The sequence below is a fragment of the Gymnodraco acuticeps genome, unplaced genomic scaffold, assembly GCF_902827175.1.
Source record: "Gymnodraco acuticeps unplaced genomic scaffold, fGymAcu1.1, whole genome shotgun sequence".
NCBI lineage: Eukaryota > Metazoa > Chordata > Actinopteri > Perciformes > Bathydraconidae > Gymnodraco > Gymnodraco acuticeps.
Genome location: NW_022992206.1, coordinates 232,837 through 304,925, shown reverse-complemented (window position 1 = coordinate 304,925; position 72,089 = coordinate 232,837). Strand labels below are relative to the sequence as shown.

Sequence of the window (72,089 nt, the reverse complement as noted above, 5' to 3'; positions counted from 1 at the left end):
GAAATAAAGTAATGTATTAAGACTCAGTGCGAGTTATTACTTTCTTCAAAAATACACAGACATTGCAGCACATCGTTTCACGTCTTTGCACAGCCTTTCTCAGCAGTAGATCGTGCAATGTGTTGGTGAACCTTTGTTTCCTCCTGACAGAAGCGCTCACTTAAAGGTATACTCAATTCAATAGCTTTATTAGCATGACCTCAGTTACATATAGTATTGCCAAGCTCTGTATATTTGCAACATCTATACAAAATATAAATATACAATACTCCCCCTCAGGGGCGCCCCTGGCCAACTTGGGGCCCCAAGCGACATTGTGAGATGAGGCCCCCCTCCCCCAACCGACAGGAGTGAAAACAAAGTAGGCTACTTTGCAAATATAATTCCTGTTTATTATTATTATCAACAGTTACTTTTGTATACAGTGAGGTAAATGGTAAATGTGCATGTATGTCGTTCAGTATGCGTTTACAGGTGAATACGTCTGCATTTCCTGCCAAATACTAATCTCAAAAGATTAAAATATAATTAATGCAAATAAACTACTTCTACTAATAATAATCATAATCAATTCAATAATATAAATACTATATTATTTTATTATAATATAGTTGTAATATAGTCAAGACAAAACATGCTTATGACATGCTCAAAAACTGATATTTCTTAAATCTGTATTCAAATGTAGTTCCCTCTGTCAGCAATGTATCAACAACTACACACACATTCCTATCAGTATTTCTCTGTGTTGTGGTTGACATGATGATGACTGTTAGGAGTTAAGCGGAGAGGCTGAGCATCACCATGAAATGTGCAAATTGACATAAAAATGAATAAAAGGGGAACAAATGCTCCATGTTTTTTAGGCTGTAAACTTTAACTGTTATGTAAGCCAACTAGACAGACAGTGTATCACTCTTCCTCCTGTACATTAGCAGATAAAAGGCATAACATACTTGAATGAATGTTAAATAAAGAATGCTGGAAATAACTGCATCTCCATTAGCCTATATGCTATGCAGAGGCTGCCTTCTTCATGTCGTGAATTGCAGCAGATGTTTTAGTATGGCAATTTATACTTATAAAACATTCGCAAGTTGTACATTTGACAATAACCCACCTTCGAGTGATGCTCTAGTTTCTTCATGTTTTGTTTTTTGCGCCGGACTGAAACTGTCTTTTCACCGACATCTCTTCACCTGCACTAGTGGCCGTATCAAAGCCGTGATTGGTCAGATGTCGATTCATTGCAACAGTGTCGGGTTACAGACGTGCTCCCCTTGTCACCTCTCACTCTCGCGTGTCAGCGGGGGGGGGGGGGTGCGCGGAGAACTGCGCACAGCAGCTGAGGCCCTCTGGGCGGGGCCCCCTGCACAAGGCGGGGCCCCATGCAGCCTGCGTGATTGGCCTGTAGGGAGGGGCGGCCCTGCTCCCCCTTGTGGCCAAAGGGAGACACAACTCTTGTCTTCAGATGTATGCTTGAGTGCAGCAAAATGTAGCACAGTGACTATTTTGTCAACATCATAAAACAATACATATTTTAGTAAACGGGACATTACAATCTCCGCACATTAACTCTATATTTGCCTCTACCACTGCATCCCTCCATATCAAATAAACCATAAACAAATACATAAAGTTGTGTTCACTGCAGCTATCTATTTTACACACAAAACTATGAAAACTTGGTGATATACAGTGGCGTTTTCTCCTGGAGACCAAGGGAAGACAGGCTTCTCCTGTTTTTTCAGCCTTTGTTATCATTTTGATAATTACAAATATATATTCTTGTCTGTGGTTGTTTTTGCGTTCAGGGCATACAAGGGGTGTAACATTATTTTAATACCAAATTTGAAATAGAGTCTCGCTTGAACAGCAACTGCGTAGCTATAACATTACTGGGTTGTTAGGTGATAACTACCAAAGTAAAGTAACTTCAGACGCAGACGTCACGTAGCTTCTCAGACGAGAGGGGTGGCTACGAGAGTCTCACGGAGCGTCCACACAGCAGCGTGCGTTGACGCTTGGAGGTGGGCGTATCTGAAGCTTGGGGATTTTTTGCGAGCAACGCGACCAACAACCAATCACCTGAATCTCCCGCCCCCGACATACAAAGCAATAGCAAAGTTACAACGAAGTAAACTGGATATAAAATCCCCAAACAGGCGAAAACCTACCAGTTTCACCCACTGTCTCTGCCACCTCCCTCCATGCCTCGCTCCTCCGGTTTGTATCCTGGTAAATCAACAGAGACTGATCATACAGCACCGGGTGATTCACTACCGCTATAATGAATTTTCCCTCCATTTTTTTGAATATGAGGAAATGACCTGCGTAGTCTCTCCCAGCATACACGCGGTTTGATTGGCTAGCGATTGTACTGGCAGATTTGCATAAACGGGATTTCATTGGCTGACGCCTCCGTCGAGGCGTCAAAAGTTGAACATTGCTCAACTTTTGACGCCAGCAACGCTCCACGTCGCTTCCCAAAATGCAGTTCGGCTAAAAGTGACGTCACCCCATTCAAAGTGAATGGGCAGAAGCGTTGGAAGCTTCAACGCACGCCGCTGTGTGGACGGGCCGTCACGTTACTTCTCTCGCGGCATAAGGCGCATTCACACCGCAGTATTTGTCCCACTTTAGTTCCGATATAGTTCCGAAATGTTGCGTTCACACCAAAGAGAGCCGGAACTAAAATTAGTTCATGAGAACCTTTTCACCCCCTTTTCCGTCCCTGCTAGAGAGCAGGGACTTTCGTGGGAGAAAAAGGTTTCTATGTCTGATTGGCTGGGCGGATTGCAAACCACGCCCCGTAAAACTCCCAAAAAGTTTTGTGAAGCCGCCATTTTATTATCCTCGCATTAGCATTATTAGCATTAGCCCAGCGCAGAAACGCAGAGAGACTTACGGTACGTCCACACTGCAGCTTTAAACAAATCTTCAACGCTTCTCTGCCCATTGACTTTGAATGGGGATGACGTCACTTTGCCTCACTTGTTGCCGAACTGCATTGTGGGGGAGCGAAGCGAAGATTTCCAGGATTTCCAGGATTTTCAGGATTTAAAAGTTGTTCTACTTTTGAAGCTGAGCTGGAAGCGTCAGCCAATCAAATCCCGTTTATGCAAATCTGACAGTAGAAGCGCTAGCCAATTAAACCGCGTGTAAGCAGGGAGAGCCAGACCGCAGTTCATTTCCTCATATTCCAAACGAGAAATTACGGTAGCAAATCACCCGGTTCTTTACGACCGGAACTATTAACGGGATACAAACCGGAGGAACCAGGCATGGAGGGAGGTGGTAGAGACAGTGGGTGAAACTGGTAGGTTTTCGCCTGTTTGGGGAGTTATATATATATATATATATTGCTCGCATAAAATCCCCGGAGTTTTTTGCTTTGTATGTTGGGGGCGGGAGATTCATGTGATTGGTTGTTGGTCTCGTTGTTCGCAAAAAATCCCCAAGCTTTCTGACACGCCCAGCTCCAATATTTTCAAGATTTTTGAAAAGCTGCAGTGTGGACGTACCGTAACTTATTGCAACACAAAAGAAAACATTGGAGCGTTGGAGACAGGGTCGGCTCTAGAACAAATCGAATGGGGGGGAAATCATTTACAAAGGGGGGGCACACACTGCCGTCAACAACCAACACACAAACACCAACGCAACTTCAAAAAACATACTGTAAAGTCTATAGTCTTTCACACACATTGCAGGGTGTAGTGCTATTGTATAGCGCACCTATGACTTGTGCAGACATGCACGGTTGTGGCACGACCACCAAAACAGAAACATATGGACATAGGCCACCATATAAAAAGGGTGCAAATGTATTTAGTATCCTATCCATGTGAACATGTTTTAGGTGGGGGTCGACCTAAACTCCACTAGGAGGGTCTGGGGGCAAGATTATTTAAAAAATATTGAAGTTAAATGCATCAATCTGGTGCACTTTGAGAGCAACATTAGGAGATCTATGGATAGTCTACATCTCTCAGCATCCATATGAAACAGAACTGTACATAGATTTACTTTTTCTTTATGGATATTTTACTAATCACTCCCTTTTTAAACTGTATTCTTGTGTTACTGTCCTATAGTATTTCATACCCGTTTTTTATTTATTCTCTTATTCTTTAATAACTATAATGATCATACAAAGGTATTCCTTGCAAATACTGGTTTACATAAATGGTGACCAAACCGTTTGAGACCCACTGAGATAACTTACACTAAAGTTAACTATCTGAGAGAGTCCTTACCTCACTGAGCTGAGGTTATACGATCCTCTCAGTCTGACAGGAGAGGACTCTCCTCCACCTTGGTGTAGAAACAGCTCTTTATATCCGTTAGCATAGCTAGCTAACCAGATGCTAACAACAACATTCCACGTTACCGCTTGTGCACTCACAAAATGCACTCGTGCCACACACACACAGAGCCGAGCTTGAATGAAACACAGAGACCCAGAAGTAGGCTACTTGTACTGTAGGCCTACTGTACTGTATATCATATTATTTTCGATGGCTTTACTGTATAATCAGTGTAACAGATGAACAGATCGCCACCGAGCTTTCATCTAAACACACAGCCACGTAATGATAACAAAACAAAGGTCGGGGTCGGGGGCAGGGTTGGGTTGTAACGGTAACGGCGTTACGTAATCAGAATACAAAATCAAGTAGGCCTAACTGTATTCAGCTCGCGTTACATTTGAAAAACGAGTAATCTGATTACAGTTATTTTCGTAAACCTGAAGTGAATACATTTTGGATTACTTATTGGAATTATTGTTGGAAAGATTTCCTCACAACATTTAATATTCATTAGCCTACTAAAGGTACAGCCGAATCATCAAAGCCCACAAAACCTATTACCGCTGCAGATGGACCAAAAAAGCGTTTGAAAAAAAATCGCGGGTCCGCTCAGTGAAACAATAACAACGAAACATGGAGGAACAAAAGTCTGCGTTTAAATCGTGTGTGTGTGTGTGTGTGTGTGTGTGTGTGTGTGTGTGTGTGTGTGTGTGTGTGTGTGTGTGTGTGTGTGTGTGTGTGTGTGTGTGGTTAAAACACATCAGCCTGCGGTCGCTCTTTCTTTAGCCTTACTAATGATTATTTCTGAAGGTAAACACAGTGAAGGCGATGCGTGAAAGGCGGTGCGTGAAAGGCACTGCACGCTCGTCTTCTCAGAGGATGAGTTAACCCTCCCGCTGCCTCCTGGTGCTGCAGAGATGTCATGAAGTGAAGGAGGTTTTCCTTCTATAAAACAGCTGTGAGCAGCAGATATTGTGAGTGTCACGGACATGAATACATAGATCAAGGCAGACTGGTGCACACACTCTCCTGTTTTGCCAATCCGGTGCTTAAACAAATATAGTTCTACACCCCTGGCCGAAATGTCCTTAAAATGAAGTCCGAGTTTGACATTTTAATTCATGTCCTGCCAACACTGGCAGGACAGAAGGCAACACGCCCGTTCTAAGCCGTGTCGCTCACTCCTCACATCCAAAGCTGCATCCCCAAAAAGTGTATTATGTTGTTGCATCGTTTCAGATGTTATGTTTCAGTTGTGCTCTTGATACGCCATTAAAACAGTAAAAACACATTCAGTGTCCTTTTGCTTTTTGTGTCTCCTGTACACCAAAACATACCCATCTGTGATGGAAAAAGAAAGTAATCCAAAAGTAATCTGATTACTTTTTTAAGACACGTAACTGTAACTGTATTCGGATTACTTTCAGAGCCATGTAATCAGTAATCAGTAACTAATTACGTTTACAAAGTAACCCTCCCAACCCTGGTCGGGGGTCATTGGTCAAGCAACACACCAATCAGAGAGCAGCAGTGAGCACAGCTCAGGCTGTGTTTTATATTTGTATTCTTTATTTCTGACGTATTTCACACAAAAAACCTTTAGTGGAAACGTTTTCACTTATATGATTTTTTTTTTTTAAACGGCAAAGTGGCAAGGCTTGCCCACCTTGCGTTGGGGGGGCACAGTGACTCATTTGGGGGGGCATGGCCCGCGAATGACCCCCCATGACGCCGACCCTGGGTGGAGATGAGGAGGTGTCGGCGTTCTGGCGATTTACTCGGAAGGCTTCAGTAGAAGCCTTCAGTCCCCAACTCCGGGGACTTCCGGCCGGGGACTTTGGGTGGCAGTATACGCCGTGAAGTGGTTTGCGGCCTGCCAGTAAATCCAAAGCAGAAGAAGAAGAAGTGACGTCAGCGGCTTAATTTGCCTAATCCTCCCCCAGGGACTTATTCCGGTGTGAACGCGATCTGTACTTAGTTCATGAGAACTAAAGAGTTCTCATGAACTAAGTTCTCATGAACCTTTGTGGGAAAAGTACTGCGGTGTGAATGCGCCTATAGTTCACGGCATGGTAGGCGACGATCGACACGTTAGTGAGCTCAGTGAGTTCGTTCATTGGCACAAATCACACCTCGTACGATCACACCTCATACTTCCTCACACACACTCGGCGGGACGTTGCGAGGCTCGCTGCTGCGAGGAGTGGAACACTGTGAGCTGGCTCACTGGTGTTGGGTCGGCGAGACAGCGCGGAACACATACTATACAGAGATGCTGTATGAGAAACCAATGTGAGTTTGGAAAATTGCACAATATAAATGTATTTTGGGATACCTCAACAATGGATTTATGATCAGTAGAAATGACCATGACATGGGACCTTTAAGCATGGGCGTCGCAGCCTTGTGAAATTATGAATAATGAATGCTGGTGTATACAAGTCTGGCCTAAATCTTCTCTCAGAAAGATTGCAGCAATCCAGGGTGTTTAGATATCCAAACTTTAATGGTTCACAGGAGTTATGGTGTTACAGGATGTTCGTTTCTTATGTTGTGGTTATCTAAGAAATATAAATAAACAGAGTAGATCAAATTAGTGAATGACAATATTAATCCTAATAGTTACCTTACGATGTCCTGCTAGGAACAGTACATATACATAAATGCTGGAACAGTCAGCTTCATGGTAAGCAATACCAGAAATGCCCGCAAGAGGGCTCACTTGACCACAACAAGTGCAAGTGTTTTAACACGTGATAATCGCGGTTTACAGGGGGATAACGTTGTACATGTGGTAATGGCGGCTGACAGAGGCATACAGTTATACACAGCTCACCGCAATAGCACAAGACTGGAAATATATTTCGATCGTACATACCAAAAATAATTATATCGACAGTCACAGCGGACAGAAAGTTAAACTACTGAACATTTAACAGGCAGCCAGTCACACTTACGGCAAACAAGTACTGTAAACAGTATATATACACACTACGCCGATTATTGTCTGTAAACTGTTATTTAAATGCAAACATTGACACAAACAGGTGCCTATGCCACAGTAACAATACTTACAGTTTCATAAACGCACAACGTGGAACACACAACGACCCGTTCACTTGCTGAAAGTCTGTTTATAACCGGTCGCGCGCAGCACGTGACTAATGACGTTACAGTGTGAGGGGTGCGTCCGGTAACTATCTCTGGACTGCCTGGGGGGCGTCCCAAAGCAGGGAAGTTTGCACAGCCGCCCCCAAATTCACTAGATTAATTTGTAATAGCACAAATGTCCCTGCTAGAATGTGGGGTAGGCATGTCAGTCCTCTGGCATTTCAGGAAGTGCCATGAGTTTCGCCACAGGTCGAATATATGTAGTGCCTTTAATATTCACCTCTGCAGAGCGTATCCTACCATCATCGCTCGGGTTCACTTTGGTTACCCGTCCAACTGGCCAGAGAGCCCTTGGCAGTTGCGGTCGACAATCATTACGACCTGGTCTGTGGTTAGGTCTGGCGTAGGAGTGTGCCACTTCCGACGGAGCTGAAGGTTAGGGAGATAGTTACGTGTAAACTGGGCCCAGAAGTGGTCGGCCAAGACCTGGCTGTGTTTCCAGCGGCGACGCCCAAGCAGATCGCGGTCGCCATACACTGCTTGTGGCAATGATGCATCTCGCCGCCCCATGAGCAAGAGATTGGGTGTAATGGGGTCTGGATCAGCAATGTCAGACGTCGCATAGCCGAGGGGCTTGGAATTGAGTATTCCCTCCACTTCCACTAGTACAGTCATCAGGACCTCTTCAGGCAACGTTTGGTTTTTCAGGACCACTTGCAGTGAAGCTTTGACAGATTTTATCTCCCGTTCCCATGTGCCGCCGAAGTGTGGAGCGAGTGGTGGATTAAATCTGAAGGTGATACTCTGTTCAGCTAGCTGTTCCTTCAGACTTGGCTCGAGTGCCGCAAAGGCTTCTTGCAGCTCGCGGTCACCTCCCCGGAAGTTGGTTCCTCGGTCGCAGAGGATCTCGTAGGGTTTCCCTCTTCTCTCCCAAATGTACACACCGTGTAGTAAGGCACTTGAATATAATGCCCCACCTTTTCTCGTGTCGGCGGCCTATCTTTATGGTGTATGGGCCAAAGCAGTCGACACCAGTGGACCAGTATGGTGGTTTGTTTATGCGTAGCCGTGCAGCGGGTAAGTCTGCCATTTTAGGAATGACAGGTTTGTTCCGCTACTTGCGACACTCAACGCAGGCATATTGATGTTTCTTGACTGCTTGCCGTCCGCGAAGTATCCAGTAGGTTCTCCTTAGCTCTGCGAATACACGATCGGGACCTGCGTGCAGCAAACGTTTGTCGTAGTCCTGTATAATCAGCTTGGTGACAGGGTGGTCTGGAGCCAGGATTATAGGATGTATGGTGTCCTCTTTCAGATATTTCTCTGCCTTCCGGAGACGGCCTCCCACTCTGATTAGTCCTACAGCCTGGTCGTATACAGGAGAGAGTGGCAGCAAGCGACTACTAGGGCTGAGTTGTTTCCCTGATTGTAGTGCGGTCGTTTCTGCAGGGAAGGATTCTTGCTGTGCTGTTTTAAGCAGGACAACCTGTGTCTCTAGTCGGCTGGATGCAGTCATGCGTGGAGCAGCCGCCCCTGTGCATGGATTGGTAGGTGACTTCAAGTAGTATCTGCCAAGTCATATTCAGTGAGGTCAGCACAAAGATACTAGAATGTGAAAATTGCAATAAACACACATGTGCAAAATGTCTGAAACTAACAAATGCACAGTATGCAGTCACACGGCGTGATGACTTGATGTGGCTGTGTAGTAAGCAATGCCAGGATAAAACCCGCAAGGCACTGAAGGATTCAAAATCAAAGGAACTGTTGGAAAACAATAAACAACAAGAAACAATTTCATCACCTGAATTAGTAAAAAGATTGGACGCACTAGAGGAGATGATAATTAAGCAAGCAGAGAAACAACAAAACTACACCAGAGAGCTTATCGCACAGCTCATCTCCCAAGACATACCGGTGAGCCCACCTAAGGAGGGAGACAGTGACTCTGTAACTGAGGATGATACTTCACCTACGTGGTCAGATGTTGTCAGGAAGAAAACAATACACGATAAGGTACTAGTCAAATCGGCAATCAGGGAGTTTACGAGAGAACAACAGTCAGAAGAGAGCAGAGAGAAAAACATTGTTATACACAGATTACAAGAAAGTGAGGACAAAAATATAGATGCCAGGAAACGGCATGATGAAGATACGATAAACGATCTGATAAAAAACGAGTTGGGAATCGAAGGGGTTTTGGCATCAAAGGTGATACACCTCGGGACTCGAGAACCGTAAAAAAACAGACCAATGCTGATTACCACAAATTCCACTTTCGAGAAACGAAAAATAATGTCAAGTCTCCACAAATTGAAGAATGCATCAGCAAAGTTCAAGTTAATAAGTGTGGCAAACGACCTCTCCAAAGAAGAAGAGGAACAGAGGAACGACCTTGTCAAGAAAGAAAAAATCAAAATGGAAGAGGACGGAACGAACATGTGGCGGTTCAAAATAAAAGGACCAGTGTGGGACATGAAAGTTGTTTGGCAAAAAATCAAACCAAATTAAAACATGACAGAACCCACAAATACATAAATAATAACAACTCAGAGAGTAGTAGAGGACTTTCTAAGGGAACTTCAATGTCTTTACACTAATGCAGATTATGTTATGAATAAGATAAATGAACTGGTAGCAAACATTGATAAATATGACCCAGATATTATAGCTATTAGTGAAGCACTTCCAAAAAACCCACAAGTACCAATCCAGTTATGTGAATTGAACATCAGTGGATATGACATTTTCAGCAATCTAGATGAGGGTAGAAGAGGTGTCTGTATCTACACGAAATCCTACCTCAGAGCAGTACCTAAGAACTTGAAGGGCTGTACATCTACAGAATCTGTGTGGTGTGAAATACAACTCCGCAATACGGACCGTCTTCTGGTTGGATGTGTCTACCGGTCACCAAACTGTCAAGATATTGGCAACTCTGAAACTAGAAGTTTAGTTGAAGAAGCTTCCTCACTAAACTGCAGCCACGTTTTAATTATGGGAGACTTTAACTATCCTGAAATTGGTTGGCAACTCATAAGGGCACCAGAGAGTGAAAACCACCCTGCATCCATGTTCCTTGAATGCTTGAGAGACTGCTACGTATTTCAACATGTAACAAAACCAACTCATGCAAGAGGAAACCAACCCCCACACGTGCTTGACCTAATTAACACAAATGAGGAGGGAATGGTTGAGGATCTAAGCCATGAAGCACCACTAGGAAAAAGTCACCATGACTGCCTGTCTTTCAAATTTCTATGCTATCATGAGATATGCGATAATCCAAACCGCAAGTTCATCCTTGATAAAGGAAATTATGAAGGCCTGAAACAGGAAATGATTGGGACAGACTGGGCACAGACCTTTGAAAACAAGTCAGCTTCAGCACAGTGGGAGGCCATGGAAGAAAAAATCCTAACAAGTTGCAAGAGGCACATCCCTATGTCATCGGGAAAAAGTAAGAAAAATCGCTCTACTCCGGAATGGATAAATGATAGAATCAAACATCAAATCAAATCAAAAAGTTCAGCTTACACCTTACAAAGGTTATCTGGTACAGAGAGTGACCGTTGTTCCTATGCAAAATTGTGCAACCAAGTTAAATGGGAGTGTCGGAAAGCTAAAAGAGAGCATGAAAGAAAAATTGCAAAGGAAGCCAAAGAGAATCCGAAAGCTTTTTATAACTATGCCAGAAGCAAGCTAAAAGTCAATGCCACAGTCGGAGATCTGAAAAAGGCTAATGGCAGCCTGGCTCAAAATGACAAGGACAAAGCCAATACACTAAATTCCTTCTTTGCTAGTGTGTTCACAAAGGAGGATACCTCATCAATACCAGACTTCCAGGACAGACCATTTAATACTACACTAAATAAATTGGACTTCACATCTAAGGACATCCATAAAAACCTATCGAACTTAGATGCCTCAAAAGCATCAGGACCGGATGGCATCTATCCCAGGATTCTCAAAGAACTGTGTGACGAACTAGATAAACCCTTACTTACTATATTTAAAAAATCGCTTGATGATGGTGTGGTACCATAGCCTTGGAAGGATGGTCATGTAACTCCTATATTCAAAAAAGGTGACCGAAGCAATCCTGGAAACTATAGGCCTGTCAGCCTTACAGCAGTAGTATACAAACTCCTTGAATCCTTGGTGCGTGATGCCGTCATAGAACATCTTGACTCAAACAACCTATTATCAGACCGCCAACACAGCTTCGTCCAGGGCAGATCCTGTTCAACCCAACTCCTGGCCTGCCTTGACATATGGTCTCGTACCCTTGACGAAAGAGGAAGTCTCGATGCCATTTATTTGGATTTCCAGAAAGCATTTGATACTGTACCTCACAAAAGATTACTGAATAAGCTCTATGGGTATGGTATCCGTGGAGACATACTCACCTGTATCTCAGACTTTCTCAAAAACAGGCGACAGAGAGTCTTTGTTAACGGGAAACCATCTGGATGGTGCCCAGTTCTCAGTGGAATTCCACAAGGTAGTGTCCTGGGTCCTGCACTGTTTGTCCTCTATATCAACGACCTACCCGATAATGTGAGCTCCAGGGTCCAGATGTTTGCAGATGATACTAAAGTCTTCAAGGAAATTAAGTGTAAAGAGGATGCAGAAAAACTCCAGTCAGATCTCAGAGAAATACAAAGATGGTCAGAGTGTTGGCAGCTCAAATTCAATGCAGCAAAGTGCAAAGTAATGCACTTAGGTTTTCTGAATAAAAAATATGAGTATAATATGAGTGATAATTCAAACACTATAAACCTATCCGAGACTCAGAATGAAAAGGACCTTGGTGTGAATGTTGACAATACCCTGACATTTAGTGACCATATCCGTCGGGCAAGTAACAAAGCGAATGGTATCCTAGCAATGATCCGCAGATCATACACTTATTTGGACTCTGACGTAGTACGTAGTTTATACATCTCTCTTGTACGGCCACTCCTCGAGTATGGGAATGTCGCTTGGTCCCCCATGTACAAAAAGAATGCTGAGCTCATCGAGAAAATACAGAGAAGGGCAACGAAGCTGGTTCCAGAACTAAAGGACCTACCATATCAAGAACGACTGCAAAGTCTTAAAATCCCGAGTATATATTATAGAAGGGCGAGGGGAGATATGATCGAAGTTTTCAAATATCTCCACAACATCTACAAAACATCATTCCCACTACAACGGGATTATAACACTAGGACTCGTGGACACTGCCTCAAGTTGAAGAAACAGTACTCAAGACTGGCTATCCGCCGCAACTTTTTCAGCCTGCGTGTGGTTGACTTGTGGAATGATCTGCCAGAAAGCGTTGTCACATCCAAGACGGTTAACTGTCTCAAATCCCGCCTCGACCACTACTGGTCAAACATCACCTTCACTTTGGACTATGTGACTGTTGCCAGCATCCATAGTAAATAAAGAATCAGTGATCTACTCATTTATTTATGAGCGACTAAAAGGCCTTAGGCCTATTACAGCCGTATCCTATTGATTGATTGATTGATTGATTGATTGATTGATTGATTGATATGAGGGTGGGACAAGTCCCCCCCACTTTTTCAAATGATTAGTTTAGACCCCCCCACTTTTACCATGTGGAAAGTCCGTGAATCGGTCTATCTACTCGCCGCACTCTGTAGAGCGCTGTGTCAGTGCTTCATATAAAATCCATTCCACTTGCTTATTGAGAGAATACCCAAATCAATGAAACTCCGTACCATGTTTTCACTGCTACTTTGTGCCAAGGCAGATTCTCACATAGCGTGCGCATGTTCAAGGAGTGTTGCCATAGTTCAGTGGTTCTCAAACTTTTTCTGTCAGGCCCCCCCTTTGGAGAAAAAAAAAAAGTCGGGCCCCCCCAACACAAATAGTCAGGCTCAGTGACGGCGCCAGAGGTTTATTTTGGGGTGCTGTGGGGTAGCTTGACGTTTCAGGGTGCTCAAACATTTAGGGTTTCCCATGAATGTACCGGGCGCTACAGTGGAACTACAGTGGAACTACAGTGGAACTTTCTACTTTAAAGCTTTTCATTAAACTTTTGTTTATTTTGTTTGTTTTTATTATGCCTCCTGTAGCACCTTGGGATTGCTGTGAGCAATGAAAGGTGCTTTATAAATTGAATGTATTATTATTATTATTATTATTATTACTGCAACACTCCCCACGCACATACACAATGTCCCCACGACAGTTACAATGAAGGCTCGATAATCAGCTCACGGCATATAGGTGTAAGCAGGGTGAACGTGCTATTTGTATAGGTGGTATTTGGACCTCACATAGGAGGGTCCGGGGGCAAGCTCCCCCGGAAAGATTTATTTTTAAATATTGAAGTTAAAAGCATCAACCTGGTGCACTTTGAGAGCAAAATGAAGAGATCTATGGATACATCTCTCAACACCCATTTGAAACAGAATTGTAAACAGATTGACTTTTTCTTTATGGATATTTTACAAATCATCCTTTTAAACTTTATTCTTGTTTTACTGTCATATAGTATTTCATACCTGTTTTTCATTTATTCTCTTATTTTTTTATAACTATAATGATCATATAAACGTGTGCCTCGGAAATAATTGTTTACATTAATGCTGACCAAAACGTTTGAGACCCACTGAGATAACACTGAGAGAGTCCTTTAGCTCACTGAGTCTCTCAGGACTCTCCTCCACTTTGTTGTTGAAAAAACTCCTTATATCCGTTAGCGTAGCTCGCTAGCACCAGAAGCTAACAACAACGATCTCCGGTACCGGTGCGCTCTCTCTCTCTCGCTCACGCACACACACAAAATGGCTCGTTCCACACACACACAGAGCGGAGCTTTAATGAAACACGGAGACCCAGACGTAATAGTACTGTACTGTATCATATTACTTTCGAATCAATAATTTTTCAAAATATGATTTTTTTTTTTGTAATCTTTTTTTTTTTTTTTTTTTAATAACCATTTTTCCTCCTGGTCTCTCGCGCCCCCCCTGTCATGCCTCTGCGCCCCCCTGGGGGGGCGCGCCCCCCACTTTGAGAACCACTGCCATAGTTGGACAGCTCAGATCTGTTGTATGAAGCGATGCCGGTAGCGGAGGTAAGGCACTCACACACACCAAGTGTTCAGGAAATGGTTAATACAGCGAAAATCAAAGCTGACGATCTCTTGGTTTGAAATGTTTTCTCCCCCAGACAACATGGACATAATAACATTGTTTTCAAAGAAGAGGAAAGTAAGTCTTCAGCTGGTAGCAGTTAATCAGTTAACAGTGATGGCGGCAAAAGCATCTCACTTCTGGAGAGGAGTTTCGTCTTCATGTCATGATAGAGAGATACAAATACTGAATAGTTTAGATGAGAAAAGGCATCGAAATGCAAGGTTACTAGTATTTATCATGTAAACAGGGAACATGAATAACCCGATCTCTCTGTGCTCATGTAAACACCATGATGTCCATGTAGAGACGCAGTCAGTGTGTTTTACTGGAGCCTCAGTTCGATAAGAGATTATTTTCTGAGTTCCTTAACTTAGGTATACTCTCTCTCAAAATGGTAATGTGCATTATGTTTTAATTATACTTCTTATCATTCAGAAGCTTTTTGTGTGTGTTTATGTTTTACTGAGTGCTTATAGGCCATTTCCATCCCAGTATTCAGTTAACTGTTTATTTTCTGTGCACATTACATAGACAGCTAATATTCTACCTACTGCTTGGGACTTTGAGTCTTCAAAACGTCCAATGTCACAGACTGGGACTTACTTAAGAGTCAGTTGTATTTACATTCAGTATGACTTGTTATGATTCAATGTGAAAGAGTATACTGCTCAATCAATAATGATCACTTCACCACCTCTCTTGACATCTAGGCGCTTGAGAGTGAGTCAGAGGCAGAACACAGGGACAGTGGAGAGAGGTCCGTTGCTGAGGTGAGTGATGAAAGGGAAATGACAGTTTAGAGTAAATTGTGATGTGGACTCTCATCCCAGAATGTTAAGGAAATCAGTGGGGATATTGAACAGGAAACATTTCAGTCAAGAGGCATCATATGACCAATATAGACAGAAGAGCAACATTTATTTGAACATTTAAGTCAATGATACCATTCCTAGGTGAACTTAACATCTGTATGGAGTCAGATCAGTGTCAATATTAATAAATGCTCACAGAAGGATACACAAATGTATTTTGCGATGTATATATAAATGACTCTCCACAACAATATCTCTCAATGCATTCACAAATATTTATTGTTGTATATAAATGTACAACAAATTGACATTTAAACTGCTTTTTATTAATTCAAAGACGGCTCTGAATTAATAATCAAATATGTTTCCTTTCTTTACTGGATGAAATTACAAAATGTACCCATCAATTTTCCTCATGCTAGTATAGCCACATAAAAGTATCAAACCACCATCTACTATGTATTTTTTTCGTGGGGGGGGACCCCCACACCCCCCCTTAAAAATGTCCCCCCCACATTCAGGATGCTTCCTACGCCCATGCCTTTAAGTCTGAAACAGCTCCCCTTTTCAGAGCAGAGAAGCTTATTCATGTTTTTCAATTTATGATGAAGGAAAGAACTGAAATATGGAGTTGATTTCAGTAATATGACTGAAGCGGACATGAGATTTATTTAACAGCATTTCCAGTTTGTGAAAGTGCAAAAGGGTTCAGACACTGGACCAAATGCAAAACAGCACAAAGTGGGTTCATCAAGCTACAATCTTTTGATTTTTACTTTAAAAAGGCATTGAAAAGATATGAGGATACATTTTTGGTAAGAAAATGTCAAATGATTTTACTTTGGACTTTGGAAATGCTTGAGTAGATGATGTGCGCCCTCTTGTGGCGATGTAATATTATAGCATATTACTATGTGGTACCGTTCATCTAACTGTGCTTGCTATAAACCACAACAAAAGGAGGGACCCTTCTATGTGCTCCATTCAAATGATTGTATTTCTGTTCTTGTCTGCTTAAGCCTTTGTTCAAAAGAGATGTTTGTAAATATTGCTTTACATCTTTTTTTGTAAATAAAGCCACCAAAAATGTTTATTAAAGCAAAAGATGCATATTAGACCGAGCCCTTGGTTCATTGTTCCTACATAGGTGATAACTGTGTAATTTCTTTTTTTGGGGGGGGGGGAAGATTGGCACGCATTGCAAGATTATGAGAAAATAAAGCATTTCATGATTTTAGAGAAAATGTAAGGCAAGAAAATGAGAAATGCGTTTGTTTTCTTGAACCTGAATCTGGTCCTCTAACCCTTCTCCACCCACGGATCAGTTTTTATTCACATCTCCAGGTTCCACCACTTGAAGTCAAACGGTTCCCTGCGGACGTTGGAGCCGCAGTGCACTTCTCCCAGCTGTTTGTGGTAGGAGGCGAAGTCGTCGATGAAGGTGCAGCTGAGACCCAGGCCCTCCATCAGGGAGCACATCTCCACCTCCAGGGCACAGCGTCCGTTCACCTTGGGGCCAAAGGGCTTCGGAATGCCCAGGTTTTTCCCCAAGACGATCATGTTCACCTGGAAAGAGACAAGATAGATCATAAGACTCACGGTATCGTCTCTTAGATTTATTTCAAACAATCACATACTGTAAAAGCAATATGTCTGCACACACCATGTCGGGGTAGTAAGCCACTGCTCTGAGCTCGGTCTCAGCCTTGTTGTTGTCGTTCTCCTCCATCAATAACTTGAAGAGGATTGGCAGGTCGATGATGTCCTCGTCGTCCAGGCCCAGCTCTCGCTTCAGCACATCTCTGTTCCAGTCAATGCAGCTCTGAGAGAGCAGGCAGTAAAAAATACATCATCCATTACACAAACTATACAACACCCAATTTGTATCTGTAACCTCTTATTAGCGAAGGGTCTCACAAAAAACAGTGCTTTAAGCAAAAGAAAAAATTAATTTTCCTGTACTCAAGATCGAGGGGTTACATATTGTAACCCTAGTTATATAAGCACAGGCGGAGCCCTCTACTGGACTCTATGGGTACTACCCTCAATCATGCCAATGCGAGCATTCACCTACTGAGATATCTATAAACGTAGCCCGCATAAGCTCACCGTATATAAAGCGGCCACGCCTCCTGAGTCCTGACTGTCATCCTACACCCTCTTCAGCGAGTGGCATAGGACAGACATGGCCCCAAGTAGAGGGCTCTGCCTGTGCTTATATAACTAGGGTTACAATACGTAACCCCTCGTTATATCTTACACAGGCTCCGCCCTCTACTGGACTCTATGGGTACAGTGGGCGGAGCCCTGATGCATAAACGCCCTGTTGTCCAACAACATCGACCCATCACACTGCCCCTGACCGGCTTTTGGTTAACAGCCACTGCACCGCAACTACTTCTCCCTCGGTTATGACCGTGGAGAAGTCGGGGCCGCAGCTACTTGGCTGGTAGTGCAAATTCAGACAAGCTTACCTCGTGAAGAGTGTACATGGAAAATAGTGAGGAAGGCTCTCCCAGCCCTGCATGGGGCTTACCGTGCACCATGTTTCCCAGGTCCCTAAGGAGGATGGGCAGAACGTAAGTGCGCCATGTCCCCCACACTCAGACACGCTTACCTTGTGAAGAGTGTGCATGGAAAATAGTGAGGAAGGCTCTCCCAGCCCTGCATGGGGCTTACCGTGCACCATGTTTCCCGGGTCCCTAAGAACGTTAGTTTAGCTGCTAGAGGCTTGGACTGTTGGGGGGGGGCCTTACTTCGTCCTTCTGTCTGTTTGTACCTGTGTACTCTCACGTTCCGATTAACCCAGCTTCCCCTAAATCTCTTTTTTTGTGTCTATATATACGCCGGGATCCTGAGTCAAGGCTAATCCTGTTGCTGTGGTCGTGTGTTCTGGATCCTCTATCCTGAGTACTGGATCTGAGTCCTGGACTTCGAGTCGTGGCTGAACCAGTCTCTGCGGTCCTGCCTGACTCTCATCATACTACTTCCCTGATGGCTCCCACAGGATTGCTGACATGCTCGTGGACTCATCTTCTTATTATAGACACATGCATTTCCAAACATTTGGTCTTTCCAAACATTTGGTCTACCTACGCTGTAAAATGTACTATCTCTTCGATTTACACACGGCATCTATTAGACCCTCCAGAAAAACGCGGGCAAAAATCCTTGATTATACGATTAAACATGCAGGGTTTTATGTGATTTTATGCGGTGAAATTGCGAAATATGCGGAAAGTTGCGAAATATGCGGAAAAAATAAATTGTGGGCTGTCTTATTTATTTATTCTCTCTCACACACAACCTGCCACTAACGTTAAACCCCTTTACCATTCAATTAAACACATTCAATGTTTATTTATTGTAAAATAAATTGGGCTATTTTAATCACACACACACACACACACACACACACACACACACACACACACACACACACACACACACACACACACACACACACACACACACACACACACACACACACACACACACACTTCTCCGCCTCATTCTGTTTTCATTTACTCGTTCGTTATCTGACCAGCTTCAATCTTGTAGGCTACTCACTTTGTTTCTTGTAGCCTTCGAAAGGGTTTTGGAGGTTGATGCTTCGGTGAACGTGAGTTGTTTGGCTTTCTTGTCCGCAGCAGCAGAAAGCATTTTCGAATGTTTGAATGAATCAAAGTGGGTCGTCACCGTGGATGTTCTCTTATCAGGGTTGCCAACTCTCACGCATCTGGCGTGTGCCACACGCTTTCACTCTCAATCTCACGCTCTCACACTGCCCAAACTATTCTCACGCCAAAAACAAGAATACCGAAGACTAGAAACGGTTTTGAAAACTTTGGTCAGGTAGTGATCGTCTTCTCAATAGAACATCTTTGATAATGTCTTCTGGCCAATCAGAATCAAGATAACGGCGTGGTGTTGTTCCAGGAAGTCCCGACGGAGAATACTTTTGCTGTCGTACATCTCTATATACATCGATACAACATTACGTGTTGATAGAAATCAACACGTAATGAAATAAGACCCCACGGTTTGATGATTGATAGGTGCAGGGACGTGCACAGGTACGGGCTAATGTTGCCAGGGCAACGGCCCGTTTGGCCTTTTTGGCTGACCTGCCCCTCTGGAGAGAGCGAGAGTTTATTTTTATATATATAAATATATAGGCCTACACTGTGGCCCTAAAGCAACTGCTCCATTATCTGTATCAAATGCAGACATTGATGCCACCAAATGTCAAAATAAAAATAGAAAGTACTACAAATAAACTGGAATTCATTTACATCTTAAATTATGAATATATATACACAAAAAAAGGTTTACAAATATCCAACCTTCAAATTGCTCTTTTAAATCAACACTGCTCTGCACACTTGCTAAAGAACATTTGTCTGGAAATCTCAATTCATTTGTAGGGCTGCGTGAGTATGGCCAAAAGTATGGGAGTAAATCTCACTGTAAACTATTTAATCATCACCAAATTCTGTGTTATTATGACCGATCATAACTCAGCTTTATGCAGACATATTTAGCGCGGTGTACAGGGCCGCTTCTTGGCATAGGCGACATAGGCGGTCGCCTACGGCGCCAGATCTGGGGGGGGGGGGGCGCTGCGCTGGCAGCTCTGGGAGGGAAAAAAACATTTTGACTGTTTGCGCTCATCCTAATTTTCGGCCTTGATGTAACAGCATTCATAATTAAGTCAAGGTAACACCCTTTTCACCCCGGGTTACACTTTTCATTTGCCCTGTACGATGGGCGCTTTAAGTGATGAAAGTGGGGGGTGTTGGCTTATCAGGCGTCCGCAGCTCACAGCCAAAGTGGGTGTGGGATCGAGCGAGAGAGATAAATGCAATTTATGTAAACAAATATTTCCAAGGCACTCTTTTATAATTATTGGGGTAAATAGGTTTGAAATCATTTCAATGTATACTATATATAGGACAGAAAACCAAAAATATCGTTTAAAACTTGAGAGATACAAAAATATGCATAAATAAACGTTAACTAGGTAAAATAAGATATGAATGCACAACAAAAATAACATAAGTTGCATTTATTTGCTATTGGCTATGGTAGGTTATTGGTTATGTTCACATACTTATTTGATTATTAAAATGTAAACCAATCTTTTTCATATGGGTGTTTAGAGTTGTACCCCCTAGGTCAGGTCTCTAGTAATGTGTGCTCAAAGTGCACCAGATTGAAGCATTTTACTTTAAATGTTCAAACATTTCTTCCTGGGGGGGCATACCCCCGGTCCCCCCTAGAGGATGTGACGTCCACACCCCAATTCAAACATATACCGAATACATTTGAACTGAAGCCTTTTTGATGTTTATTACCAACATGTCAATACGTTTCTGTTTTTGTAGTATATTGGTCTTTTGTAGAGATTTTTCATGTATTCTTTATATATTCTATTGTGTATTCCTTGGGTACTTTTATCTTTTCTATTGTACGATTGAAGTAAATGTGGGAAGCGTTTAACAACAGCCATTTACTTCAAAGATTGTTCTCAATGTTATTCTTATTTTTGTTAATCCTGGAAGAATGCCAGAAAAAAAGACATTCTCTTCAAGAATAAAAAAAAACATGACATTAGTAATTGTGAAAACAAATTAAATAAGTTGTTAGGTTAAGTCAGGGCCGTTTTTTGGCATAGGCGACATAGGTGGTCGCCTAGGGCGCCAGATCTGGGGGGGGGGGGGGGGCGCTGCGCTGGCAGCTCTGGGAGGGAAAAAAACATTTTGACTGTTTGCGCTCATCCTAATTTTCGGCCTTGATGTAACAGCATTCATAATTAAGTCAAGGTAACACCCTTTTCACCCCGGGTTACACTTTTCATTTGCCCTGTACGATGGGCGCTGTAATTGATGAAAGTGGGGGGTGTTGGCGTATCAGGCGTCTGCAGCTCACAGCCAAAGTGGGTGTGGGATCGAGCGAGAGAGATAAATGCAATTTATGTAAACAAATATTTCCAAGGCACTCTTTTATAATTATTGGGATAAACAGGTTTGAAATCATTTCAATGTATACTATAGGACAGTAAACCAAAAATATCGTTTAAAACTTGAGAGATACAAAAATATGCATAAATAAATGTTAACTAGGTAAAATAAGATATGAATGAACAACAAAAATAAAATAAGTTGCATTTATTTGCTATTGGCTATGGTAGGTTATTGGTTATGTTCACATACTTATTTGATTGTTAAAATGTAAACCAATCTTTTTCATATGGGTGTTTAGAGTTGTACCCCTAGGTCAGGTCTCTAGTAATGTGTGCTCAAAGTGCACCAGATTGAAGCATTTTACTTTAAATGTTCAAACATTTCTTCCTGGGGGGGCATACCCCCGGTCCCCCCTAGAGGATGTGACGTCAACACCCCAATTCAAACATGTTCATACAATACCGAATACATTTGAAGCCTTTTTGATGTATATTACCAACATGTCAATACGTTTCTGTTTTTGTAGTATATTGGTCTTTTGTAGAGATTTTTCATTTATTCTTTATATATTCTATTGTCTATTCCTTGGGTACTTTTAGCTTTTCTATTGTACGATTGAAGTAAATGTGGGAAGCGTTTAACAACAGCCATTTACTTCAAAGATAGTTCGCAATGTTATTCTTGTTTTTGTTAATCCTGGAAGAATGCCAGAAAAAAAGACATTCTCTTCAAGAATAAAAAAAAAACATGACATTAGTCATTGTGAAAACAAATTAAATAAGTTGTTAGGTTAAGTCAGGGCCGGCTTTTGACATAGGCGACATAGGTGGTCGCCTAGGGCGCCAGATCTGGGGGGGGGGGGGCGCTGCGCTGGCAGCTCTGGGAGGGAAAAAAACATTTTGACTGTTTGCGCTCATCCTAATTTTCGGCCTTGATGTAACAGCATTCATAATTAAGTCAAGGTAACACCCTTTTCACCCCGGGTTACACTTTTCATTTGCCCTGTACGATGGGCGCTGTAATTGATGAAAGTGGGGTGTGTTGGCGTATCAGGCGTCCGCAGCTCACAGCCAAAGTGGGTGTGGGATCGAGCGAGAGAGATAAATGCAATTTATGTAAACAAATATTTCCAAGGCACTCTTTTATAATTATTGGGGTAAACAGGTTTGAAATCATTTCAATGTATACTATAGGACAGTAAACCAAAAATATCGTTTAAAACTTGAGAGATACAAAAATATGCATAAATAAATGTTAACTAGGTAAAATAAGATATGAATGAACAACAAAAATAAAATAAGTTGCATTTATTTGCTATTGGCTATGGTAGGTTATTGGTTATGTTCACATACTTATTTGATTATTAAAATGTAAACCAATCTTTTTCATATGGGTGTTTAGAGTTGTACCCCTAGGTCAGGTCTCTAGTAATGTGTGCTCAAAGTGCACCAGATTGAAGCATTTTACTTTAAATGTTCAAACATTTCTTCCTGGGGGGGCATACCCCCGGTCCCCCCTAGAGGATGTGACGTCAACACCCCAATTCAAACATGTTCATACAATACCGAATACATTTGAAGCCTTTTTGATGTATATTACCAACATGTCAATACGTTTCTGTTTTTGTAGTATATTGGTCTTTTGTAGAGATTTTTCATTTATTCTTTATATATTCTATTGTCTATTCCTTGGGTACTTTTAGCTTTTCTATTGTACGATTGAAGTAAATGTGGGAAGCGTTTAACAACAGCCATTTACTTCAAAGATAGTTCGCAATGTTATTCTTATTTTTGTTAATCCTGGAAGAATGCCAGAAAAAAAGACATTCTCTTCAAGAATAAAAAAAAACATGACATTAGTCATTGTGAAAACAAATTAAATAAGTTGTTAGGTTAAGTCAGGGCCGGCTTTTGACATAGGCGACATAGGTGGTCGCCTAGGGCGCCAGATCTGGGGGGGGGGGGGCGCTGCGCTGGCAGCTCTGGGAGGGAAAAAAACATTTTGACTGTTTGCGCTCATCCTAATTTTCGGCCTTGATGTAACAGCATTCATAATTAAGTCAAGGTAACACCCTTTTCACCCCGGGTTACACTTTTCATTTGCCCTGTACGATGGGCGCTGTAATTGATGAAAGTGGGGTGTGTTGGCGTATCAGGCGTCCGCAGCTCACAGCCAAAGTGGGTGTGGGATCGAGCGAGAGAGATAAATGCAATTTATGTAAACAAATATTTCCAAGGCACTCTTTTATAATTATTGGGGTAAACAGGTTTGAAATCATTTCAATGTATACTATAGGACAGTAAACCAAAAATATTGTTTAAAACTTGAGAGATACAAAAATATGCATAAATAAATGTTAACTAGGTAAAATAAGATATGAATGAACAACAAAAATAAAATAAGTTGCATTTATTTGCTATTGGTTATGTTCACATATTTATTTGATTATTCAAATGTAAACCAATATTTTTCATATGGGTGTTTTACGGCCCGTCCACACAGCAGCGTGCGTTGAAAGCTTCACCATTCACTTTGAATGGGGTGACGTCACTTTGCTGGCGTGGCTCGCTGCAAAAGTTGAGCAATGTTCAAGTTTTGAAGCCACGGCAGAAGCGTCAGCCAATCGAATCATATGCCAGTACAAGCTCTAGCCAATCAAACCGCTGCTTGTATGTCAGGGGCGGGAGATTCATGTGATTGGTTGTTGGTCGAGTTTCAGACACGCCCGCCGGCAAGCTTCAACACACGCCACTGTGTGGACGGGCCGTTAGAGTTGTACCCCCTAGATCAGGTCTCTAGTAATGTGTGCTCTAAGTGCACCAGATTGAAGCATTTTACTTTAAATGTTCAAACATTTCTTCCCGGGGGGGCATACCCCCAGACCCCCCTAGAGGATGTGATGTCCTCACCCCAATTAAAACATGTTCATATAATACTGAATACATTTGAAGCCTTTGATGTATATGACTTATGTCAATACGTTTCTGTTTTTGTAGTGCATTGGTCTTTTGTAGAGATTTTTCATTTATTTTTTATATATTCTATTGTGTATTCCTTGGATACTTTTATTTGTTCTACTGAACGATTTTCTGGCAGGGGGGGGCGCCAGCTAAAATCTCGCCTAGGGCAGCAAATTGGTTAGAACGGGCCCTGATGGTGTAGGAAACGGGCTCCGTGTTACAAGACGGGTCGGGGGTTTGGCGGTACCACTGCAGACTCTCTGCACACACACACACACCGCTGCAGACTCTCTGCACGAAGGAGCCACGGTGCTGCAGCTCCTGATTGGAGCAGAGACATACGTTCACTAAGCGGAAAAACGATACACAGAGATCTGCTATTTTAAATTTTAAAGTCAACACATATCGACCCTAAATAAAGTCTATGTTAAAAACGAGAGATGTTTTGACATTATGGCTTAAACAAATGACAAATGAGCGAGGGCGATGACGTCAGAGCATCGTCCTATGTGCCGGGGCTGAGCCCCGGACAGCCCTGGACAGCCCCGGCCCAATTTAACCCCTGGTTAGAGGCCCTATTTTATCAGTATGTCTGGACTGCACAGCAGTTACAATGGTCAAACTACATTAGAACAAAATTGTCCCCAATTTGTCTTTAATAGTTACTAACATTAGATATTTTAATGAGATACGGACCGCAAAACAAAAAATGTCCCTGATTTTCATTTTTGAAATTAAGTCACCGAATGCAAGTAGTCGCCTTAGCTTATTTTGTTATGAGATGTGAATTACTGTTCAATTTAGTTGATGTAATAATGATTTGGTTTCTTTTACATTCAAAAAAGGTCTTATGTTTTTTTTCGGGGGGAGGTCCTTTTTCCAGTTTAGAGCAATAGCCCCTCCAAATGTCTGTGCACGTCCCTGGATAGGTGTGTGGGCTGTCTTTCATTTTGACACAAAGAACAATGGGGCCTATCCACCCTTATCCACAATGTAAAGTAATTCACACAGCCTCTTCCCTCTTCTCTCTGTGAGGACCAGCAGGTTCAGCTTTCAGAACAAAGTAACAAAAAACTAAAATGGCATTCATTTTTTTAATATGTCGTGTAGTAATAGATTTATTTATTGTTCTTCTCAAGAGAGTACCAGAATGTGTATTTTATGTTAGTAGCCTATTTCAAAACTAAAACAAAAAAAATCCCCCCAGACCCCCCTGCAGGGATTGGGTTTTCAGCATGTCAACTCTTTCACCTGTGGAGAGATTGCAGAATTGGCTGCAGGTAGCCCTTTTTATTTACTACAAGACAAATGTGCCTTTTTATTTCATACAGTTCAATTTGGATTGAGACAGGGAAATAATCTAAACCTCACATGGCGTTTCACTGTCAAGGGGGGCGTGTATGTAATTACAATGCAAATACTGACATGAGCCCCACCACTGTATGGGTTAGCCCTACCAGTGGCGTTTCTAGGTGTACAAAACTGGGGGGGCAGAAAGAGGTCGGGGGAGAGAGAGAGAGGGGGGGGGGGGGGACAGAGAGAGGGAGGAGAGAGAGAGGGGGGACAGAGAGAGGGGGGAGTGTCAAATTACATACTGAAGACCACAGGAGCAACACTGTGAGCGCATACATTTACGTACACAGCGTGGGGATGTCATAGTAAAGCACCTTCATACATGGAGTAAAGGTCACCATCACAAAGTAATTCTTAACAATAACAACAACCGTAATGCTTTAGCATTAAAACACCATAGACTGTAAATATAAGGAAAACACAGACACTCATCATCGAGGTCACAATATCAATCGATCCAGCAGAGGCAAAACACAGAAGATCAACAAAATATATGACATAAATGAACTTACCAAAGCTGAAGGCTCACTTGAAAAGAAAAGCGGCACGGCGGTCCTTCCTCTGACAGAATGTGTCTATCACTTTGGGGATGAAGTCCTGTAGTTGCTGGATCAACTGGCTTTCAATTGAAAGCATGGCCAATGCGTTACGTCGCGGCTGTCCCATGGTGTTGCGAGTGAAAGTCTTTATCCTTTTGAGGGTGGAAAAGTTCCTCTCTGACTCGGATGTCGTCATCGGAGTTGTCACTATTATTTTGACCAAAATAACAGTCTCAGCAAACGTTTCCTCCAAGTTGTTCTCGTGAATGGATTTCAACAGAGACAGGGCAGTGTTTCCAGTGTGAAGCTCACTGTGGCGGTAGAGCGTGGTCAGCTCAGACTTCAACTTCTCCTTGTTTCCCAACGCAGGCCACAGTTTCACGGCGCAGTCAAGCTCAGGTGTAGGAAATGACAGGACATGCTGTGGGAAGAATGAGCTGTCAACAAGCTTTGCAGCGATCAAATGGTCACTCTGTGAGAACCTCTGTTCCACCTGTGAGATGACTGTGTCACAAGCCTCCTTCATCACCGGCGCTGTGCTGCTGACTCGTCGGCCTGGCTCGTCTGTTCCATCATGAGCAGTGGCGGCCAATGCATCAGTTTTCTGCCTCATTTTCTGAACATTTTCCTTGAAACGGCAGAGCGCGCTGTTGATCCCAGGTGCATCGATGCTTCGTTTTTGCAGAGTGTTGTATAGAACATCCACTTCTGGCATAAGCAACGAAAAAAACTCCAGGAGCTGCATAAATGCTCGGTCCCGCAGTTTCTTTGACAGGCCGTATGCCTTACTTATGGTGACCGCATACCATCCTGGTTGTGCGCGTATATGCTTCATAAACTGAAGTAGTGCATCTCGGGTCTCCCAAACCGCGTTCACAGTTCTGCTTTTAAAGTTCCATCTCACAGCCGGTGGCCGTGGGATGCGTCTCTGTGTTGCCTCTGCAAGAGCTGCAACACGTTTTGGAGCACCGGAGAAAAAAGTGGAAAAAGCAGTTAGATCTGCAAAAAACACCTTCAGGATGCTCATCCTTGCTGAACACAGTTGCTACAGGGTCAGGTTCAGTTGGTGGGCGTAGCAGTGAACAAACTGAGCGTTTGGGTACGTCTCCTTCATCACCGTCTGTACCCCGCGCACGTTACCGCTCATGACGGCCGCCCCGTCATAGGTCTGAGCGATTAGCTTTTCTTTCAGCTTCAGGGGTTCCAGAACAGCCTTGATGCTGTTAGAGAGACCTACACCAGTTTTGTCCTTTACTTCCACAAACTCCAAAAAACGCTCTGTAACTGTGAGGTCAGGCATAATGTATCGCAGCACAATCACCATTTGCGATTTACAGGAGACATCGGTTGTCTCGTCGGCCTGAACGGCAACAAATGATGTGTTGTCCACTTGCTTGGCTATTTCCTCCCTGTACACATCATACATGCAGTCCAAGAGTTCATTCTGTATGGTGCTTGATGTCCCTTTGAAAACAAGCTGAGCTTTGTAATGCCGTTGAAGCCTGGAATCGCCCTCACACATTGTCTCGAAAATTGACCTGAATATCCCTGGATTCAGAGAGTCCGCCAACTCGTTGTGGCCCCGCAGTGCTGTCTCACATTTCCCACACAGTTTAATACAGGTGATGATCCGACCAAGCACGTACCTGTTTTCTTCCACCTTCCTATTATGAGAATCAATGCCGCGTCTGTAGGCGCTGTCAATCTGAGCTGCAACATTCACCCTTCCAAGTAATCCCAATTTTACGGCATTTTCCAAATGACTGTTGCTGCTCTCATGCTTCATTGTCCTCTCCGAAAGATGCTTTAAGTCCTTGTAACCTGTCCTCGACCAAGTACCTTGATCTTCATCAAAAAGCAGGTAAGGAAAGCAAAATAGGGAATTCTTCTGGATGCTCGCCGTTAGCCATTTCTTTTTAGCAAACCACTCAGCGTTAAACCCACGTTTAACTTTGCCCGCAGTCTGGACCATTTGGAAATCCGGTGGATGGTGGGCACCGAGGCGCTTTACCTCCAGTTTCTCTCCGAGACTAAGTGTCTCAAATGTGTGCTCCAGTAAATGGTCAACTTCATTCATTTTCTTTCAGTTTTTTTACTTCTTTTAATCGCTGGTGATGTTAGCTATATGCTGCTCTCTCGTCTCCTCTTCAAACTACACGTGACGTTTCGCAGCACTGCACACGTGAGTACTTACAGCCAATCAATTCTGAATTATGTGAGATGACGTATGGTGGGGATGGGAGCACTATGCCCCTACGGTCATTATTTTTTTGCCACACACATTAAATAGAAAAATACTCTGAGCATGCGCAGTGTAGTTTTTACAATCACTGTTCACTTAGACTGTGAGAGGGAGGGGCAGGATCGGGTTTTGTCCCACATGGCTCTAAACAGCTCAAAACGGCACTCTAGACACTAATTAGAAGAATACAGACTAAAACAGAAATGTACAGACGAATCAGATTATTAAACATGACCTTAAAATATATTTTATATGTTTTTTTATTTATTTTTTAGTATTTTTTTGTAATCATTATTTGTAATACTTTCTTCTGACACTAGGTGGGGCTGTGCCCCACCTGCCCCTAATGACCCGCCGCCACTGAGCCCTACCATAGATTACCCAACAAAAATACTCTCTCACAACTGCCGACCCGTATTGCGCATGTGTAACAGCGTAAATAATGAATGTTTGTTTTATTAAATCCTGTTAAACTGGGACTACAGCCATAATTTTGTTATTTTATTTTATTTTTGAAAAGCCGCAACCGGAAGCTAGTGTTGCGCTGAATGTGGTGCATTTTGGGAATCCGTCAGTATTAGAGGATTCTTAGCTTGGGTGAGTTGTTGCTCTGTTCACTCAGTTGTAGATATAATAATAATTGTGATCTACGTGTACTATTTTGTGTATAATCTATGTGCATTTATTGGTTAGCTAAATGTCTTTAGATTCTGTAGTGTATCACTTTTTAAAAGAATTGTACATAAACTGAGAGTGAGCCGTTTTCCAGCTAACTAGTTAGCCGCTAACTAGTTAGCCACTAACGTTGTGGAGGAGTGCACGTGGCATTTACGTTACTGACGTGAAACTTTCCTTTGTAGAGCAACATCTCACTGAACTGTGGATCTGTGTGTTTATTCCATGGTTTGCAGGTATGTTTATTTTGAACTGGTAAATGTTTTATTGAATACTGTTCATCTAAGTAATTTGATGAATCTTTATTGTCACAATTACAAACTAAATAGTTTTATGTTTGTAATAAATGTTATTGAGTTTCTTTATATTTAGAATCCTTTTTCTCTAAACAAATGATACCACTATACGATCACTGTAAAAGTATTAGAGGATTCTTAGCTTGGAGCAACATCTCACTGAACTGTGGCTAAACTGTGGATCTGTGTGTTTATTCCATGGTTTGCAGAATACACTAATTGATATCTCAAACTGACTCCGGTGAAGTACAAAAAGCAACAGCAAAGCAGGACCCAAGTGTCACATTGGTGCCGTGACCCGTCGACTCTCCGGCTGGATGGTGATTTCTTCAGCCCGGCCCGGGGACTGTTTCTGCTGTTGCTGCTCCTCCGTGTTGTCAGGTGGACACAGTACTTTGGCTCTATATATATAGCACATGTGGCGTTTGTTTTAGTTTTTTTTTTTTCTGCTACTGATCTGTGCTTGACATTTGTATTTTGAATATCTTTGTCTTTTTTTTTTTTTGTGATGACTTTTAATCTGGGGTGAACTAGTTTTGGCAGGGGGAGGGGAATGTTGGGTTCTCCTATGTTTGAGATCCCTGTTTGTGGGCGTGGTATTGTAATGGGGGATAGTCAGGGTACGCCAGGGTTCACTTTGGCCAGTAGGGATGTAGCCCCTTCTCTTAGCCCCTCTGTAGGCATTTTACATCAGCCTCGTTATGCAAGCACTGCTATTCCTAGCCCTGATGCCCTTGCTACTGAGATTGCTAATCAGATGGGAGATGTACTTCAGCAGGTTAGTCAGAAAGTAGTACAGAACATTATGACTCAACTAAGCCCATCTCTTAGTGCCCCTCTGACAAATACTGCCACCTCACCAGTAAATGTTGACATGTCGACTTCAAACGTGCTTGGTGCCTCTCACATGCAGCTTGTATCCCACAGAAAGCTAAAAGATCCCCCATGCTTTAAAGGAGACAGCTCTGATTTCACTTCAGTCAGAGAGTGGGAGGAACTCATGAGGGATTTCATTAGGAAAAACAACCTGAGACCTGAGGAATAGGCTGAGGAGATCCTTACCCATCTAAGAGGCAAAGCAAAAGACGTGGTCAGGTTTGGTACCAGAAACAGTGACATAGACATCACACGTGAACCTGAAGCTATCTATGGTCTCCTGAGAAAGCACTTTGACTCTGCACCATGCTCACAGCTCCCTTTAGCAGACTTTTACACCACACTGCCTGGGAAAGGTGAGGATGCATTTGACTACTGGCTCAGGCTGCACCGTGCTGTGGAACTTGCCATTGAGCGTCTCAGGGAGCAGGGCAAGACGCTCGATAGTCCTGACACAGAAGTAACTCGAATGTTCATAAGGAACTGTCCCTCCCTTGAACTTTCTATGACATTTCGGTCCAAGACGATGGACAAATGGACTGCTCATGAGGTTCAGGACATCTTAGATGAGTATCATTCAGTGAAGACATCCAGGATGAGTAAGGTAACTGAAGAGAAGGTAAGGGTGAACACACAGCATACTACCCCTATGCCACACATGCCACCTACCGGGGAACAGGGTGCACCACAAGCACACGCCACAGACTCTGCTACCCTGGAACGCCTTATTGGCATGCTGGAGAAGGTGCTTCTGCAGAGGCCTGTTCAGTCGAGTCCAGCCAGACAGTCTGGCCCAAGACGTCCCAGGATTGAAGGGCTGCATGAGACGCCTTGCTCTGTTTGTCATGACGTTGCACACTCTACTTTCAACTAGGGATGCACCGAATATTCGGCCACCGAAAATTATCGGCCGAAAATGGTTAAAAAGGCCCTTTCGGCTTTCGGCCGAAAAAATATCACCGAATGTCAGAACAGGCTTACGTTGGTAACCTAATGTGTTGTTGTGATGACGTAATAAAGACGCGGCGACCATGCTCGCGGCTGGCTCACAGGGAGGGGGGGAACATTGACCTTTGTCATCGAGATTGCCCTGAGCCTTTAACAAATCGTATTAAATAATCTGATGACAGACTGTAAACAGAATAGCTGAAATTTTAACAAACTAAATAACTCAGTTACCTCTAATCATTAACCTATGTTTGTATAATGTAGTTAACTCCGTGTGTTGCTGCTAGCATACATAACACCTGACGTGGAAACGTTACTCGTGGATGGGGTTACAGAGCTGCTAGAAAGACGGTCGAACCCGGTACATTCCTCCGTCTGCATGCGGTGCACTTTTGCTAAATGTTTAGACAAATTGCTCGTGCTTACATGCTAAACTATTATTGCACTTATGGTAACAAGTATTCTCCACATCGAGACGGGTAAAGTTTAACCACACCTCGGAGCGCGTTCTCTCCGCCATCTCCGCAGTGTGCTCCGCTGCATGTAGCAGCTGCGTGTGTGTAAACTGCCCCGCCCCCTCGCACACAGACGGGGGAGAGAGATCTCGTCTGATCGAAAACACATCATAGACGCATTTGTTGTCTTTGCATATTAGAAACGAGTTGGCGACACTAAGACTGCGATATAATGTTTTTTAGCAATAATACATGACATATATAAATGTACTGTATGCATTCAAAAGTGCTGAATAAATGTTTTATGGACCCATAATAGTGATTATTATTTAAGTTAAGTTTTGCCATAATCATGTCTATTTCCATAATCAGGTAGCTGAACAACATTGGTAAAAAATGTATACATTATATATATATATATATTTCTATTAATCATTTTCGGCCTTTCGGCATTCGGTTTTCGGCCAACTGTTTCCTATTTTCGGTATCGGTTTCGGCCAAGAATTTCCCATTCGGTGCACCCCTACTTTCAACCACTGTCGTGACCATAGACTCTGTTTTCAGTGCCACTCACCAAACCATTCTAGGCTTACTTGTCCTGGTCGTACGTCGCCTGCGGCTCCCCCACAGTCGGAAAACTAATGGGTCCGCACTTCAGGGAGGACAGTGTGGATCATGATAGTGACCCTCCCAGCTGTGACAGTGATGACTTGGAGTCTTTGTATGAATCTCTTTGTTCCTTTGCACCGTCTGGAAAGACTGTCATTTTCCAAATGACGCAGAAACTTCAGAAATCCGACAGCTTGTTCTACACAAATGTTAGTGCTGCAAGTGGAGTTCCACTGAAAGCCATGGTTGATAGTGGCTCTATGTCATGCTCTCTGAGCGAAGTTGCAGCTGCACGCCTCTTGCAGCAATGCCCTGATTTGAAGAGAAGTCCTGCTGATGACATTGTTGTTGTTGGTGCTGGTGGTCACCATATCTACCCGACAGCAGTCTATGATTTGGAGGTGACAATCTATGGGTTCAAGTTGCTCATCCCAACATTAGTCATCCCTGGACAAACAGACGACATGATTGTTGGTAGTAATGCTATCAAGATTCTCATACATCTGATGAAAAAGTCTGACGATTATTGGAGACTTCTGGCTACACCAGTTGACATTGCAGATGATGATTGTTGCCAATTTTTGTCCCTGCTTTCCAACTCTGAGAAATGGCGTGGGGGACCCCTGCCTGACAAGATTGGCACAGTGAAGTTGAGGCAGAGTGTTACTCTTGAACCACTGTGTGAACACCTTGTCTGGGGAAAATTGCCCGCATCAGCACCTTTGTCAGTGGGGAGCACAGTGGTTGTTGAACCGACTAACTCAAGATCAAGGCCCAGAAATGTGTTGGTTGGCCGTGTAGTCACACCTCTGTGGGGTGACAGGTGGGTTCCCCTCAAACTGATTAACCCAAGCAGTGAGCCGGTGACTCTGAGGAGAAACTGTAAGATTGCAGATGTCTTCCCATGTGTTGCAGTTGAAGAGCTGCCCCCAGCTGAAAAGGTTTCAGTCAATAGCCATAGTGTCTCAAAGTGCTCTTCGACAACAAAGACCCCTGAACAAAGAAAGGACGCTCTAAACAAGCTGGGGCTACAAGATTTGGACTTGGAGAGTTGTGAGTTCAGCTTCTTGAGAAGTATGAGTCCATCTTTTCCAGAAACAAGATGGATTGTGGGGAGGCTACAGACTTTGTCCACAAAATACACCTTGTGGATGAGAGGCCGTTTCGCTTGCCTTACCGCCGGGTTCCACCAAGCCAGTATGAGAAGCTGAGGACTGCACTGAATGAGATGGAGGAAAAGGGCATAATCAGTAAATCTCACAGTGAGTATGCATCCCCATTGGTCTTGGTGTGGAAGAAGGATGGCAGTCTGCGCATTTGTAATGATTTCAGATGGATCAATGCAAAGACTGTAAAAGACGCACACCCATTGCCTCATCAAGCTGATGCTCTTGCTGCACTGGGAGGAAATGTCTTCTTCTCTACCATGGACTTGACTTCTGGGTTCTACAACGTGCCACTTCATGAGGAGCACAAAAAGTACACAGCCTTTTCGTCACCCTTCGGCCTCCATGAGTACAATAGGATGCCTCAAGGCCTGTCCAACAGTCCCGCAACCTTCATGCGGATGATGTTGTCAATATTCGGAGATGAAAACTTCAGCAGCTTACTCTGTTACCTTGACGACGTGATGGTTTTTGCCCCTAATGAACAGCTGGCTCTTGAACGTCTGGAAATGGTGTTCTCCCGTCTGAAAAATCACAACCTCAAGCTGGCCCCTAAGAAATGTCATCTCTTGAAGAGTTCAGTTAAGTTTCTGGGTCATATTGTTTGTCCAGATGGGGTGAGAACAGACCCTGACAAAGTGAAGACCATTGCTGATGTGGGGGAAGCAGAGTTGATAGAGAGCGATGGTGTCACGCCTTCCTGGAAGAAGATCAGGTCATTCTTGGGCATGGTCTTCTATTATCAGCATTTCATTGCCGATTGCTCTGCGAAGGCCAAACCTCTGTTCAGACTCATTTCTGGCCGACAAGTTCAATCACATGCGAAGAAAGGCAAGAAATTCAAGAAAAAGTCCTCGGCCCCAGCAGCTCTAACGTCTAATGACTGGACACCTGCGTGTCAGGAATCATTACAAACTCTGAAAAGTGAGCTCACTCATGGTGTCACGTTGGCTCACCCGAACTTCAATGAGCCTTTCATCCTCGCTGTTGATGCTTCTTTTGATGGTATTGGAGCCGTCTTGTCACAAGTGTCACCTGGTGAGACAGTTGCACGGCCTGTCGCCTTTGCAAGTAAGACGCTGACCCGGTCTCAAATGAACTATCCAGCACACAGGCTGGAGTTTTTGGCGCTGAAGTGGGCTGTGTGCGACAAATTCAGCCATTGGTTGAAGTGGAGCCATTTCACCGCTTGGACAGATAACAACCCCCTTTCGTACATTCTGACAAAACCACGTTTGGATGCCTGTGAACAAAGGTGGGTGGCCAAGCTTGCAGCGTACAACTTCTATCTTAAGTACGTTCCGGGTGTTAAAAACATTGTTGCAGATGCCTTGAGCCGTGAGCCTTTTGTCCAGTCATGTGTTGGTTACCGCTTGTTGAAAGAGCCATATGTTGCACTACTGGACGAAGTCAATGGAGTTGTCAAGGGCACAGTGCAGGATGTTTTTCGGCTGACAAACAACTGCCAGGTTGTCTAAGACACTCGGTCAACGTCATCTGACCTTGGTGCTGGGCCTGTTCACCAGTCTGTGGGAAGTTCCATCAGCTCAGAAGAAGTGTCAGCTGCATTGAGGGCTCATGGTGATCGTGGCCTACCCAGTGCTAACTTATCACTGCCACAGTTGCCTGAGGAAGACTCTTCCACTCCTATTCCTCAGAGCCAGCTTTTGAATCTCCAGGAGCAAGACAAGACCATAAGCAGGGTCCTGTTCTATATGCATCAAAAGAGGAAACCTACCAGACGCGAGGCAACATCTGAACCAGGCGGCGTCAGAAAACTCCTCAGACACTGGAGAAAGCTTAAAGTCCACAATGGAATTTTGTACAGAATGAGAACATGCCATCAACTGAACAAAAAGCTTTTCCAGTTCATTGTGCCGGATGATCTCAAGCCTCAGATTCTCCTTGGCCTCCACGACAATGCTGGTCATCAGGGCCGTGCGAGAACACTGTCCCTTGCTAGGGAAAGGTTTTTTTGGACTGGCATGGAAAGAGATATAAATGACCATGTGCGACGATGTGAGAGATGTGTTGTTGGCAAAACACTTGAACCCGAAGCCCGGGCGCCTCTGGAAAGCATTCAGACATCCGAACCTATGGAACTGGTGTGCATTGACTTTTGGACAGCTGAACTTGGTGACAAGAAGACAGTTGATGTATTGGTTGTCACTGACCATTTCTCAAAAATGGCACATGTCCCTGTCGGAGTCAGTCTGCAAAACATGTTGCTTGCCGGTTATGGAATGATTTCTTCTGTGTATACGGCTTTCCCAAGAGAATCCATTCAGATCAGGGTGCCAACTTTGAGAGCAGACTAATTAAGGAACTTTTGGAAGTGGAGGGGGTGCAAAAGTCACACACCACACCTTACCACCCCATGGGTAATGGCGTGACAGAACGCTTTAACAGGACGCTGGGGAATATGTTGAGAACCCTTCCCCCAACAATGAAAGCCAGGTGGCCCCGGGTGTTACAGACGCTGACATTTTGCTACAACTGCACAGTACATGAGACAACTGGCTTTGCCCCTTTTTACCTCATGTTTGGCCAGGTGCCACGTCTCCCTATTGACATTGTGTTCCAGCATGGGCTTCAGGATGAAAGAGTGGTCAGCCATAATGAGTTTGTCTCTCAGTTAAGACAGGACTTGTGTGAAGCTGCAAGGATTGCTCAAAATCACAGCTTTAAGGAGCAAGCCCGTCATGCTCGGCTTTACAACCACAAAGTCAAGGGTTCTCCGCTGGCTGTGGGTGATCGAGTTTTGTTGGCCAACCGTGGTGAGAGGGGCAAAAGAAAGCTTGCTGACAAGTGGGTTTCTACGCCCTATGATGTTGTGTCGGTGAGGGCTGGGATTAACGTGTACAGGATAAGAGATGCCCAATCTGGAAAAGAGAGAGTTGTGCATCGGAACCTGCTTCTCCCGGTTGACTTTCTTTTCATGGACAAGGTTGAAACTCCTGCCTCGTTTGTCAACTCAGATAATGGGGATGAGGAATGTGGAAGTGGTCAAGTCTCTGTGCATGTGGACAATGAAGATGGCTACGATCGCACTGTGGACTGGCTCATGAACTCACCTGACCCAGTCATGCTCACTTACCTGACCCAGTCCCTGCCAGTGATTAGTGCTGCGTACCGGTACGCCGAACCGGTACTGGACTTGTAAAAAGTTTCGGTTCAAGTCCGGTTAAAACCGGAACGTCGGGAACCGGTACTTGGACTCTCAAAAAAACTAGCATTTACGTATATTCTGGTGTCTGTGGTTATTTAAACATTCCCTGATAAACGTTATTCAGCGTCAATAAATGAGTGCTAATCCCAGTGTGCTCAGTGTACAACATCACATGTCATTTCACCTTCGATTCACGGTTTGAAAACGTAGCATTTCGCCACATGCTAATGCTAACCGGAAGTGAATCATTTTCTGAATAAAAGTATTAAGTTAATAGTGTGAACTTCCGGTTTTTTCAGAATAAAACTGATTTAAATTAAATAGTGTATTTAATTCAAAATTACGCCATATCAACATTGATTTGAATTTCTAACAGTATGTATGTACATCACTATGTATGTAGTATGTACTGTATAATGTACACATGTAGAGTTGTAGAAAATACATGGTGTACAGACTGTACAGTACACTCTGACTGTACAGTCACTATTGTAGCCTATACTGTATAGTAGGTGTGTAACAGTGTAATGCGTATAGTCTACTCTACACTCTATCTTTCAGCAACGTTTTAGGGATTTAGGCTCAGTCAGCTCAGGGACTGTTTGGTTACTTTAGTTTGGTAAATGAAATAAATGTTTGAACTTTGTAGTAGTTCACTGTAGTTGCTGTCATAAGTCATTTGTAGACTAAGTGGCAAAAAGTGTTTTTTTTACATTTGTACTTTGTAGAGAAATTTAGACACAAGTTGGAAGGGAGCACAATAAACCTGATGAGTTTGAATTTGAGTTGATTATGAGTTAATTTTCAATTGATAATTAGCTCACAATAAGTTCACTTTAGTTACTCACACAACTTGACACAAGCCATGGGTTCAGGTCCGGACTTATAAGTCCGGACCTGAACCTGAACCTCTGGACTTGAGTCCGGACCTGAACCTGAATGTGAGTGCAGGTACACAGCACTACCAGTGATGCTCACTCACCCGACCCAGTCCCTGCCAGTGATGCTCACTCATCTGACTCAGACCCTGACAGTGTGACTCTACCAACCGACCCAGACCCTGACAGTGTGACTCTACCACCTGACCCAGACCCTGTGAGTGCTGCTGACTTGACTGACCCTGACTCAGTTGGTGTTTCTCGTTTAACTTTCACAGAAGTTGTTGATGAAACCAATGCTATTTGCACGCAACCCCATAGTGTTCATGTGGGCTGTGGTGATTCAGTCACTACTAGATGTGGGAGGCATGTCAAACCTCCTAAAAAGTTGATATATGAGATGGCAGCACAGAAGGTTGAAGATACCTCATCTGTTACTAGTTCAGTTTTTGCATTCTTCCACAAGATATTTGAGGTTTAAGCAGTCAGGATACTCTACCAGTTTTTTTTTATGGGTTATATCCGAGTAGTATTTGTATGCGTTTGTAGATTTGTGGGTATGCTATGTGTGTTGCCTTAGATGAGATGCTTTGAAGGTGTAAATGGCATCTTCTGCTGGTCTGAGAAAGGTATTGGGCCTGGTACCTCCCTATCCTTTTTCACTCCCTATGGGAGGATTTTGTATCGACTGTAATTTGTGTCTTTGATTTGGTTTCACCTTAAACAGCCACCACAAATATTTTTTTATTTTTCTTACCCTCTTGTCTTGATGATGTTCAGTATTTGCCTGGAGTTTAACAGAATTTAAGGGGGGTGTATGTAACAGTGTAAATAATGAATGTTTGTTTTATTAAATCCTGTTAAACTGGGACTACAGCCATAATTTTGTTATTTTTATTTTTATTTTTGAAAAGCCGCAACCGGAAGCTAGTGTTGCGCTGAATGTGGTGCATTTTCGGAATCCGTCAGTATTAGAGGATTCTTAGCTTGGGTGAGTTGTTGCTCTGTTCACTCAGTTGTAGATATAATAATAATTGTGATCTACGTGTACTATTTTGTGTATAATCTATGTGCATTTATTGGTTAGCTAAATGTCTTTAGATTCTGTAGTGTATCACTTTTTAAAAGAATTGTACATAAACTGAGAGTGAGCCGTTTTCCAGCGAACTAGTTAGCCGCTAACTAGTTAGCCACTAACGTTGTGGAGGAGTGCACGTGGCATTTACGTTACTGACGTGAAACTTTCCTTTGTAGAGCAACATCTCACTGAACTGTGGCTAAACTGTGGATCTGTGTGTTTATTCCATGGTTTGCAGGTATGTTTATTTTGAACTGGTAAATGTTTTATTGAATACTGTTCATCTAAGTAATTTGATGAATCTTTATTGTCACAATTACAAACTAAATAGTTTTATGTTTGTAATAAATGTTATTGAGTTTCTTTATATTTAGAATCCTTTTTCTCTAAACAAATGATACCACTATACGATCACTGTAAAAGTATTAGAGGATTCTTAGCTTGGAGCAACATCTCACTGAACTGTGGCTAAACTGTGGATCTGTGTGTTTATTCCATGGTTTGCAGAATAAACTAATTGATATCTCAAACTGACTCCGGTGAAGTACAAAAAGCAACAGCAAAGCAGGACCCAAGTGTCACACATGCTCAGATCTAAGAACCAGTAGAAATGATAAAAAAGTAAAAGTCTGCTGCTTATTGTTCTACTAGGCCAAAATAGAGTCAAAGAGTAGGCTATATGAGAGTGAGAGTGTGTTAATTAATATATTTGGCAGTTTGGAGTAAGTGTAGATTTGTTTGTGTGTGTGTTTCATGTATAGCTCTCACGATAATTAATTTTGTTGGATACATTTTCCCGGAAATTATTGCGATAAACGATAATATTGTCGGCACCGTTGTATGACCATTTTAGACCACTGACATAACGATAATATATAATAATCATTCAAGTACATCCTTTCAAACTGCTAGTCACATCCTCATGTAAATGGCAATTTATCGAGTTCATTTTTATTTATCGTACGATACGTCAATTAATTGCTTATCGCGACAGGCACACAATAAAACAGTGGAAACAAACATGTGTTTGACTTTCAATAGTGAATGAAACTTTGTGCCTTTTATAGTCTGTCCAATATTGTGTATTTGTATATATTATATATCCTATATATAGGCTATGCTAAGGTCCTGCTGCTGACACGATAGCAGTCATTTCGTGCGCATATGTAATTAAACCCATGATATCAAAATCTCACTCCAGCCAGGTACCCAAAGTTGGCAACCCTGCTCTTATGCTCCAACACAGTTGCACGGGGTGCAGAATAGTTTACCCCCACTTTCGGGCAAGACATCGGGGTACTGCTTTGCCCGGTCTTTAGCAGAAATGTTCGTCGGTAAATGAGATGGATTATATTTTTTCATCTTGGTGTTTTCTCTCTCGTGTGAGCTCCACACGTTCACTCTACGGTGTTGTTTACCTTCTGTGATGCGCGAGCTGATGACGTCGCGTCATCATCATCATCACTTCATGATAACGGGAAAATATTGATGTCAAAGCACCCTGACTTTACCCACATCCAACACTTTTTAAATAAACAGAAACACTGACAGTGAGACAATTGTTATCCCCTAACATCAATGCTTTCCTTCACTAATGCTCATTTGTCTGAATGGGAGCAAATCCTGCAGTCTGTATCTAAAATAATGCAGAGTTTACACAGAGTAGAAGCTGATATACAGTAGTGCTATATTAACACCTATAGTTGTGGAATGAGGTTGTCTACATTATGAGTGTAATTTCTGGCTGGCGGTTGTCTTGAGAAGGAAAATATCTTTTAATGAAAAAGTGCAGAGGTAATAAAATGTTTGTGAGAATTTTTCAATAACTTTGCAGTTAGATCTTCGGGGGATTTTATTCCCTGCACCAAAAAGTAGACAAAGCAAGCTGTATGTTGGTCTTACTATACAATCCCACTCACCTGCACGTAGTTATTTTCAGCTGCGAGCCCTTTGTCTTTCAGAATCTCATCCACTGTTTGTTGTTCTTCATCTTTCAGACCTTTTTGGAAGTGGGGAGGATAACATGATGACTGTGCATTGCTAAGAACTCATTGTGTAGTTGTTTTTTCCAATTTAGTTTGAGACAGGCCTACCCTCGAACAGTTTGGCTTGCCCGTGTCCATCCCTCTGTAAGCCTCTGAATAGTTTGTAGCCTGCGTCCGGGCTGGCCAGCAGCAGCCTGAATCCCTGTGCACAGAAACACAAGAGACAAAGATAACAGCAGCTGCCCCATTGTCCTGGGAGCTCATTCAATCCATCACATAAAAGCATGTCGGTATCCACTGGTAACAGCTAGTAGCTTCCTGTCTCCTAACTATGCAACGTATCCTCATAAAACAGTGTGTTTCATATCTTAAGCAAAGTTATTCCGTATTTTTCGTGCATTCTCAAATGAATGACATGCAAATTGACACGTGTTGCACAACAGCTTTTTCAAAGTAAACTTGCTTCTTCACAGAAATAAACTTTGTAGTTTGGGTTAAAATGACCACTAATGTGGTAAAGGTAAAGCACAAAGAAGGCAACTTTTGGTTCAAAATAACTAAAGTTTCTATTTAAAAGGGATCATTTACCTTTCTGTCAGGTGCAGGAACAAAACTCATGAATTCATCTATGTGGCCGACTACAAGCCAGTCAGAGAATAAGGCAACGGGCTCCTGAACCTTCTGAGCCCACAAGAAGTCTTGGACTACTTTGGTCATGTTGCGTCCTTTAGTGGCCCTTGAAGAAAAAGACAAATTAATTAAATAATGTTGACAAGTCCTCGCCACACTTTGTTTTGTGTTCCCCTGTTACAAACGTACGTAGGGAAAGCCACTCCGATGAGGATTCTGCCCAGGTGGTAGTTTTTCCCATTGACGGTAACGGGAGGACTAACCTCCAGATTACCGAATGAGTCCAAACTGCTCACGTCTTCTCTTTGGGCCACCCTTGTCACATAGCCAAAGTCGGGGCCCTGAGGACATGAAGGTGGTTAAGGCTCCCGCTCAGACATGTTTCAAGACTCGAGGAAATACTCTGCTTTCAACATTTGTGTTGAAGGTTGTCCCCGAAAGGGAATTAAAATATCTGGTTAAAATCTTGAAACTTTATTTCAAGAAAAAAAGGAGTCTCACCAGCAGCTCATCGTATGGAAAATCCTTGAGACCCCTATCACGAGGAGAGTCCAGAACAACAGGAAACCGGTGATGAGGTGAGTCGATGTATCCAAACTCCAGCTCGTCCTGAAAATTAGACATAGAGATCTTATCAAACTTTTTTAACAACAACATCATCAACTTGTAAAACAATCAGACATATCCTGACTCAAAATGATGCAGAAAAACTAATGCTTTTATAACCTCTAGGCTGGATTACTGCAACTCCCTTCTATCAGGCTGTCCCACCACATCCATTACAAATCTTCAGCTGGTACAAAATGCTGCAGCCCGTATACTAACTAAAGCCAGGGAAATGGACCACATCACTCCAATTTTAGCAGCTCTACACTGGCTACCAGTAAAGCACATCATTGATTTTAAAATACTTATTTTAACTTACAAAGCGCTAAATGGTCAGGCACCTTCGTAGCTAAAATGTATTTTAATCCACTATTGCCCCCCTAGAATATTACGCTCCCAGGGTGCAGGTCTGTTAATGGTGCCCATAGTCCGCAAAACAAGATCAGGAGTCAGTGTTCAGCTACCAAGCTCCCTTTCTCTGGAACCAACCAACTTCCTGTTTTAATCAGAGAGGCAGAGAGAGTCCAAACCTGAGTGCGTTGAAGACCTACATTTTTAACAAAGCCTTCAGTTAGAGCTGGCATTTTATGGTGTTCATTTTATTTTATTTTTATGGTAATTCATTTGAATGTTTTATGTATTTATATTGACTTTTTTTCTATCTTATTTTATTTAGTTTTCTCATTTGCTGTAACTCCATCATATACAATGTTGTTGTTTGTTTTTAATCTGTAAAGCCCACTGAGACAAACGTGGTAACACTTTATATTAAGGTACACAAATTCACCCTCAACTAGTTGTTAATTAACATGCATATTAGCAGTATATTGGCTATTGATTAGTCATTATAAAACACTTAACACTTAACTTGTTGATCTTTTTTTAACGGAAAAAAAAAAGTTTTTGTCATTCTGTTTTCATGCTATGTTACAGGATACTCACTTTTTTGACAATCTCATGAGTTAAAATCACATTAGAAGTAGGTCTCTTCACTGCCAGTGTGGACAGGTGAAATAATTGCACAAAATACTTTTAGTGTACACATGTCTATGGTGTGGACCTATCATTCATTTGATGAATAGTTCGTTTGATGACTAGTTGTGACTGTATGTGGCCTATTTTGAAACAAATATGTGGTAATGGCGCTACCGCAAAACAGCTGACACATGGAAAACCAGGGACCTGGTGGCATAGTATATTGTGGGAATATCAGATGTCTACGTCGTAGGCGCTGAACGTATACCCACCTGTTGCGAAATTGGAACTGTGGCTGCAGGCGTACTGCTCTTCACTTAAAGGTAGGGTAGGTCATTCACTTCAGAAACACTTTTTGTTATATTCAATGGAATGCTCTTAACATCCCGATAGCCAGTGGCGGCCGGCCAATATATAGGGCGCTAGGGGCGCCACCCCCCCTCTTCCCACATGTTTGATTGTCATTACAAATAAAAAATAAATATATATATAGTTGGTTTCAGTAAAATGTATAATCTACAATAAAATCTCGTTTAAAATTGTTTTACGATGTCTAGTTACTGATAAGTCACATGTTCCCTGCCTGGCCGCAGCGTGTATCATTCCCCTCTCTCGTCTGGGCGGTAAGAAAGGAGCCCTCTATGGGCTCAGAACAGTCTCATAATACACACATGCACACAGAAGGATTCACACTTGTATTTCATGATCCGCAAAAGGATTCACACTTGTGTTTTTCAATGCACACACAAATGTCAGGGTTCTTACACCTTTTCCAAAGTCAAATTCAAGCACTTTTCAAGCATTTTCAAGGTGCATTTTCCAGCTTTTCAAGCAGCTTACAGCTGTTGTAAATTACATATTTATATACACATACTCAAATGATTATTTCCCTACCTCACATTAAATCAGATGTTCTTTATGCTATAAACAACCAAATGTGTGTTTCGTGATAGCATTCTACACGAGGATGAAAAATTAAAGAAAAGAAAACTAAGTTTAATATTTCAAAAGGAGTGACCTGTACGTAGACTGGGCCTCCCATATAACCTGTCTGAGCCAATATAAAACAATCAGCCAAATAACTTTTCAATACATTATTGATTACTATTTTTGAGGTACTTTTATGTTGGAAGTGAACATAAGTCAGAGGTAAATGGTGTACTTTTCCTCCACTACATGTATTTAATACCTTTAGTTACTTCACAGATGTGGATGAATGATGTGAAATATAATCAAGTGTTAAATCAGACTTTAGTTCCACCTGGAGTAAATCCACAAGGTAATTTTGACTACTCAAGACACCTGACTTATACATCTTCAAAGGAAGACTGTGTTCATTCTACAATTACATGGGATTAAAGCAAAATGTAGTTTTACTTGTATAATACTTCAATTTTATATAAAAGACAGTTTGTTTTCATCTGTTTTCAAATAAACAAAGTATTGGCTTTCAGAATATTAAACTTGTTTCGGCAAATTCAGATGATAAATACAACTTTGAAGCTTGTAACGGCATAATTACAAGCAGAGAACGGACTAATGTAACATCACAGCAAGCATAACAACAGCCGGTGTTTCTTATGAATGTTTCCCCGGTACACAAACGCAAAAATACACACACACTCGCGAGCTTCCCCCAGACCAGTAATACAAACGAAAATGTGTCTTCGGGTCAATGTGACTGATTTCGATAGAGCAAGTTACATTTGGTTTAGGTACGAAACATACTACCAGTAGAAATACATTGCTTTCAAAATCGCTCTGTGTCGAATCAATAGATTATATTTTGTGACTATAACACGAAATGCCGTGAGTGCTTCATCCTCTGAACACTAGTGATGGGAATTCCGGCTCTTCTTGGTGAGCCGGATCATTTGGCTCGGCTCACCAAGAAGAGCCGGCTCTTTCTGCTCCCAAACGGCTCTTCAGTTTACCACATATTATACCTTTTAATTAAATCAAATGTAGCCCTGTTTTGACTAATGATTTATATGTGTACACATATATCACTTAAATTATTCAATACATCCTTTGTACTGAAGTATTCAAAAGTAAAAATGACATGTTTAATATAAATGATTTGCTGTGGCCAATTGTTTTCATTGCATTTACAGTACAGACCCGTGTAACTCTCTGATACCACCCAATGAATGCATTGACTTGCTTGTAGAACCACGCTACACAAAACAAATAGCAACACCTATAAAAACTATTTAAAAGAAAAGGGGCTACTGTATCGACCTATATAAAGTATATAAATATAGTTTTTTTATATAAAAAAATATAGAAGACTATATAGACCAAAAGATCCTGCATTTTAGCCATGCCTCATTTCGCTCTATTTGCTCTTTCCAGCGCTGTTTTTGCAGGGGGCTGATTCTGTGAGCTGCAGCTGACCACGCCCCCCTGCAGGAGAGGGGAGCGTGCTCTGAGATCAGCTGCTGGGCTGTCAGAAGAGGGGGAGAAAAAGAGATCTCTGTCCTCCGTGTTTTATTCTTATAGAAGTAAGAAGATAAGTAATGGGGCAGAAACCCTCCTTTTTACGCAGCGGTCCAGACATAGACATCAAACGGCGACACATATTCAGTTGCCAGTTACTTTGGCATTAGGGCAGGGATATCTAGATACTTTCCAAGGTTTGACATAATGAATTGTGCTACTTTTAAAGCAAGCAACGATGTTTTCAAATCTGTAATCAAAAAGCTCCTCAAAAACACTATCGAAGCAGTTCCTGCCGTTACTACGTTAGTTCAAACAGTAACAACGGACTACTTTTCTTAGCGGATACATGTCAATTTAAATCAATACATAAAACTATTTTTTAAATCAATAAAATCATTTTCTAAATCCATAAAAGCATTTCAATTAATATTGGGAGTCATGTCTTTACTTTGTTGAGAATGTGGCCGTGTAATAAGCGGGATAATGTGCACATTGCATAATGTGCCTTCAAGCCGATCTAGATCCCTCCGCAAAAAAAACAAAAAACCGGCTCGTTTATCCTGCAATTATTATTATCCCTCAATCGAGTTCGCTATTCAGCTAGCAAACGTTAGCTTAAACAAACATAACATGCAACATTAGCCTAATCTAAAATGCTCTAATACGGCGTACCTTTCATGTGGCTCGTCAGCGCAGACTCTCGCATCGTTATGTTTGCAAAACTTTGCAGGAGGCTACTCGTGGGCTTGACCCTCGTTTTAGCCATGGCTTGTATTTGTCTTCTGCTAGCCAACGCTCGTTGAAACGGCAACCTCCTGGCACACAGTCATCTATCACTCTCATCAGAATGCCCAGGTCACACATAACACAAACACTTGCAGGTCGCGCGCATAGCGCGGGAAGGTGCAGCGGCGCTGTTTTATGTAGAAGCGAAGCAATTCTTTTCTTTTAATCTAAAAAGCGAACTATTCAGTCAGACAGCAATTTATTGTAAAAGTAAAGCATTTACATTTTCAAGCACTTTATCTCAATTTCAAGCACCATTCCCAAAATTCAAGCACTTTCCCAACCTTGAAAACACCACGTCAAATTTCAAGCATTTTCAAGGATTTCAAGCACCCGTACGAACCCTGAAATGTGTTCCGTTTCATATACATGTAAATAAAATCCAAATACAGAAAAAAGTTTTACATATGTATTTTTGATCTACACATATTCTTTTTCCGTTTAAAACCTCTGCACCTGCAAACACAAACCGCTTTCTGTGCACGGATCGCTGTGCATTTTTGTGTGGGTTTTTTGAGACTCCCCTGACGGTCAGCCGATTCGTACTAGTAATTTTTTCTATCTATAGCCAATCAGATGTCTCCTCAATTCTAAGCCAATCACATGAGCGCGCCCCCACGAGGGTAGATTTATTGCGTTCATGGCGTAGCGCTTCATGTAGGCTACGCATTTTGCGCAGTCGGGAGCTGACAGGTCCATGGAGCCTGCCTGCAGGCACTAATGTCAGGACACCTCCAGTCCACTCTCAGTACATTGCCACTTCCCGAACAGGAAATGCACGCAAATACAAGCCTAAAGTTATATTATTAAGGTACAGCGCCACTTTCCGAACCATTGATGAATGCTTGTGTACACAATAACGGCAGGCAAAACCGTTTTAAATGTGTGTTTCCTGTATGGCAAATACAGCTGCTTTATTTATGTCTGCATGAAGTTGTTGTGAGCAGCTAGGTTAGCTTAGCCTAATCGATCAGTGCACTACGAAGCCAGTGCTAGACAGTGAACTGTCAACGGGGGGGAGCCCCGCCGGTCATTATCGGCCGATATTCACTCTTAATAGTTTGATCGGTGCTCTCTATAAAGGCCGATCAGGAGAGCTGGATCTGATCGATATGGACATAAACGTGAGTGAAGTATAACCGGACGCGAGAGAGAGATCAGATCAGCTGCTGAGTCTGACGGAGACACGCAGCTCTGCATGATCACCTGAAGCTCCGCCCTCTGTTTAGCGAGCTGAATACGCAAAATGCGTATATGAAGTGTCATGAACGCAAGAAATCATACCCTCGTGGGGGCGCGCTCATGTGATTGGCTTAGAATGAAGGAGACATCTGATTGGCTATAGATAGAAAAAATTACAAGTACGAATCGGGTGAGCGTCAGGGGAGTCTCAAAAAACCCACACACGAATGCACAACGATCCGTGCACAGAAAGCGGTTTGTAGGTGCAGAGGTTTTAAACGGAAAACAAATATGTGAGGATCAAAAATACATATGTAAAACTTTTTTCTGTATTTGGATTTTATTTACATGTATATGAAACGGAACACATTTGTGTGTGCATTGAAAAACACAAGTGTGGATCCGGAAATACAAGTTTGAATCCTTTTGCGGATCATGAAATACAAGTGTGAATCCTTCTGTGTGCATGTGTGTATTATGAGACTGTTCTGAGCCCATAGCCCTCAGCCAGAGCAGCAGCAGCCAACACATTGCTGACTGTTGCTATCTGTAAACTATGCAGCCGAAACATAATTTCAGCAAATCAGCGTCGTCAGATTTGATGGTCACAGGGCGGCAATTTCAGCGCCCGATGCAGTCAGTGAGTTGTTTGGAATCGTATCCAAGGTGACGCTACAGTCAGTTGATGAAGATGGCTGCGTCTGCAGGTGGAGACTCCGGGTGCTAGTGGATTGCCGGAGCTGTAGATTAACATTTACATGCTTATTGTAGTTGTAAGTGCAATGCCTGTAGCACCATGGAGCATATGTGTGGGCTGGACCTGTATTTTACAGGAAAGGAGTGAGCGGAGGGTCGAGCTGTCGATTCTTGTTCAGTTTTCTGTGACTCCTCACCCTCTCAGACTTTGAGTTGCGCGCTCTGCTAAAGAGACGCGCTACCATGGAAACCAAACAATGGTGTAGCTGTATTAAAGTCAGAGTGGAAACAGTCGTGAGTAAATCTGATTTAGTCAGAAATCTGGAGAAATGCGGGAGAAATATGACCCCGGGAGGAAACCAGGAGAAGGCAATGAAATCGGGAGTCTCCCGCGAAAATCGGGAGGGTTGGCAAGTATGACACACACACATAATGTTCGTATTCAGTCTCCTGATTTTAAATGGGAATTCAATCATTTGAGTGTTTCCAAAGCACCAGTGTTCTGCAGTTTGTGCGGGCCTACTGTACTGTTGCACAGATTATACTGTAGAAACTATGTCCAGGTATTTGGAAGTTTTGGAAGATTCATAGCTAACCACACTGAAGATTATGGATTATCTCATATTTTTAAGTCTCAATTTGTCCTCCCCCCCCCTCTCTAACATCACCAGAAGTCATAATTTCAGGGGTCATTTCTCAAAATGTTCTTCCGGGGAGGATCGCCCCGGACCCCCCTAGTATGGTTTGGTCACCATTTCCACAGCCCCACCAAAAATATTTTCCACCAGCCGCCACTGCCGATATCAATGAATACATTAAATGCTTTGACAATAAATATATACAAATATTTCATCTGTGGAAGCCGTGGCGCCAAAACTATAAGTGTTAATTAAAAAAAATTGGTATTTCTATCTAAGAATATGTTTTGGGGTATTGACAGTTCAGCTACCAATAGCAAGGTGATATTGACCTGTATGTTTCATATTTGCACATTTATATTTTTGTAAAATTTGTACTGAAGGTTAGACAGGAAACCGGGTACAGGAAGTAGAAGAAAGTGAACTGAATAACATGGCACTACTAATTTTCCCTATGCAACCTGAAGAGTAAAAGGGTCAAGTCCGTCAGAAAGCAATGACTGTAAGTGTAAGCCTTACACTTACACTGTAGGGATTAGTAACATGTATTGTGTTTATGTGTGACATTTGGAGATGTTTTAAACTCAATGAGAAAATGCGTTAGCATTTGCGCATGTAGGTTACATGCTTATTGCACAGCTAGCGTTAGCTATATTTACCTTTTTTACACCTATGTGTTAATCTGTGTATGTTACACGCGCATGTATGAGATCATTGAGTGCCTTGTAACTTATTTTGTTATAGTTTCACTCCGTTTGAATGTCAGTGGACTGCAAATAAGTCAATAAAGGAGCATGGCTGCTAATTCCCTGGCTCTCAAAAGAGTTTGGCTGGTTGTTTAATCTATGTTCCACACTGAGACAGTACAACACAGAGAGAACAGTACACCTATTGTGTAAGTACATACAAGCAGGTCACACAGTATGATAACAAATACATAAACTCTGTTAAAAATCAGTTTTTATTAAAAAGTACAGGCCGCTGTGTTCTCAGCCTTGGAGAAACTTGACATGTTTTTGTATGTGTCTGAACCTCTCTTTAGTGGTTCATTAATAAAACAGATATTTCAACGTGTCCCTACTTTGTTCATGTACTGTTGAGGTTAATTTCAGTAGTTGTGTGCTATAATGTATTTACAAAGTGTGAAGAGGTGGCAACTTCAGAATAAGGAACCTGTTCAGGTCAATTATGGCGCATTTCTACTACACGGCCTCGCTCGGTATGGCTAGGCCTCGTTAGGCCTTGTTAGGACTGGCTCACTTTATGGCGCATTTCCATTACAGTTTAGGAACTGGGGTAGTATCTATAGTAACATAGTGTAGGCGGAGCCGCGACGTCATCTTCAATGAGAACCCCAGAAAAACAACATCAGCCGTTTGCTGTTAGCACTCAAGCTCACAGCTCCTCATATCTGTTCAGAAACTAGACAAAAGTTAAACAAGTACAAACCACAGACTGTCTGTGTCATGGCAAATACAATCGCTGGTTTATTTATGTCTGTATAGGCCGTTGTTGTGAGTGTGGACGGTCGGAGCATATACTGCATTAGCTTAGCCGATGTTAAGAACTTGGTTACACAAGGGAATAAGGACTCAAATGCACGACCCGGGAGCCAGAGGTAAAGTATAATTTAATATACTTTATTTGCCAAAAAAGGAAGTACAAAAAGAAAACAACACTCTTAATAGAGGCGACAAAAAAGGCTTAACATAAATCGCTCACAACGTGAGGACAGAAACTTACGACAGTTTCAGGAGCGTAATTTATGCAAGTGACAAGATTAGCAATCATGGATGAGCAGAGTTCTGGAATGAGGACAGGACAAGACAAACTGACAACAGAGGGAAACAGGGGAATATAAACAGGAGATAACTGGGAACAGGTGAAAACAATCAGGGGCGGGGCTGGCGCTGATGAGCGCGGGAGAACACATTAGGAAAGGGAGTCAAGGAACCTGAAATGAGACGTGACAAATGAGTGACAAGACAAAACAGGAAGTGATAGACAATACAAGAATAACAACATGAAACATGACTGACTAACACTTTTGGCGGTGCACAACAGTACTCCCCCCCCCCCCCCCCCCTCTAGGGCAGACTCCTGATGGCCCAGGCCGATCATACAAATCCTGGATGAGAGTCTTGTCAACTATCAACTTTGCAGGTACCCAGCACCTTTCCTCGAGACCATAACCTCCAGCAGCTTGCAAACCTTGTAGGTTAGACCACCTTAAAAAAACTGGGGTGGTGGAGGGGGCTTGAAGGCGGCAACAAGTTTGCTCTCATACACTGGCTTGGTTTTGCTGAATGGAATGTAGTATGTACTCTCATGGACCTGGGAAGTCGTAAGCGCACAGATACAGGATTGATGACTTTAGACACCGAAAAAGGCTCCACAAACCTTGGAGCCAACTTTTTGGAAGCCATCTGAAGTAGGTCCTTGGTGGAAAGCCACACATTTTGACCCGGACTGTAGAGGGGAGCGGCCCTGCGGTGGACGTCTGCTCCAGCCTTCATCTGAGTCGAACTTCTGAGAAGAGACTGACGAGCCCCAGCCCAAACTCGGCGACAGCGTCTAATCAAGGCATGAGCCGATGGTACCGTTACTTCCCCTTCGTTGGTTGAGAACAGCGGAGGTTGGTAGCCATTGGCACAATGGAAAGGAGAGAAACCTGTGGCCGCCGTGGGAAGAGTATTGTGAGAAAACTCGACCCATGTGAGGTGGTCACTCCAGGTGGTCTGGTTCTGGAAAACGAGACAGCGTAGTGCAGTCTCTAGTTCCTGGTTCAGGCGCTCCGACTGTCCATTTGATTGGGGGTGGTAACCTGATGACAAGCTGACGGTGGCGCCTATGAGTTTGCAAAACTCCTTCCAAAAAGCGGAAATGAATTGTGGACCCCTGTCGGAAACAATGTCATTAGGGAATCCATGGATCCTAAATATATGGTTCATCATGACCTCTGCGGTACCTTTGGCAGAGGGAAGCTTGGTTAGAGGAATGAAATGAACCATCTTGGAGAATCGATCCACTACTGTCAGAGCCGTAGTTTTGCCTCTGGACGAGGGGAGACCTGTCACAAAGTCCATAGATATGTGTGACCAGGGACATTGAGGAATCAGCAGCGGCTGGAGCAGACCCATCTTGACCTGGGACGAGGTTTTATTGCAAGCACACACCGGACAAGCCGCTACGTACTCCTGTACATCCTTCTTCATGGCTGACCACCAGAAACGCTGCTTAATCTTGCACATAGTCCTTTTAACTCCAGAGTGGCACGAGAGCACAGGCGTGTGGGCCCAGTGGATGACCTTGGAGTGGAGAGACACAGGAACAAAGAGCAGGTTGTTTGGACACTCGCTAGGTGCCGGGTTCAACATATTAGTCTGCTTAACGTCCGACTCTATTTGCCAGGAAAAAGCTCCGACCATACGGTTTAAGGGAAGGATGGTCTTGGGCTCTACAGCAAATGGTTCTGGTTCGAAAAGGCGAGACAAGGCATCAGGCTTTTGATTCTGGGATCCGGGGCGAAAAGAGAGGGTGAAATTTAACCTACTGATAAATAGAGTCCACCTGGCCGGGCGGGAGTTGAGGCGTTTAGCCTTTTTAAATGTACTCCAGGTTCTTATGGTATGTCCAGACTAAGAACGGCTGCTCTGCCCCCTCCAACCAGTGTCTCCATTCCTCAAGAGCAGCTTTTACAGATAACAGTTATTTATTCCCCACATCATAATTCTTCTATGCCGTCGTCAACTTACGCGACAGGAAGGCGCATGGGTGTATCCTGTTGTCCTCCACGGATCTTTGGGACAATACTCCTCCAATTCCCTCATTAAAAGCATCGACCTCGACCACAAACTGGCGCTGGGGATCCAGGATGGTGAGAATGGGAGCTGTGGTGAACCTTTCCCTGAGGCGCTGGAAAGCGACGTCTGCCTGGGGAGTCCACTTGAAAGGAACCTTAGGAGAAGTGAGAACATGCCCTCTCAGTAGCAACAGAACTGAAGTTTCTTATAAACTTTCTGTAGAAGTTTGCAAATCCTAGAAACTGTCTGGTGTTGGCCACTTAGAAACTGTGCTGACTTTTGTAGGATCCATCTGAATCTGGTTTGGTGAGTGTTAAATACTGTCTTCCACCCATCCCCCTTCCTTATTCTAACCAAGTGATAAGCATTTCTTAAGTCCAGCTTGGTGAATATCTTGGCAGTCTGAAGTAGCTCGAAAGCAGAGGACATGAGTGGCAGAGGATAGCGGTTCTTCAATGTAATGTCATTAAGAGGGCTGTAGTCTATGCAAGGTCTCAGAGAACCGTCCTTCTTTCCTACGAAGAAAAACCCCGCTCCAGCTGGGGAAGATGAAGGGCGGATAATCCCTGATTTGAGAGAAGAGGAAATGTACTCGTCCATTGCCACTCTCTCTGGCCTTGAGATTGAATACAGTCTTCCCTTGGGAATGGGAGCCCCCGGTAGGAGATCAATGGGGCAATCAAAAGGTCGATGAGGAGGTAGCGACATGGCTTTTGACTTGTTAAAGGCTTCCTTTAGATCGTGATAACATATCGGTACTTTCTGTAGGTCAGGATAGTCTGGGTGATCTATGATGATCCTACTCGGGTCTGTTGGTGCTTTAACAGAGCGTGAATGTTTACACCTGTTAATGCAATCCTCTCCCCACTCCTTAATTTTTCCTGAGCGCCAGTCAATGTGTGGGTTGTGGATCTTTAGCCACGGAAAACCCAGAATAATCGGATGCTGAGCAGATTCAAAAATGTGAAACTGCATAGTTTCAGTATGATTATTATCCACAGTAATCTGGATAGGTTCTGTGCAGTGAGTTACAGTAAACAATAAACGTCCGTCTAAAGCACTGGCGTTAATTGGGCGAGATAGAGGAACAGTCTTTATACAAAGCTGTTTGACTATACCCCAATCCATAAGACTCTCATCAGCTCCTGAGTCTATCACCCCTTGGTCAATGACCTGATCATTAATAAAAATGTTTACCTTCGTAACTGGTCGAGGAGGAAAGTCTGTGGGAAGCTTGCTCACCAGCGCCCTCCTCTTGGCTGGTAAGCTTGGTGTTTTCCCGGACATGAAGCGCGTTGGTGACCCGGCTGGCCACAGTAGAAACAACACTTCTCTCGTAGCCGGCGCTGTGTCTCCTCCACGGAAAGCCTGGTCCTTCCCAACTGCATGGGTTCATCAGATACAGGCGGAAGTGCTGTCCTCCAACGGGCCGAATCCGCTGGCTGGAAAACCTCCTCTGGTGGAACAGCTCGCTGAGAAAAGCCCTGGAAACTGGGATGTCCGTCACGGTCGCGTCGACGTTCTCTCTCTCTTTCCCGAAGTCGGTTGTCGATCCGGATGGAAACGGTGATGAGAGACTCCAGGTCCCGTGGTACCTCCAGAGGAGCCAGCTGGTCCTTGATTGGATCTGACAGTCCCGTCAGAAAAGCGTCGCGAAGAGCCGGAACATTCCACCCGCTGTCCGCTGCCGCCATTCGAAACTCGATAGCATAATCCACTACCTGCCGATTGTGCTGGCGCATCTGAAGCAGCCTTTGGCTAGCTTCTGTAGCAGGTGACGAGTGATCAAAAATACGACTCATAGTGTCTATAATGTCGGTTAATGAGTAACATAGTTCAGTGTCTCTGGACCATTCTGCAGTAGCCCAGGCTGCAGCTCTTCCCGTTAAATGGGTCTAATGAGAAAACCCCTGGGTTGTGTTGGAAATGCAGATCGCACTGCACCAGGAAAGATCTGCAATTTATGGAATCTGCGGAGAACCTCTCCGGAAGAGCCAGCCGTAGTGAGGAGGAAACAACCTGGCTCAGGTTGACAGCGTCAACAGGATCCGCAACATGAAAGCAGTCAGCTGTGACTGACGTCATCGTAGCAGTCTGAAGGTGAGTGATGAACAGCTGCATCTGATCCGTCAGCTGTCGTATCTGTGCAGGGACAGACACTTGGAGCTCGGCCTGGTTTCCTACCAGTTCCTTCACTCCTTGACTGATTAATCCCAGCTGTTCCTCGTGATGAAAAATCCTCACGTATTGGGCTGACAGGGCGGCGTGAAGAGTTTTTGGGTCGGCTGAGTCCATTGTGGTCAGTTCGTTCTGTTAAGAACTTGGTTACACAAGGGAATAAGTGCACGACCCGGGAGCCAGAGGTAAAGTATAATTAATATACTTTATTTGCCAAAAAAAGAAGTACAAAAAGAAAACAACACTCTGTTCTACACCGCCCCCCCCGGTACCGGGGAGAAAAACGCGTCATCTGCAGGAAACAGCGTCTTAGGGCATCTTAACATTTAATAAACTATGAATGTTTTATATCCATGTAACGGGAAGAAACTCAGCTAACTGATCTTTTTTTTTTTTTTTAAACCCAAATTGCTAACGCTCAGCCTCAGAATTAGCCACCAGCGGGAAAATGCTAACACATTACTGCACATAAACTCACACATAACACCCTTATTACTTATCTTAACTGCACATCCAACATATAGGTAACAATAGGTACATACAACATCATCATTCTATGATAAGAACTCGCAAACAGACATCAAAACATGTGGCGCTAGGTAGCTAGAAACGGCAAAATGGCTTACCTTGGTCGTTGTCTGGTCAAAAGTGGTCTTCAATGGCATTACAATTATAAAAACGCTGCTGAAGGTTAATCCATAGGTTAATCCAATGTGTCTGTGTCCCTTTGAAATGATTTCTGATAATCCCTAAGCAATAAACCTGCTTTTCCGTTTCCAGATGTCAGAGCGAGAGATAGGTTCGCTCTCATGCAAAACTGCATTCGCATTGCTCTCATTTCTCAATGGTAACGTTGGTGTGTATGTGGAAATTCCCCTTTGATTCTATTGGCTCTAACGGTCAAAAAGAGATGTCAATCACCAAAATCGACCAATGGGTCCCAGAGAAACGGTAAAACCCCCATTTCCACCCAAATCACCTCAGAGGTGGAGTTTTTTTTTTTATAAACCTCTCTAAAAAGGTCAAATGTCACTTGTTTTGCATCAATCTTGATACAGGGTACTTATTATATGTTGTACTTTGGATTCCTAAAGCTTTTATTCTACCTTACCATCATCCAAGGGTAGTTTTCACTATAAGTAAAAAAAGAATTTTGGACGGACACTATAATTTACAGTTTTTTACTATGTTCAATCTGAATTTTCTTTAAAATAAAAAACATCTATATTGATTCTGACTTTTCTACATCCAACAAACAGGTTTATCATTACTTTGAGAAACAAGATTATTAATTTAAGCCTTTTAGAAGGGAAGATATGGTCATTTGTTCTGGGAATGTCATTTTCGAGCCTGAAACCTGAAAAACAGGCTCAGTGCTTAACAGGTGACAAAAAAGGCTTAACATAAATCGCTCACAACGTGAGGACAGAAACTTACGACAGAGTTTCAGGAGCGTAATTATAAGCTATTGACAAGATTAGCAATCGTGGATGAGCAGAGTTCTGGCATGAGGACAGGACAAGACGAACTGACAACAAACAGAGGGAAACAGGGGAATATAAACAGGAGATAACTGGGAACAGGTGAAAACAATCAGGGGCGGGGCTGGCGCTGATGAGCGCGGGAGAACACATTAGGAAAGGGAGTCAAGGAACCTGAAATGAGACGTGACAAATGAGTGACAAGACAAAACAGGAAGTGAAAGACAATACAAGAATAACAACATGAAACATGACTGACTAACTCTTTTGGCGGTGCACAACAGCCGATCTCCATTTAGAAAACACGCATTTTAAAAGGTTTTTTGCTTGCCGTCTGTCCGCAGACTTGTCAAAGCATTAATTCATGGTTTTTACTAACCGGTATCAGTATGTTGTTACTTCGGCATAATTTTGAAACGTGTATTACAATTAAATCACGGTCAAATCTGTTCATCTTGTTGTAGTTGTAGCCCCCTTGCCAGCGATTCTCTCTCTAGTTTAGCATACTCATCCCGACTCAGCCTGGTTGTTGGCCCGGAAAGAACCTCGATTTTATGGGGCCAGAAAAACTGTGAAATAGCACCCGCTAGCCGGTACTATGCTAAGTGGAAACGCAACCAAAAACGGGCCCTGCACGGCTCGGCACGCATAAAGCGAGCTCCGTGCTGTAGTGGAAATGCGCCATTAGAGTAAAATTACTAGCTTATTGGTTATCAACCAGACTTAACTTTAAAATAGGGAACATATTCTTAGATAGAAAAACCTGACTTTGAGTTATTTAGACTTAATTAACACTTATAGTTTCATGTCTTGTTACATAAGAATAGATCATATTTGTTAAAGGTGGGGTAGGTAAGGTTGAGAAACCGGCTCGAGATACACTTTTTGTTATATTCCATGGAATGCTCTTAACATCCCGATAACAATGAATATTTTAAGTGCTTTGACAAAAAATCCATTAAAAATGTCATCTGTGGAAGCACGACCAATCACGACCAATCATTTTAGCCGGGCCGGCTAAAATAACTGGATGGCCTACCTGCCTGTCAGGCTTCCATCTGTGCACAAACTTATCTCGTGCCCTCATTGGTCATGTGCGTGTTCGTGTGTGTTGGAGGAGGGGCTCTGTAAGGAAGTAGCAGATTTCTTCCGGCTGTGTATTTTCAAATTCTAGCGCACTCAAGCTGGTTTCTCCAAAATTACCTACCCCACCTTTAAGTGTTATTATGGGAGAATTACTATTCTTCTTCTATTCTTGTGGTACTACTGCTCTCCCTTCATCAACGGAATCACCCTCTGCAGCTTCAACGAGGTGACGTCATCTGCACTGCTAGCCATCGGCAAATCAAAGCCTACCAGCTGCTCCCTCGACTCCATACCCACCCCGCTGCTAAAAGCCTGTTCGCCAACCCTGGTTAATTTCCTGACAACACTCATCAACAAGTCACTACAGACTGGTGAGGTGCCTGTCCATTTCAAAACAGCAGTTGTCACCCCACTTTTAAAAAAAACAAATATCGACCGAGAACTCCTCTCCAACTACAGACCTATCTCCAACCTCCCGTTCCTTGCCAAAGTGCTTGAGAAGGTCGTGGCCGCACAGCTCCAGTCTCATCTGTCTGACAATGACATGTATGAGACCTTCCAATCAGGTTTCCGCCCTGCACACAGTACAGAAACAGCCCTAATAAAAGTAGCCAACGACCTACTGATGGCAGCCGACTCTGGGTCACCCAGCATCCTGGTCCTTCTTGACCTGAGTGCGGCTTTCGACACAGTGGACCATACCATCCTCCTCCACCGCCTCGAGACCTACACCAGGGTGACGGACACGGCTCTGAAGTGGTTCTCAAGCTACCTCACCAACCGGAAGTACCACGTGTCTCTAGGGGGTTCCAGGTCTGACGACACCGCAGTGACATGCGGGGTCCCACAGGGCTCAGTGCTGGGGCCGATCCTGTTTTTAATCTATCTATTACCTCTGGGTCATATCATCAGACAACATAACATCAACTTCCACTGCTATGCCGACGACACTCAGGTCTACATCAAAACACAACCCAATACCACCACTATCCAAACACTAAACACCTGCCTGGAAGACATCCGCTCCTGGATGACCACCAACTACCTTCAGCTCAACAGCAGCAAGACGGAGGCAATCCTGATAGGCACCACTGACCAGCTTGCCAAGGTCGCCAACATCAGCCCCTCCCTTGATGGTCAGCTCATTCCTCTCTCCTCCGTTGTCACCAACCTCGGTGTAAGGTTTGACCCCACTCTGTCTTTCCAAGCCCACATCAAACACATCACCAAGACCTCCTTCTTTCACCTGAAAAACATTTCCCGACTGAAGCCCTCACTCTCAACTGATGACATCAAAAAACTGGTTCATGCACTCGTCTTCTCAAGACTAGACTATTGCAATGCACTCCTCTCCGGTCTCCCAGCCAAATCCATCAACCGCTTGCAACTTGTCCAGAACAGCACAGCCAGAGTTCTCACCGGTACAAAAAGGTCCGCACACATAACCCCCATACTTGCAAAACTACACTGGCTCCCAGTCCACTACAGGATCCAGTTTAAGGTTCTGCTCCTCACGTACAAAGCCCGGAATGGACAAAGCCCAAAATACCTCTGTGACCTCATCCATACCCAGACATCTACCCGCTCTCTCCGCTCCAGCCACGCTCCTCTTCTTCACATCCCCCGCACACGTCTCCGAACAATAGGAGACCGAGCCTTCTGCTCATTCGCCCCGCGCCTCTGGAACTCCCTCCCAGATCAGCTGAGATCTGCCCCTTCCAGCGAGGTCTTCAAAACCGGCCTTAAGACCCTCTTCTTTCGGCAGGCCTTCCAATAAACTTTGAGCATGGTACACCTGGAGTATTGCCATTTTTATCGCTATCTCCGACTTTTACTTTTGTACTCTATTTTATTTTTAATTTTTTTGATTTCTTATTATTATTACAATTATTTGTTTAATCTCTCAAAGTGTATCAATATCCCTTGTTGTGAAGCACTTCGAGATTTGTCTTGGCAGATGAGAAGCGCTATATCAATTAAATGTATTTATTTATTTATTTATTGAGCAGAGCATATTAAGACCAAAACCCATGTACAACAACTTCCTTACTTGCAATAAATAAGCACTAATTAGAGGGTTATTGAGGAAAAACTCTCAACTAATGGCATATTACTTGTAGAATATTAATTCTGGTAATGTTAATTCAAATAATAATTATGTAGAATAAGGCATTAATAAGTGTTTTATAATGACTAATAAATAGCCAATATACTGCTAATATGCATGTTAATTAAAACTAGTTGAGGGTGAATTTGTGTACCTTAATATAAAGTGTTACCAAATTTGTTTTCTTTTTGGATTGTTTCATGTTACTTTGAGGTTTTTAATGAATGGTTCCCTTTTTCCCCGATATGGTTTACATGAAATCCGTTATTATCGCTGTTATTGCAGTGTTTTAGATAATAATTTTGTATAGCTTTCCATTTATTGTAGAGGTACATTTAGTCAGTTGATGATCATTTCTAATATGTATTTTTTCATATAACACATTCGACTTTCTTACCTGCATCCAGCGATCTCCTCTGTTCATATACTCATGGCAGATCTTAAGCTTGTAACCGCTCTTTGTGATAAGGTTCCTCATTCCTTTAAGGAACTGGTAGTTATCAGATGTGCTGAAAAGGTAACCACAGAAGAAGTAAGTTCCTTAAGCAATAATGTGTCGAAATCGAAAATGTTCTGGCTTTTTGTATATTTAATACCCAACACGTTATCTGAGTGATTATGGGTAAAACTGAATACTCAAGAATGGGAAGTGAAACCATGCAGACTAAGTGTGAATTTGGTAGTATGAGTAACAATGAGGGGGATTAAGAGATAGCCCTAGTGAAGATAGTGTTGACATTTATTTTGTCACAATCATCTCTATTATTCATCAGTCTGCTCTTACCTGCAGACAAACACCTCCACAGGCTGCAGGGTGTTGGGTGTCATGATCCAAGGTGCCACTCTGAACACGGCTGTGTCTGTGAAAATCGGCGTCTCAGGGAGACCCTGTCAGAGCACGAGAGAGGCAGCTGAGTACAAGTATGTTAACTAAAAATCTTTCTAAGCCAACAAAAACATACTCAAAATGGATATATAACCTTTGCTGTATTAGGTTATAAGAAATGGTTGTGTTCAAAGTTTAATTATGTTGTTTGAAAGTTTGTGCTTGATTTTGGAAATAGTGGTTTCACACAAACACTTGTTTATCTGAAGATCCATCCACTAACTTGCTTTCAGCCAGATCAACAGAAAGAGACTGAGTTGTGGTTAACTTATAAGCTATGAAAAAACAACTAGGTGGACCATGAGTTCATATGATTTTAAACTTTGTTCTGGGCTTTTTTTACGATTTCATTTTAAACAGGTATATAAAGTACATAAAAGGATTAGTTGGCGTTACATTATAAATGTCATGTTGCAGGTCTTACATCAGCGATGGGCTCTAGCAGACTGAGGTTGATGCTGATGAGCCCATCGAAGTCTTTGTCAGGAAACCTGAGGCCCTCCACGTAAAACTTCATCTCCGAGATGCCTCCGAGGTAAGGCACCTCCTGGGACAGGACCTCATTGCTCAGCACCAGAGGATATTCCTTAACAAAATGGCTGAAGAGTTTCTCTGGGGAGCAAGAACAACACAAACAATGCTTGAATTATAAGGTGCTTCATTGCATGTGCTTCAATGAAGTGCTCCCTCTCCCCTACCAAACAAAGAATGGTTGAATCTCACTACAGTTTCACTTTCAGCTACCTTATAGTCAATATGGCAGCATAGCTAACAAAAACAGGGATTTGTTTAACTCGTATCATATTTAACATTAGTGGATCATAACCGTTTTGAGCCCTGATCAAGGGCAAAGTGTGGCCTGCAGCAGATTATGCCACACTTGTTTATTGTTCAGCTAATTGGCAAACATAAATGTTTTCTATTTAAGCAAGTTAAAGACAAATGAGGAGTCAGCAGTCAATGAGACTTTATAAAAAAAAAATTCAAAAATGTCTGATTTACTGTTGTGATCATACACTCATACATTAACACAAAGATATTCTGAATTGCATGCACACAACATTGTCTGTTCTGGGTTTTTCACCCACACTCTTTACTAACGCAGTAAGTTGCTCTCCACTCCAGAGGATCTGGCCCTGAAGACTCTGACGCTCTCTGCGTCGCCCTGAGAGATGTGCATGGTGAGCTTGTAGCCCTTTGGGAGTTTGGCCGGGCCTTTGGTCCGCAGCACCATGACGGACATGTCCTTCAGATCTGCACACCCACAAAACATCATGTTAGTGTCCTGCAAATGTAATTCAATCCTATATACTTTAGATTTTACTCAACATGTAACAGATACATGACACGAATGTGCTTGAGTGACTTTGTTATGCTTTTAACACTAAAAGTAGATAGTACAGTGAATGTTTGGTCATATCTGTGATAAATACGGGGCACTCACACATAATGAACAACACCTGCTTGTACTATCAGATTTCAGCTCTACTGGTTTATCCGCAGCAAAGTCATTTGAGAGGTCTGCTTTATCAAACTGCCCTCTACACTCACGCAGAGGTCTTTAGATTTGTAGTTTCATCACACAGGTTTGCCCTTTCAACACTTTAATCTGCCAACTGTGCAAAAGCTAAAATGAGTGACCTTGTAATTCTGGCAACAGTAATGAAAAATGTGCAGAGTGAACAAAGAGAAGCTGTTTTTTACCTGACACTTTGGAGACCTGGTCCTGCTCGCTATCTAGTTTCTTCAAGAACATCCGCTCTGAGTCACAGTTGACCAATAGGATGGCTCCGTGACCATTTGAACCCCATTTCCATGATCCCTAACAAGTTTTCAAAAATCGATGATTGAATGTAATTTAATGGAAATCTAAAAGTAATTTAATGGAAATCTAAAAGGTACAAATGTTTTGCACCACAGATTGACGGCAAATATTGTATTGCATATATATCGAACTTATAAAAAGACACAAGAATAAGAAACAAAATTATGTTTAAATAGCACAATCATAGAAAGATCTCCCCTCTGTTGGAGAGTAAAAATCAAATACACAGTAGTCAGAAACCCTTTAAATGATTAATATACAACTTTGAGTTATCTACATAAACAGAATTCAGTTTGTCACACTTGGCATGTTATTGTTCATGAGAAAGTAAAACGTAGATCAAATATCTCCTTCATTAGGTGTCTGTAAAGTTATCTGACACCTTTGAGCTCACCTTATTAGCGTTGTTTTTCTCCACAACACCGTCTCTGTCTGCATCCACATCCAGAGAGATCTCTGTGCACGCAAACACACACAGTTTGTTTATCACAGTTCCTCTGCATGGCACACATTTTCCAGATAATGGTTGATAGAGTATTGCTAATGTTGTACTGGTAGACTGTTTATACACATTTCTTTCAAGTCAAACAAATAATAAGTAGTATAAATATGTTTTTTTCAATTTGCTTATTTTGCTTACCAACCGCTGTCAGGTGCAGGAGGACACTCCCCAAGACATCTTTCTTCTCCCCATAGTATCGGATAGACAACTTAAAATACAACGGCAAAAGGCATTTAATTGCACATCATGACATTTGACGATTCCAAATCTAAAAGACACATGATTTTTTGGAGTTTCACTGTACATTGTGCAAAAAGCTCATGATCAATGTGAAATATCTCCTCTGGTTATTTGAAACGTGGTTAATCATAAATCAAAAGAAGCAAAAGCTACAAATGCTTAAAAGGAGGGTGAGTTTGATTTCTCGTTAAACTCTACTCTTAATCAGAAAGTTCATCCAATGACAAAAGGCAATTTTCTGAAATGAAACGATTCCTAAAATACAAAACGATGAACAAACTGTTTCTGAAAAATTGCCTAATCATGACTGCTTTAACATGAACTTGAATAATAGTTTTTTCTAAATAATAAACCTCCCATTTCCTGAAACTGTCATTACATCAGCACATACTGAAATTAAGAAATGTGACTTGCTGCTTTGGGATATCAGTTTCAAGCACAACTACTTCACCTTGCCATCATTTTCATAATCACTGGCATGGCTCATGCGGATGAGAAGGGCTGAGTTTCCCTTAAGAGGGATGGGAGACAGGTGGGAGGTCTCCCGAGGTCGGGGGCTGATGCTGTACTGAACAGTGGCAGTGCTCTTCATAGAGATGAACTCAGAGCCTGGAGGTGCACTCCTGAGAACAAGACAAACAGCAGGTTTTAGCACATGATGTATAAATAAATACACAAGAAAGACCTGCTGTGGCTTATTAAACAAAGAGATTGTGTGGGGGTTACAGGGAAAATATGTGAAGAGCAGTACGCCTGCAGCCACAGTTCCAATTTCGCAACAGGTGGGTATAAATTCAGCGCCTACGGCGTAGACATCTAATAGTCCCACAATATGCCATACCACCATTTCCCTGGTTTTCCATGTGTCAGCTGTTTTGCGGTAGCACCATTACCACATAATTGTTTCAAAATAGGCCACATACATTCACAACTAGTCATCAAATGAATGATAGGTCCACGTCATAGACATGTGTACACTGAAAGTATTTTGTGCAATTATTCCCTCTGTCCACACTGGCAGTGAAGAGACCTACTTCTAATGTGATTCCAACTCATGAGATTGTCAAAAAAGTGAGTATCCTGTAACATCACATGAAAATAGTGTCCACAGAATAACAAAAACATTTTTTTTTCTGCACAAAAAAGACTAACGGCCCGTCCACACTACAGCTTCAAAAAAAGCTTGGAGCTGGGCGTGTCTGAAGCTCGACCAACAACCAATCACATGAATCTCCCGCCCCTGACACACAAGCAGCGGTTTGATTGGCTAGAGTTGTACTGGCATATGATTTGATTGGCTGACGCTTCCACCGAAAGCTTCAGAAGCTTCAAAAGTTGAACATTGCTCAACTTTTGCAGCCTGAAACGCCAGGAAAACTCCGCTCTGCTTCCCACAATGCAGTTCGGCGAAAAGTGACGTCACCCCATTCAAAGTGAATGGGCAGACGCGTTGGAAACCGTTTTTGAAGCTGTCGAAGCTGTAGTGTGGACGGGCCGTAACAAGTTATCCACTTGGTTTAACAACGTTATAAATGTTGTAATCTGATAAACACATGGCTTGGGCTTTGGGCTGTGCATGTTGTACCATTTGACTTACATTCCTATCACGTTAGGACAGGGTCTGTTCACAGCCAGTTTAGAGAGGAGGAATGATTACAGCCACCAATAACTCTCTAATTACTGAGAATTTCTATTCTTTAAGATTTAAGAATAGGACTTCTATACTTGACAACACCTTTAAAATAGATGCCCTTTCAGTCTCGAATGATTTCAGACTTTTATTTTTGGAAAAATCCCAGAGGGGATCTGTGTGCCGTTCTTCCCACTCTACCCAGTCTGGGATCAAGCCTCGCTCTGTTGTGCTGTGGAGGCTGGCATTTGGGAGAACGTCTTACTTACATTTCTTTGGTACAACAAAGTCTCTCCTGTTGGATAGCAACAAAAGAGGACTGTTGACTGCCTTATACTGTACAAAACAAATCGTTGTGGTCTGCCATCACCAGGATCTGCATTGAAATGACATTCTCCTCAGCTCTGTTTAATGTGGGCAAACAATGGCATTGTGCTACCCTCTGTTGTCCTTTTATTTGGTATACATGACGTTTAATGTGTTCTACACAAACAATCCTTCCATCAATTCTACCTTCATAAATGTTATAATGTTCAGTTTTAATGAAAGTGTTTTAAAGATGGGTTGACTCAACTCTATGACCGGTTTCAGGATGTAGTTGCATTACAATGACTAATTGTCATTGTTTAGTACACCCTTATTGATATAAATAGGGTGGAGTAATCCAACGAAACTGTAGCTGCCAAAATTACCATTCAATGAATTCCATGTCTCTAACTGTAGGCTACTTCAACCTATTATAAACATAATATTATTATATAACTGATGTAATACTATAGTTTTAGAAAGCACCTGATAAACTGGCTACTGTTTTTATTTTAGGAAAATGGGAATCTTTTTTAAAGTAAATCAATAAATTACATTAAAAAAATAGCTCTGAATGCTAAATTGTGGAGTGGTATCATGTTGACCACTTATTTAAAAGAAAATAAGGATTGAAACATAGGTCGCTAATGTAATATCTACTGTAACCAAGGTAATACAATACAGTATCTTACAAAACAATATTGCCAGAGGAAGACGTTACTATTTTTTCACAATAGAATACAATACTTTAATAAAGGAATACATATAATTCCCCCAAATCAACAATTTGCCACACACAGCCCAGTTGTATCTATGTGTTAAGTGGGCTCTGTAGAAGACAATGGGTTGAAATAGCCTACCTGTTCAGGTTCACGTTAAGTCCCGCGCCCACCACGCATACGACGCTTGTAACGTGGTCATAATCTACTCTGAAAGTCCGGGGGTGCATCATGGCTGAAGTCCTGCCGCAGTGTACGAGACACTCACACCGACACTAAATGCTGTACGGTTGTTCCGTTATCACAAGCGATGACAAAGACCGGTTTTGCAGTGTCTGGCACGCCTGGGCTGAGAACAACAAGATGTGGTGCAGGCTGCAGGTAACGGAGCTTTAAATCTCTCCGTGGTCGCTGATTGGTCGAAAATCGGCCAACCCCCTGTCACCTATCTCTCTTTGTGTTCGGTCCCTATGAGATACAGTCGGCAAGCGAGGGAACGCCCACAAAACGTCACATCCGGTTCGCGCTGAGGGGGAAAACAAACCGGCTTCCACAATGCCCAGGAGCTGCAGTGTGCCCTTTTGTACAACTAACAAGCTTAAAAATCCAAATCTAAAATTTTATATTTTGCCCAACGGGAGCACAGAGCCCAGGAGAAGAACCCGGTGGCTTCAAGCGATCCGTCGGGAGGATGAGTTAGGCCACCTGTGGGATCCAAAATCCAAACATGTGTACGTCTGTAGTCAGCACTTCATTACAGGTATGACAACGTTATTCACACAATAACAGTGTTAAATTGTTTCGTAGTTAACATGAATGTTCAATTACTAGTTTTAAGAGAAGTTAACTAACTACTACGTTATGCAGGCTACCTTGCTTGAGTATACAAAAACACAGCTATGCTAACAACACTGGTGGTAGCTTCCGAGCTTTCTGCAGTTCAAATGTATTTCACCCCCTTCTATCCCCTTCTCATTTCGTTTGTGAACTGTCTTGCCCTAGGCTTAAAAAACGAGGACATAGCCCACCCAGACTACACAACCTCGCTGTTCCCACATAAAAAGACAAAGTCTCCCAGGTCAGTACTTCAGAGGCTGGAGAGAAGGAGGAAGCGTGAGGGTGTTCAGTCTGCCCAACCAGAATCCCCAACATCAGAAGCTCCCATACCTCTTCAGGAGTTAGAGAGAAAACAACTTTATGAAGAATTGTATAATTTAAGAAGAGAAAGAGATGAGGCCATGAAGGAGCGAGCTGAAGCCATCAGAGAATTGGAGACGTTGAAAATGTCGGTAAACACTGTGAGAGAAAATGACACTAAATGTAAAGTCATGACAGGCCTGTCATGGACAGTATTTGACACTCTTCATCAGTACCTGGTACAGTTTGTTAAGTCACAGAAAACATCCAAGATGTCAACACAAGACCAGCTCTTTATTACTCTGGTGAAACTGCGGCAGAACCCCTCAACCGATATGATGTGTGGAATATTTGACCTGGCACATAGATATAGCACTTTCCTGGATGTATTCTCCCGATGGTTGGATTTGATGTACGCCAACATTTCTTTTTTGATTAAATGGCCTGATAGAGAGTGTATCAGAAGCACAGTACCAGCAGAGGTTCTCTTCCAGTACCCTAGAGTGACTGCAATTATCGACTGCTTTGAGATCAGAATTGAACACTCAAAGAAGCTGAAAACAAGGTGAGATATTTTTCTTTTTGATAGCATGCATAAAGTGTCGGGTTTTTGTAATACTTACCTGGCTGTCTGTGTATATGTACATAATTTATAGATAAGTATTACTAACAACTGTCTCTTCTCACAGAGCTATCACCTACTCAAAATACAAAAACTGGACAACAGTGAAGTATTTCATTGCATGTCACCCATCTGGCTCAATCACATATCTCTCCAAAGGCTGGGGAGGGAGGGCTTCAGATGTGCATATTGTAAGGAACTCAGACTTCTTATCTCAGAAGTTCCACCATGCAGGAGATCAGGTAACAATTGAACTGTTTTTTTTTTTCTAATTTAAGTCTTATTTGTGAATTTATTATTTACCCATAGTTACCATTGTTGAGTTGCTGTGGAAGTAAAGTAGTGTTTTTAAGTATTTGTTATGTTTATTTCAGATTTTAGCCGACAGGGGCTTCACTTTGAAGGATGACTTTGCTGTTCTGGGTGCACAGCTCATCACACCGTCTTTCACGAGGGGCCGAAAACAACTGTCAGCCGAAGATGTTGCAAATTCTCGTGTGACTTCGAACATCAGAATTCACATTGGTAAGTATAGAGTCAGCAGTCAGATTCATACAGTATGTACATTTGAATGTTTTTGGTATTCAGAGTGTGCTGCATCATCAAATCACTGTTGCTACTTGCCGCTGACGTGGTTCACATTTCCCTAACTAAATTAATTACTGTAACAGATCCGGGTTAACAAGTGCTGAGACGTTATTCAATTAATCACATCAACGAGTACATGTGTAATCCCTACTTTGTAGGGTGTCTTAAGATAACATGTTATCTTAGAAACATGTTATTCTATATTTAAATACATTGAACTGTTGTTCACATTTAGTGCAATATCAAGAGAACAGGAAGTTAACAGGGATCTTTCTTCACTTTAACATGAAAAAGAAACACAAATTATAGGACACAATGCACTGACGATATGATATAACGGTCAACTGTGCTACTCCTGTGAAACTCAAACATAACAATGTATATAAACAGCATTTTAACAACAAATATGTGATCTGTGGTCTGCAGAGAGTCATTGGTGCCCTGAAGAGCCGGTACCACATTCTGGATGGCCCACTTCCTCTGCGCCTGGTGAAGAGACTGCAGGGTGAGAGACAGAAGAGGCCATGATGGATAGGATTGTGCATGTCTGTGCCGCACTAATGAACTTGTCTGGCAGTGTCATGTACAACCGTTACAGAATCTGAGAGTAAGAACAAAATCAATGTGCAGTCATTTAATAATGAGCATCAGAGAACAATATTGTATGAAACTTTTTTATACAACAAAGAAGTCATTATTGTTCCAATTGTGCCATTTAACAGGTTTCAGTTGAGACATAATGGATCTTTCTAATCAAAACCACCTGTTGTTTGTCTTTCCACAGGTCCCTGAACTGATCTCAGTGCTGCTCTGCTGCTGCACACCCTGTAACCCTGCCTCTGATGCCTGTCACCCTGCCTCTGATGCCTGTCACCCTGCCTCTGATGCCTGTCACCCTGTCTCTGATGCCTGTCACCCTGCCTCTGATGCCTGTCACCCTGCCACTGATGCCTGTCACCCTGCCTCTGATGCCTGTCACCCTGCCACTGATGCCTGTCACCCTGCCTCTGATGCCTGTCACCCTGCCTCTGATGCCTGTCACCCCTGCCTCTGATGCCTGTCACCCTGCCTCTGATGCCTGTCGCCCTGCCTCTGATGCCTGTCACCCTGCCTCTGATGCCTGACGCTCTGCCTCTGATGCCTGTCACCCTGCCTCTGATGCCTGACGCTCTGCCTCTGATGCCTGTCACCCTGCCTCTGATGCCTGACACCCTGCCTCTGATGCCTGTCACCCTGCCTCTGATGCCTGACGCCCTGCCTCTGATGCCTGACGCTCTGCCTCTGATGCCTGACGCTCTGCCTCTGATGCCTGACGCTCTGCCTCTGATGCCTGTCACCCTGCCTCTGATGCCTGTCACCCTGCCTCTGATGCCTGACGCCCTGCCACTGATGCCTGACGCTTTGCCACTGATGCCTGACGCTCTGCCTCTGATGCCTGACGCTCTGCCTCTGATGCCTGATGGGTCACTCCCTGTGCTGCTTTCGACTGGACTGTGTTCTGCCTACTTAGCAGAAACATATACAGTGCTTATCATAAATGAGTTCACCCCCTTTGAAAAGAACACAAGAACAATTTGATCAACAATATCAACAATTATTATCTGATTAGTATCAAAGTCACAAGTATAGACAATATTGTACAGCCCATTTGATTCATTCTATTTGTAGCCTATGTATGTTTTCATGTTGTAAATAAATGTATAGGCTTTGTGATATTTGATTTTGTACATATAGTCTAGTAGTCTATGTTGATACTGATTGAAATAGCTATAATATGCTTCAAAATGAATTGGTATAAATATGTAACTCTGTCACAGTGACTTATTTGTTGCCATTTTTACACTGATAGGAAATTCAACCACCTACCTGTGCATCTTTCAGCTCCCGAAGTTTGTGTAGTATGTGTTGTGACCAAAATGTTTGCATCACATTGGCACCACTGATGAAGTCCTCATCTCTTTGTACTCTGAATATCAGGCAGGTCTGAGGAGTCCAAGTGATGAAGTCTGCATACATCCGTTTGGTAACAAACATCTGCATTTGGACCTGTCAAATGCAATGCAATCATAACACTAATATGTACATTATAGACAGTATGCCATCTGTGGATAATTATCTTGGATAATTGCACAAAATGCTCCAGACTTATTAGAGGTGTGCAGGTATACAGTATGCAGGTGAAATATTGAAATACCTGAGTGAAATATGCATGACTTCTCTTTAAGCTTGTCAGACATTCCAGATGTCCTCTTTTGTCCTCAAGCCACTGTTGATACCCAGTAGAGGTGTCTTGCCCCCACCTGTAAGGACACTTAGCCTCTATAACACCCTCACCACAGCAGTCACAGGAAACATAGCCATCACATGAAACCCCCAGGTATGGCATAGTTTGGCAGATGCGGAAGCCAGCCTTTGCGGCTTCTCTGTCACCCTCCAGGATGGCTTTACATCACATCGGAACAGGTAGGTATCCGATGAAGGTAGTTTATGATGGAGCACAACTCCAACAAAGCCACTTATAAAAAAGTTGTGTGCCTCCAGGGACCGATAGTTCTTTTGGCGTGTGTGTGTAAATCCCTACGTGATAACGTACCGAGTCGTCAATAACCAATATGTATATGCAGCTCATGATGGCTATTGTGCAATAACAACCATTGTGTGATGAACAAATTCACTAAAACGTGCTAATTTCCTTGTTAGACATAAATTATGTGAGGTTTAATTCATCAGTTAACGTGATTTTGCCTCTTACCGGGTGATTCAACCAGGTAGCAGAAGATATGCGGGAATGAAACTTCAGGCCATTCAGTCGGATCATTCGTCCACTCTTTAATAAGATATGGACAAGAATCCGATCCTATTAAATACAAAATGTTAAGGTATCTATCCCTGGAAATGGGCTGCAATGAATCAATATATGACATGTTTGTTTAACATTTAAAATCCGCGCGCTTACAGTACTCCGGGCGAGGGGGAAATTATTGTTTTTCCCCCTCGAAATGCCCCGCCCCCAACTGTGACGCGACGCCGACTGTATGTATTGGGAATATATATGGAGTCGCTTATACGCAATGTTTCATTACAAACGAAAGCCCTGTAATGTAAAAATCATTGTAATACATATTTAAGGAGCTTTATTTGAGTGAGCCTTTCTGTAAGTGCTGTACATGATTATAAAGAACTTGAATCATGAAATGTATGTGAGTGGGCTTTTATATTTTCGTCCCATGGTGGGAAGTAACTAAGTAGATGTAGGCCTACTCAAGTACTGTAGCCTACTTAAGTACACATTTGAGATACTTGTACTTTATTTGAGTATTTCCATTTTATGCTAGCCTACTTTGTACTTCTACTCCACTACAATTCAGAGGGACATCGTGTACTTTTAATCCACTACATGTAATACCTTGAGTTACTTTGCAGATTTGCATTAATGATGTGAAATATAATCAACACTTAAATCAGACTTTAGTTACACCTGTTCACAAGCTACCCGGCAGTGTACGACTTCATTAAATCTAGCTGCATCTTTACCATCTTGGATAACACTTTAATGCATCAATAATAATAATCAAAACATATAATATATATTATTCTGTAATGGAGCAATCTGCATAATGAGTACTTTATACTTTTTACTCGAGTACAAGATCTGAGTACTTCTCTCACCTCTGCCTGTTACTGACATTACATGCATAAAGCATTTTTAATACTGAATACATCTAGGGTTTACAAGGTGATATGGGGAGAGAACAGAGAAAGGAAAAACATAGTTTTGACACACCAATGTTTGTTTTTCTTTTTTAAGGGGGAAAAGTTAAATTCGTACCCCTGTAGTCAATAAACAGTTATTTCAATAAGACAATGTGAGCATTTTAGATTCAAAATTACTTTTAACTAAAGAACAATTCAAGCAAGATACTGATTTTAGCGACATGTGACACATGCAGCCAGGGGCGCGCGCCAGGGATTTTGGGCCCCATGAAAAGATATCACATTGGGCCCCACCACCAGGCACAGGCCACGACAACCAAGCACAATTACTGTAACCACACCTCCAGAACCCAACCGACTCATTTATGCTTTAAATAACTCTACCTGTACAGGCTTGCATCTATCTTGTAGTCCAATACTAACTGCACAATATTTACTGACACTGACCGGTGAACATATAACACTGGGCAGACGTGCAACATTCTGCTGCAGTAGAATTCTCTATTTGATATCACTAACATTCCTGACATGCCTTTTTAATAACATTTTTGAATGGAACATTGAAAAATCTAAAATAAATATAACTTAAATATACATGACCTCTTAAATTAAAATAAAGTGAACATTAACACCAATATTATCATTTATAAAATGCTATAACAAAGAAAATAACATAAGCAGCAGATTTTTTAATTAAATATACATACCAACTTCAAAATAAG

The 72,089-nt window shown here is 42.6% G+C and overlaps 2 protein-coding genes and 1 long non-coding RNA gene across 5 annotated transcripts; 1 reads left to right on the top strand and 2 right to left on the bottom strand.

The window, feature by feature from the left end:
• Positions 1-15,758: 15,758 nt before the first annotated feature.
• Positions 15,759-65,723, bottom strand: LOC117539507 (protein-arginine deiminase type-2-like). Its single transcript, XM_034205705.1, has 16 exons — positions 65,448-65,723; positions 63,103-63,274; positions 62,550-62,619; positions 62,304-62,365; positions 61,789-61,906; positions 61,186-61,338; positions 60,509-60,696; positions 59,983-60,086; positions 59,596-59,707; positions 41,720-41,827; positions 41,408-41,559; positions 41,177-41,324; positions 40,697-40,790; positions 40,523-40,602; positions 17,057-17,215; positions 15,759-16,959 (listed from the first exon to the last, which is right to left on the bottom strand). Exons 1-16 carry the CDS (start codon positions 65,537-65,539, stop codon positions 16,726-16,728), a joined length of 2,046 nt encoding a protein of 681 aa, XP_034061596.1. The 5' UTR covers positions 65,540-65,723; the 3' UTR covers positions 15,759-16,725.
• Positions 65,724-65,790: 67 nt separating this feature from the next.
• On the top strand, positions 65,791-68,638 carry LOC117539508. 3 transcript variants are annotated; one of them, XR_004568013.1, is made up of 6 exons: positions 65,791-66,066; positions 66,309-67,008; positions 67,133-67,307; positions 67,440-67,590; positions 68,080-68,260; positions 68,438-68,638. XR_004568013.1 is itself a non-coding variant. In XM_034205707.1 (6 exons), the coding sequence occupies exons 1-6, from the start codon at positions 65,862-65,864 to the stop codon at positions 68,448-68,450; spliced, it is 735 nt and encodes a 244-aa protein (XP_034061598.1). In that variant the 5' UTR covers positions 65,791-65,861; the 3' UTR covers positions 68,451-68,575. The 3 variants fall into 3 exon arrangements, 2 of the variants coding, with proteins under 2 accessions (XP_034061598.1, XP_034061597.1); XM_034205707.1 differs by having other exon boundaries at positions 66,897-67,008; positions 68,080-68,158; positions 68,438-68,575; XM_034205706.1 differs by having other exon boundaries at positions 68,080-68,158; positions 68,438-68,574.
• Positions 68,044-69,885, bottom strand: LOC117539509. Its single transcript, XR_004568014.1, has 3 exons — positions 69,848-69,885; positions 69,520-69,699; positions 68,044-68,151 (listed from the first exon to the last, which is right to left on the bottom strand). It is a non-coding gene; the product is annotated as an uncharacterized LOC117539509 (long non-coding RNA).
• Between the last annotated feature and the right edge of the window lie 2,204 nt (positions 69,886-72,089).

What these genes read in the sequence shown, in the direction of transcription:
- LOC117539507 (XM_034205705.1), bottom strand. Translation starts at nt 65,539, where the DNA reads ATGATGCACCCCCGGACTTTCAGAGTAGATTATGACCACGTTACAAGC. An exon ending in AGAAAAACAACGCTAATAAG is followed by an intron (nt 61,907 to 62,303) that starts GTGAGCTCAAAG and finishes AAAACTTGTTAG; the next exon opens with GGATCATGGAAATGGGGTTC. An exon ending in GCAAGCCAAACTGTTCGAGG is followed by an intron (nt 40,603 to 40,696) that starts GTAGGCCTGTCT and finishes ACTTCCAAAAAG; the next exon opens with GTCTGAAAGATGAAGAACAA.
- LOC117539508 (XM_034205706.1), top strand. Translation starts at nt 65,862, where the DNA reads ATGCCCAGGAGCTGCAGTGTGCCCTTTTGTACAACTAACAAGCTTAAA. An exon ending in TCAAAGAAGCTGAAAACAAG is followed by an intron (nt 67,009 to 67,132) that starts GTGAGATATTTT and finishes CTCTTCTCACAG; the next exon opens with AGCTATCACCTACTCAAAAT. An exon ending in TCCACCATGCAGGAGATCAG is followed by an intron (nt 67,308 to 67,439) that starts GTAACAATTGAA and finishes TGTTTATTTCAG; the next exon opens with ATTTTAGCCGACAGGGGCTT.